The sequence below is a fragment of the Pseudopipra pipra genome, chromosome 5, assembly GCF_036250125.1.
Source record: "Pseudopipra pipra isolate bDixPip1 chromosome 5, bDixPip1.hap1, whole genome shotgun sequence".
NCBI lineage: Eukaryota > Metazoa > Chordata > Aves > Passeriformes > Pipridae > Pseudopipra > Pseudopipra pipra.
The window spans coordinates 65,440,849-65,501,796 of record NC_087553.1 but is presented as its reverse complement, the minus strand read 5'-3'; the positions used below and the strand labels follow the sequence as shown (position 1 = coordinate 65,501,796).

The window sequence follows — 60,948 nt, the reverse complement described above, 5'->3', positions numbered from 1 at the left end:
TCTCCATGGAGCGATGCCAGCAGCTGATACTTGACCTTTAAGTTCCCCAGAGTTGCCACAATTTTGGGGAAGTGGCATTTGTCAGATGGCCAAAGAGGGTGATGGAAAGGCCAGGCTGGTGGCCAAGGACAGGCATGGGCAGGTCGGAGGAAAGGTGTTGGCCATGGGGTGGGAGAGTGCCACTGAAACAGCTATGGATGAGGATGCTGCCTGGGGATGAGGCCAAGGGGCAGGTGGAGAAAGTGGGACATAGTGAAGGGAAATGTTTGCAGGGAAGGAGAAGTTTGTTCTGGCTGCAGGAGAGATGGCAGTGGGGGCTGTGAGGCCAGGAAGGACTAAGGGGTGCTCCGGGCAACGGTGCAGCGGGAGACACCAGCCCCGGGGCAAGAGCTAAGGGGCCCGACCCGGTTGCCCCTCCCGAGCATCTAAGGGATGAAGGGAGGGGGGCGGGGAGGAAGAGGGAGGGAAAGATGAAGGGAGGGATGAGCCGGTGGAAGCCCTCTCCCTGGGCTGGTTGAGGGGCGGGAGGGAGGGGAGGCAGCTCCTGAGGAGGGGAGGAGGAGAAGAGGCAGAGAGGGGATGTTGTTAAACAGTTTCTTACCGTAAGAGGGAGTTGGGACCCAGATCTTTCCAGTTAATCACACAACAAACTTAGATCATCGCAATAAAAAGCTCGGCTCACTCTGCCTCCTCTAGTGACCGGCGGTGCACGGGGTCCCTCCGAGGAGCCATCTCCCTTTCTCCTCCCCGCCAGCCGCAGGTGGGGCCGCCAGCACCATGCGGGCCACCCACCTCCTGCCAGCCTTGCTGCTCCACCAGCTGCTGCTGCTGCTGCCCACCGCCATCCCCGCAGCAGGTCAGTGCTTCTATCACTTCGATAGCGAACCCCCCTGCGCCTCGCAACCGCATCACGTCCCCTCTCCCCCGCTCCGCCGGGGCAGGGAGGGTGCTCGGGGCGCACCCCGCAGGTGGGGCGGGAGAGCGGGCGGGGAGACCCCGCCGCCTCCAGCGCCCGGCAGCTCCCGGCAGCTCCACCTGCGCGGCCGGGCGGGGACGGGTGCGCCGTGCCCGCCCCGCTCATCCCGATCCCGTGGAGCACAGCAGTGCGGGACGATGCGGGGGAGAGAGGAGCGGAGCGTGCGGTGGTCGGGACAAGCCGCGCTCCGGCCGCGAAGGGCGGCCACGGCAGCTCTGCGGGAGGCACCTCCCGTCCCGTCCCGTCCCGTCCCGTCCCGTCCCGTCCCGTCCCGTCCCGTCCCGTCCCGTCCCGGGGTCTGCGGAGGAGCCGGAGCTCCCACCACCCTTCCCGAGTAAGCGGGGCGCGGGGCTCGCTCACAACGGGCAGACCTGGAATCCGGGAGAGAGGAGAAGGGAATCTCATCGTTGCCCAAAAGGTTCTCCCCGGCCGTTTTCAGGACACCACCATGTATCCTCAATTTCCAGGGGTAGAATGAGTGTTAAGTAACAGTAGTTGACAAGGAATGCCCCAAACGCAGGACAGTGTGTTGCTGAAAGGGCATGTCCTTGCTGAAGTTCAGCAGCATGAACATGCTATTTCCAGACTGAAATACTTGTAATTTCATTAGATGTTCCCGATGAAATCCGGGAGGTGAAGGGGGGTGAGGAACAAACAATAAGTAATCAAGTGCTGGATGCTCTTTAGCTGAATTTCTTTCCTGAATTGTCCCCCTTGGACTGGATATCTGAAGAGCCAACTCTGTCCTTCTATTGGCCCTCTGGGAAGACGTTTAAGGAAAAAAAGTTTGTAAAGGTTTCTGCAAACCTTTCCTTCCTTCCGGCAACATTGTTAGGGTCAGACCTTTGCACAGACAGAAACAAAGGACAGGCACAAGAGGGAAAGAATTCTTTCAGGGAAAAAATCTGCCAGGATTGGGCAGAGGAAGGACAGGGACATGTGGCGGCTGGGTCCTGGGGCAAGGTCTGAGGGCATCAGGTAGTGTGTATGGCAAGGAACGTCGATGGCCTCCAAGATATAAGTACATTTTCTAGTAAAAAAAAAAAATATTTTGAAATAGGATTTCAAAGTGGAATATTTTCTGATGTGAGTGGGCAAGTCAAAAAAAGATTGGCAGCATCACATGCTGTAAAACCTGTTGTTTTCCCCCTACAAGTATGAGTGTGGCTCTGTAGGATGCTGAGCATTCTCACCATAGCCTCTGTGTTCTGTCTGCTCATTGAGGATATTGTTTTCACAGGCATTCTTAGCAGGTGACACAGAGATACAGACACTATGATACCACACTTTTCTCAACTCCTTTTCCACGTACATTTCAATTTCCATTTTTTGGACATGCAACTTCTTTGAAAAGTGATGACTAGAGCTGGTTAGGAATTTTCTGAGATTTTTTTTTTTTTCATGGAAAATGCTGACACAAAAATTTTCACAAAAATAATTCCTGCTAAAGAGAAACTTTATTTGGTTTGTTTCTCTCAAATCATATGAGAGAGAAATATGGAGTAGGAGACATTCCCAATAGATTGTGGTACCTGCTGTTGAGAAACCCTTACCTGTGATAGAAACTCAACAACTGATGGGCTAGTTAGAAGGAAAAAACAAAATAAACACTGCAGACACATCCACACCCACAGTTTATTCCAGGAGCCAAAGATACAAAACTGGTTTATAGTCAAGCTCATAAGAAGCTTGGTCATGCTCTGCTCTCTTGATAGTCAGGATGATTTTGTTGAACAAGAGAAAGTCCTTGTTCTCCCTGACTGTAAGCTCTTGGCACTGGTCTGTAGTTTACCAAGCTCAATGAATATTTGATCTATCTAGTGTTCCAACAGGAGAGATTGAGATACAGCTTCTGTACTGCTTGTATCAGTGGGTTGTACCCTTTCCAATGGGCTCTCCAGATTAGGAATGGATGGTCCATCCTGATGAAGAGAAAAGTTAGATTTCCAAATCATCAGCATTTTTCAGAGTAGAACTTGTTTTCTGGCCAACTTTCATAGAGACAGTTTCTTGGCAACTCCCCCTTTCTTAATTTTCCTCCCTCACCTACCTAAATATTAATCAATCCTATTGTTTGCCTTATTAGTAAGAAAGATGACTTTTATCATGTGCTGCCATTGTGCTTACTTTTTTTTTAAAAATATGTGGTCTTCAACAAAAGTGTCTGGGTATTAACAATGTAAGCAAAGGAAAGTTGTGACATTTCTTTCTGAAAATACAGTGATTGCTTTCTAAGCAAACATATTATCTTTGTATGGGATGCTGATTTCTTTTTACTGAGACGTTTTTGACAAAGATTAAGATCTGCCTACCTATGATGATTTTTATATATGAAAGACAAAGCTAAATGATGAAAATAGAATTTAAAAATAGGAAGAGAAGTCTTTTGTTAATGTATGTCCATACTTCTTCTAGTGCTATTCTATCAAACCTGATTTCAAATGTACATTATTATGAATATAGTTTCTTCTATGAATGGGTATTCTGGTTTTGGAATGCCATGCCCTAAGTTCTGTGCAAAGATAATGTCCTGTGTAACAGAAGTTGCTGACTGATACAGTTGGGTTATATTAATGGGTAAAGAAAAAAGAGGGTGAAAAAAACGCAAGAAATTTAAATGTCATCAAGCTGTCTATATTATCAGTTTCTGAGTTTCCTTTTAATATGTAAAAGATAAGACAGTGATTGAAGAAAGATAAATGTGCATGGTTCCTATAGAGTCCTTGCAGTCATTATCCATATTGTGTAAGTCTCTGTCACTTGCACAAAGAAATTAATATGTAGCTAATAACTTTATCAGGGAGTTTTCTTTCTTGTTCAGACATTTTATAATCCAGTAGTCTTAGACAGTATCTCTTTAATAATGTTCATCTAGTGAAACTAAAAATTATTTTTTAATCAAAGCAACAAGTAGACTTGCATACTGCAGAGGAGTGAATTATAAAGTTTTATTTAAATTAAAGATATATTTTTTTCTGTGAAAAGACTGTCAGCCAAGTGTGTTTATTCTAATTTCTCAGCACTTTCCGTAGTTTGGATGATCTGAAGCAGTTGCTAATGAAGATGTGGGAGTTGCATTTAGTTCCGATATATAATTATTGCTTAAAAAAAATAAAATCAAATCCCATAGCCATAATCTATGTACGAATGTTGTGTATTCCTGTGGTTTGCATAGCTAAATATGTTTTAAAAAACTAATGTGATTTATACTTTCCCATCCCAGCTGTAGATAATCATTATACTATATACTGTCAACAAAGCGAAATGACACACTGCCAGTTGGAAGAGTGTATTCCTTCTGTTTAATGGAATCCTTTTGGTGCTCAGTGCCAGGGGCTGCTTGTTTTGCTCTCACATGTAATGCAGCACTTACCCTGCTTAACAGATTTTCTGTTTCTATTAATGCCATTTTCATAAGCAACATAGCAGGAGAATAGAGTTGAAAGACACGAGATTAAAAGGTTGCATAAAACTCTGGAAAATCGACCACTGAAGTCAAGGAAAGGAAAGCCTCTTATTGGAGGAGCTCATCTGTCATTATTGTAATACTTCAACTGAGGCCAGGGTTGGAAGGGAAATGTGCAGTCTCCCTCAGAGAACAAAATATCTCCCCTTTGGATCTTTATGCTGAACATTAGTTTGCCACTTAACCATTTCAAACTTTTCCAAGGAGATTTGAAAACAGGATAACTGGGCCTCTTGTTGGGAAAAAACTTGATGTGGAGAAAAAACCATTGCCCTGAATGTTTTGCAATTTTTTGTACTGGATGAGTGTTGGAATTTCACTTTCTCCCCATCAGCATTGAGTTGGGGTGGAAGGGCAGAGACTGGAAGGCAGCACAGAGGTAAGAATGGGTTGATCAGAGGGGCAAGAAAGGATGGATCTCCATACTTACTTGGGAAGCATGAATAGTAGGAGAACTGGCATAATGCAAGGAATGTTTGAACCTTGCAGTGAGGAAGCATGGCAGCTACAAAGAACTGGGAAGGTGTGAGGACATCCTCATTGTTTCCCCATATTTTTCTGTGGCAGTGCCCTCAGAGGATGTAGAGCTGTTCCCAAATATAGTTAGTACCTACACATGAAGCAGTGCTGCAGCGAAGCAGAGCTGGGAACATGCTCCAGATTAGTCAAATGTGTTGGCAAAATCTAGCTGTAGGAGTTTTCAGTGGCTTGTGGGCCTCCACCCATGTTCTGTCTGATGAGCCCAGCCGTGCCTGGCAAGTCCTCATTGCTGCTGGCCCAGCTGGGGACTGGCTGCTCCCTCTGTCCCTGCTCAGCTCCGACTCTTCCTATGACTGCCAGCCTTGGCCAGCAGCACCATTTTTATGTATACAACATGCAGCAAGGTCCTCATCACTCAGCACAGGGGCTGTTTTGCTGCCCTCAGTCATCTGTCATTCTTTGTTTTGCCCAAACCCCTGCCCTGCCTTCTTGTTGTTTTCTCCTTCCCCCTCGCTCCATGCCCGGACATCCAGAGGCTGGGATACCATCACAAAGGAAGCGCAAAACCTTCTGGGTGCCTTGTAGGAGACACCAAATCTTGTGAAGATTGAGGAATGAAATGGGAAATGGTGGGGATTTAATTCTTGTGCACAGTGCACAAGAAGACAAATATTAGAAGGGAAAATCCTCTCAGTAATTTAGCCAGAGGTTAGATACAGCAAGTCAGAGTACAAACTGCAGCACATTTGTTTCTGCCAATAGGTCCCAGCATCCTGCAGAGCAGATAACCTTTTCTTGGAAGAGAAAGAGCTGTCCTTTTGCAGCTACCATCCAATCTTAGAATATACTATCAGTTGTTAGCATTATCCTTAGCTCCTTGAGCTTTTATGTTGACTATAGGACTGGGTTTCAAAGGCAGGACTTAGCAAAAACATGAAGTTGGGTTCCCAGTAACATGGCAATCTTTGCAATTGCTAACAAGGAGGGGGGGGGGGGGGGGGGTGAGTGGTAATATGCAATGTAAAGCCAAAAAGAAATATCTTTTTCATGAATTTCCTGAATCTGCCTAACAACTACGCCGAGAGCCAATGTAAAAATAAGGAAATCATTATCTCAATATATATAGATATTATATGGATAGTCATATATATTTCAAACTCTTTCTAAAAATTGTAGATTTTTTTTTCCCATGAGGTTCTTTTGCCAAGAAAATTTCAGGAGTTAAAATATTCACGTCATTCTCCAGGTACCTTTCTGATAAACTTTAGTTGTGACAAGCTAGAAATGGCTCCTTGGACAGCTGTTTTTATTTTGGTGACTTTCCATCTACACAGATGACTGCAGATTTTGTGGGTATGGTTGCTAAACTTCTTTCATGACAAATTATTGTCTTACATAAATAACCGCATTAAACTTAATCTGGCATCTAAGTCTATCCAATCTACAAAGTTCTTTTCTTGGGCACAATTCAGATTGTTTTAGTTTCTCATTATGTTGGTCTGCTTTTCTTCCTTTTTTTTTTTTTATCCCAAATGAGAAGTCATTTGGAAAAGGTGTTCGCTTTGCATTCCAGCCAGGAATCCGGACACTTCTGATACTGAAACAGACATAAGGAAAAGTCAAAGTAAATGAAAGCAAGTTAAAGGTGTTGAGCATTAAGCCTTTTTTCCAGAGTGAGCCTATTAGGATTTGATTTATGAGGCAAAATTACCTTGAATGTATTTGTTCAAAGAGTTCTAACTGTTCACATAGATAACAATACTTTGTTGACTCTGTTAATGATCTTAGTATCAACATTCACCTTTAACATGTTTTCTTTTATTACTGTGGCCATACTGTTAAACTTAAGCATGTGGTATCTGAAAGCATTTAGTAAAAACTGTTTTCACCATCTGGTCAAATTTGGGTTTGTTTGTTGGTTTTTAATTTTTTTCTTAATGGAGCCAGTATTTATGCTATCATACTGAGGTGTGCACCAGTATTCAATTTACCTTTGATGTTTTGAATCCTTTGAAAAGCATTGTCTTGGAAATACATTATTGAATTTAGTTAAAAGTATCCCTTGTATTGTATTTTGTAAACCAATTAAACACCTCACTGTATTTACATACTGTTCAACCTATACATGACAGCAATGGTTGCTTTATTTCAAACCCTACTCGTTGATTTTTCTCCTCATGGAAATTTTGCCAAATGCTGCTTTGTGCATATAAACATACTTTAATTTTAATTTCCATAATAAATTTACCTTGTTTGTACCCAGGTAAGCATTCAGCTTTGATATATCTGTCACTGGGATAATGCATGGTTTTGCAGTTTTTTCTTTTCACATTTTATTTGCTTGTTTGTTTTTTTTTTTCCCATTCAGATACATACTTATTAATATAAATTGCCATGTAATTTTTGTCAAGTACAGTGTTCTCTGATAAAATGTTTGATATGTTTATTGTGTTGGACTGGGTTTTCCTACATTCATTTTACATGTGTTTAGGGTTGGGTAATTTTTATTTTCTTGTTTTTTCCTTGAAGGTCTTTCATACAATGGTAGATTTCTAATTTCCCACCCTTCTCCTCCCAAGTTTTAAATCACATGAAATTCATCTCTCATAATTTATTTTTTTTCCTATCTCACTGGGGAAATCCAGTTTACTTTGGCTTGAAGTGATGATTGTTTGCAAAATTAATTTAATAGTTAATCTCATTTTAACATTCTGACCTGTTTATCAATTATAACACAAATAATTCAATCTCTAATTAGTCCATGTGTTAACTGCTCAAGGTCAAGTAACTTCATTTCATTACAAACATAACACAAAATATTAAACAGAGATCTAAAATGCCAGTTGATACTAAAGAAAGAAGCTATGTCTGTTTTATACTTCTGAAATAATTGTGTCAATTTATATGACCATTTTTCTTCACTGGAATATATTTTGAATCTTTAGCTTCTTCCTGCACAGAGTATGGACAATTTCCCTCTTTTGAATTTTTCTCCCCATGCCATCTTATTTTGTATTTCATCCTCCATTTGGAAGGACTGCAGTTGATTCCTGCAGTTCTTTGACAGCATCTACTAGCCTAAGAAGTTCAAGTATCTTAATTTTCTTGATTTGTTTTATTTTCCCATAGATTTAGTTTGTCTCTGAAAAACATGAAAAACAATGGTGCTGTTGTGTGTGTCCATACTCTTTTCAAAACTGGAAGTTATAAAAGGTCTTTATCTGTGGTATGAAGACCTATATCCAGCTTACTTGTATCAAAAAATGTGATCATAAGAAATAAACTAATTCATTATCCCACACAGTTGAAAATTTACCACAACAAAGCAAAGAACTACCTAATAAATGCTCAAGTTCTGCAAGTCTAAACAAATGGAATAGGGAAATAAAACTCAATCCCAAACCATCAAGTTTTCATTAAGAATCTCAATTTAAACATAAAAATTTAATTTAAATTTATTTATCTTCTCATTTGGAAAATCTAGTGTCTGTGTTTGTTCTATATAATCAAGTGGGATGCAAAATTTGAAAGAAACTAAAGGAATAAACTTTCTCACACTATCAGGAGACTTCACAATGTGTTTCTTTAAGAAAGTATTAACTTTTGCACATAATGGAGTGAAACTTGGAAACCCAGGAAGCTGACGTGCCAAATGCATCATATCTGTTATTTAATAAAAGCTTTGTAGAATCTGTGACAAGTCCATAGAAGCAGAGATTTTTCTAGGGGATGCAGCCAGTATGCTCCAGTTGTACTCTGTAAGATCATAACTTTGAAGCCTAAAATATACATCTACATTAGAAAAAGCAGGACTGATGGAGGAAGGAGAAAGGGATTACCAATTAAGTAGATAAAGTCAGATAGTCTCCTTGTAAAACTTTGTTGTGCAGAAAAAACAAGTAGTGTTTTAATCTCATTATAATGGACAAAGGTGATCCTTGGGCCTGTTGACATCCTGTATGTTATTTTGATTACCACAACAGTGATATTGCATTTGCTATATTAGGTTTTTTACTACTAAGTAGGTAATGAAAAACAAAAAATCCTTTTCTGCGGCAGACTGACTTGAGGGTTCAAGACTTGACTTGTTCAAGTTTCAAACTCATATTTGTTCAAGTTCAAACTTGTATTTGAACTCTAAATGACCTGAAACTAGATTTATACTGAATTTCTTGACTTTCATATAGCTCAGAATAAGATCTGTTGTATTCTGTGAAGTGTGAATTTTAATGTGAGATACAGAACATAATCTGGCAATTTCAGGGCTGAGTGATGTGGTGGTGTGGGAGCTCAAAGCCCTTTTTGGTGTGGGACACAAGGCCAGAAGAGAAAAAAGAAGCTACTTTGCTGCCATTTTCCCATTAGCCCAATGATTACAGAATGTCTGGAGAGCAGAAGAGATAAAAATGCAAACAGCTTTGCAGATTCAAATCTACTTCTCTTGCTAATCAAGAAAGTGTCTTAATTTCTAAGATACTGCATATTATTGTGCCCGTTACTTTCAGTTCTCTGTGTTACTGGTTCTGTTTTGTATAAATATACTTAACCTCGTAGTTAAGTAGCTTCTAGCATGCAGGCACTGCAAACTCCTGATGAGTTTTCTTACAAAAATGTTGCAGAATGACAGTTTTCTTTATCTCTGACTATTGATTTGGCATGGTCTGGAATTGCCCCAAGAAAAGCTATTGTTGGAAATCTTTTCCCCCAGGTGCATTATAGTTTGAGCAGTCTCAGTCAATGATTCTTATCTGAGAAGACTACAGAAACCTCACTTGAAAATGTAGAAAGGGAACCCAAAGGTGAGTTCTGGCATCTCTCAGGCAAATGCCTGTGAGGAACCTTTTTTCTTAAGTAAATATTTGAAACCTTTTATGAAAATGGGAGAGCTCCAGCAGGGAGACTGTGGAAATCCCAAATGAGATTGTGGAGCACTTGTCCAATGCTGCATCCTACTAGAGCAAATGTGGCAGTTTCCATTTCCTTGGGCACTGACTGAGCTCTTGTCTTTTCTGTTCAACTTCATGTTTAGAAATAGAAAAGGGCACCACCCTCACCTTTTTGAGGGTTTTTATAAGTTGACTGAAGAAATATTTTGAGTTAGTGGTTGTTTCTGTTGAAGAAAAAAATGTTGGTTTCATGTTTGACTGGATTCCTTTGTGTCTGAATCAGCTGCTATTATTTTCAAATTTAAGTGGAATGTCAGACTTTCTCGGTAATATGATATTCAACTACAAGAAACATCAGAGGACATGGCCCACAAAATAGGTGAAAGTCTCGATTAATCAAAGTCTAGGAAACTGAAATGAATGACAATCACAAATCAGGAACATTAGTTATAGCATATTGCATGCTAATCTTTAATGTAGAGCATGTCTAAGACACTATTTGATTTAACATTTTAATAATAAAAGCACCTAATTTGACACGAAAAGGCTATTTTTTTAATATATTTTGTTGTGAGAGTTGTAAAAGTCGTGCTTTGCATTATTCTGATGTTTCTAACAGTCACACCACAGATGCACTTGGCCCTTTGCCTTTTGGATTATAGGCAAGACATAGAATGTTGTTGTTTGAAAGCTAAAGTAAATCAGGCTGTTATGAATTGCTAAATGCAAGATCAAACCCATAATCCTCTTTGGACAACTGCTAAGAAAAGATGGGGGAAAAAAAGCAGAACTATGAACTGTGTTTTTCAAGCAGAACGGAATTTCTTGATTTTTAAAATAATTTTCTTGCATGCTAGCTGGTGAGTTTAAGAAGCTGTTATCATTGGGAATTAAGATAATGATGCTTATCAGTAAATGGGAAATGTTAACATCAGCAACTGGAAGAAAATACTTTGATATTTCTATACAGATTCTTACCACCATTTGACATAAAAATCTTGGCTGAGAGAACATAGAACTAACAAGTATGTCTTGGAAGATAATAGATTGAGAAATATACCACAAAAGCTTATAGAAGATTTGTTTTTCTGTGACTGACTTAAAGGGCAAATGTAATCTTTTTTGCAGCACTTTGGCTCTATCATTGGTACAGTAAAAAATAAAGCAGCTTCAGTGTGGACACAACAGTTTCTAGTAACAGGAGGCTGATCCTTATGGTGAGAATTTCCCTAAGCATAGTGATTCATTTTTGGTGCATGTGTACTGCACAAATAGAAGACTGAAAATGCTTAAGAGAGCTGATATGAGTCCCTAACACAATGCCAAAATTATTAGCATTTGATCTTTTCATCAAAAGCTTCTTCATATAATAATAACAACATGGATTTGAAGAAAAAAAATTTTTTTCTTAATTTTTTTGTGATTGGAATTAAAAATATGAGTATTAGATGCTGGGGAATAGCATAGCTTGCCTTCATCAGTTCAAAAAGAAAGAGACTAGGATGGGGTGAAGATTATTTTATAAGGACAGTGTAGCATAGATATTCTAATCCTTATATTTATTTTTTTAAAAAAAAAAGCTGAAGCTTGATGAGATCTGATTTCGATGTCTTTAGAGTATTTCTAGGTGTCTTAGGCATAACTCACCACTGAGAGGTGTGATTTAGCTGCATCAAGTGAAAATATGAACTCAATGATCAGGATGGAAGTTTTGCAAAGGGAACACCCTTAAGCCCTCTTTGGCTTTACAGGATGTGGAACTGTCAGTAACTCCTCCAGAGCCTCAGCTATTGCACTTTACAGTTATTCTGAGCTTCTGCAAAATGCACTAAGCAAAAAATTCACTGGCCTAAGTGCACTCTGCACTTGCATGAGGAACTGTGTATTCAGGATAACAGAGCACTAGGCTGAGGTTTTATATATTTGGAAAACTCTGGCAAAATGTAATGAATTGCACCTGAGTATTTGTGTTCCATTATTGTTGCAGATTCTGTAGAGAAAAATGAAAGGACATCTGTGAATACAGTTACATGGAAATAAGTTATGGAAAATACTATTATCTACTTTGTAACCTAAGGAGGAATTTATTCACCTAACCTTACCTGAGTTAGCCATCTAGTCCAAAAAGATCATCTGGGATCATTGAGTGAAATAGGAAAATCAGATCCAAGCCAATTTATCCTCCCTATGTTACTCATCTGACAGAATAGGGACAATTACTCTCCAGATGTACTTATCTGCCTTCACAGATGATGGAGCAGCCTACACTGGCAGGTTGAATTTTATGGAATGCAAAGTAAAAGTATAAATAAATATTGGGAAAATTCTGGGGTTTTCTTGCAAATATCAAAGATCATTCCTCTTGCACTTTAGCCAAGCATCTCCAGCCAATCTTCCTCGCTTCATTTTATACCTCTTCCTCTGGGCCTTTCAACAGACATGGAAACCAGATCAGTGCGTTCACTTTTGCAGGAATGTTTGCAACACTGCAGACTTTCCATGCTACAGCCTCTGTTTGACCTCCTAATCTTTTCTGTAAGCTAACAACTGAAGTTCAGTCGCACTTAAACTGGACACAACACTCACCCTGAGACTTCACTGGAGCAGAGAGAGGACAAATGATTAATTTGTGTCACTTCCAAAATCCACTTCTTTTCACTATTTGTGATAAGCTTACTCTTCTAATAACAGTTTATCACATTCAGCTAGTGATAATATTTTTCACTTGAGTTTTTCATGGAAATATTTACAAGATTTCTGATTATTATCAGATATATTTTGGGGGGTCTGAAAAAAATTTAAAAAGAGTGAAAAACTTTCCTCTTACCCTTTTACAGCGTTATGCAAATATTTATTTAAAATTAGTTTTGTTAAAATTCCTACTATTTCTGCTTTTAAGGATGGAGATCATCTAAAGTAATCAATTCTTCTTCAGTAATTCCTTTTACCTTATTTTTATGAAATTCTCTATACTTTAGGTACTAAACGAAGATCCTATAATTCCTTTTAAGTGTTGTCCATATCCAATGCCAACTTTAATGTCAGCACTCTCTTTACAGCGTTTTTTTGTTTGTATCTTTTGTTAATTTTTTTCTTTGCTTCTTTTTTAGAGGGTAAAGGAAAAAGGAGAAATCCTCTACATGACTTCAAAAAGACAGGAGAATTGATGCTCATTAAAGTAAACAAAACACTGGAAGTAAAAACTAAGCTGTTAAATACCACTGAGCAATGTGCCAAGAGATGCAGCAGGAACAAGGGCCTCTCGTTCACTTGCAAGTAAGTTATGTATCTCTTTTATTTATTTCTTTCCCTAATGAAACATATATAAAAACCTTTGACCAAAGGTGTTTCTGTAATTGTCATCAGTGGTAGCTTGTACCTGGAACAACCTAAAGATCGTGATTTTTGATTTCAGTGATGTTGTTCTACCTGTCCAGAGAGTGTCAGTCTTTTCTGAAGCTTTATATGAGTTATCTGTCTTCTTAGCTTGTCCAGTCTCTGATCTTTTCCATAACATAGCTTAAATAATGTACTCATGTTAAGATGTGGATGACTTGGGCTGCACTGTAGAGGTCGGTGAACATTTCTGAGATTTTTATGTCTCTTATAAAATGGTTATTGTCACACATCACAGCTGCAGTATTTCAGCACCACTTCAGACCATATTCTGCTTTCATTCTTTGCACATTACTCCTGCTGCAATCAATGAGAACCTCACACATGGAGCACAGACACATGCACTGCTGAAGTTGACTGGCAAGCACTACAAAACTGATACAATGGAATCAAACCTTCTGGGCTGTGGATAGCTATCCTTCAGCATCTGTCGTCTCTTAGAAACACATCATGCAGCTGATTACTTGTCTGCCTCGTACATATCCTCTACTATTTTTTGGAACAAATCACTATTATTTTTCTGACGTGTTAGATTTAAATGATCCCCTTGGCCTCACTTAGTCTGGACCATTAGCAATAAATGAAAGACCACGAATGCAGTAGAATCTTGGAGAGAATGGATGACTTCTATACTAGTCAATACCAGCCTAAATGTGAGCCTGAATTTGAGACATAAAAAAATTTTAACAATTGCTACAAATGAAAGCTAAAACAAATATGACAACAAAAACTCCTCCTTGGCAGAAAAGGTTCTCCACTGTGATTTAATTCTTCCGTAAGCCTTTAATCCCAGTGTTGCAAGATCTAGTTAGTATTGTTCTGTACTTTGATTATTTATATATGTAAACAATGAACAGAGTTTACTTTTTTTCTGATAGAAAATATTTTCCAGGCACTAATATTTTTCACATGGTGCAAGCCACTCCTTTTCTTATTGGCAGAGCTTCCACTGCTGTTATTGCCAAGGGAATCAGGTTATATTCCATAGAGCGAGACATCCTTGAGTTCTGATGGTTAGCAGTGAGGAGTATTATAAAATTAGGTTTCACAGTATAAAATAAATTCTGAATAATGCGATCAAACAACAATTCTATATTCCAACATCAGTTTAGGAAAATTGCCTCAAGCTAGTTGTGGCTGCTCAGGGTGGTATCTTTTGTGTTCTGAACAGAAAAGGTAAGTTAATGTATTTGTCTATTTTATTTTACATTAATATTAATCTATATTCTCTCTGAATTGTTAAAATGTTCTCAGTAATTGTAGATTTTTTTTTCTATTGGGAGAGTGTCTGATGGATTCCTTAAGGGGCAAATTCTCCCTGGCTTAATCAGTCAATACAGCAACATAGAGGAGCCATGAGGGACTTTGAGAACACAACTGGAAAATTTGTGCTCACAGATATCAGAATCACAATCTGTCATGCAATTACTTCATACTGAATATGAAAAAGAACTACAAATCTGATGACTCATTCTCTGAATGCCCTATTTTCCCTTCCATATTTTTAGCAAGGAAGCAGTGTAGGTGATCAGGTCTTGTCTTACTACTGTTATGCTGCAGAGCAAGTGGGATTTTCTTTTCCGGGATCTTGGAACATCCTTGTGGTTTTCCCTTTGGCCCCAGAGGAGTCCTGCTGTAGTGTGCACAGTTCTTTGATGCTACTGTAAACACACATTTGACATGTGTTCCCTTTTAAAGGACAAGTTATTACTAATGTTTTCCTTTTATTCCTAGGATCATAGTCTTTAATTTCATACCAGCACATGATTACTACAAGGTGAAATTTGTTACCAACTAAAATGAAAACCAACTAGTTTACTGCTTGCTGAGGGAACATTCTAAAATAAGAAGAGAAGTAACACAAAATAACGTTTTAAATATTTGAAATATAAGACTTGGATTTTCCTTTGTTTGTTGACGTTTTCATGGCTTGATTCTCATACTCCATACCCATGTAGCAGTTCTCCATCGTCTGGGCCACAGCACTGATATTTTATTTTCTGGATGCAAACTCAATTTATTTAAACATTATTAGCCAATAAAAACGAATTATTTTTTAATATAATTGTGACAATAGCACTGGGAGCAGCAACATCTGAGTCTGTGCACTGTGAGGTACACAAGCAGAAAGAAGATTAAGTTTCTTTTCTGCCAGAAAGTGGTAAAGAAGAAGATTTCAGGCACTACAGACTAATAAAGGATCAGCCACTCTTTATTTTCTGGAGAAAAAAAATAAGACAATTTTTGATTCCTTTGTTATAAGTTTCTGTATCACTTGCAAGTAAATTTTGAGTATTATATCAGTTAATAATTAATCCTTGCTGTTTTTATCTCTGGCACGTTTTTGTTGGAACTAATATATGTCACTTTTCAGAACAGATGTTTCCTCTGTTCCCTTGCTCTCATGCTTGCACAGATCTTGTTCTTTCCAACTGAGTTACAAGATCCTTATCTAGACCTGTTTCTTTTTTATACCATTATTCCTAAAACCCTCCATTAAAGAACTCCTTAGATTAATTTACATTGTCATTTTAACTTCATAAATCTCTGTGCATCTTTTTCTGCCATCTCAATCAGCTTTATCAACCTGCTGCTGCTAAACTCTTCTATTCCTGAGTTTCATCACCCTTTGCAGTCCATATTCCCATTGTTTTCTTTTAGTCATCTTTGCAGGTTTTCCCCCTACATTTACTATGGAGGAGAAAAAGGTAGTTACTATTTCATTGTCTGTGCAGGTGACTTTTGCAGGTATGTCCCTTTCTTAGCGACAAAGTCATCCCTGTCTCATCCTTTGTTATCTGCTTGGAGTTTCTGCATTTACACAGGAAGGGATTCCAGTATAGATCACGGAATTTCAGTACCTGATGAGAAAATCTACCGACTATCTCAGTACAAAGAGCAACAAGAAAAAATGGTTGTGATCATCAGTATCAGTAGAAGAAAGTCCAAGAATTTTCTCAAATATGTTGACTTTGGAAGCATAAAAAATCTTCAGATTTGGGTCCAAGAAAAGATTGTTAGAAACTTTTATGTGCAGAAGTGATTGAAGCCAAACTGGAAAGAAACCAAGAGGCAACTGAAAGGCAAAAACTGAAAGAACTGTTTGTAAACAGTGCATTCTGCATTCCCACTTAAGGAGGGAGGAGTGGAAAGGAGAATGTAATCTGAAAGGCAGGAAAGGTCAAGGATATTTTTGTGAAGATGGAGTTAGAGGCTCATATGGATATGCTCATATTTGAGAATCAGCCAGAAGAGAACAGAAGGTTTCACAAGGGCAGAAGGATGAAGGTTAGCAGGTTGGAAACATTTGGAGTCAACAGAGTAGAGAGAGCAGTTGGATGAAAAATCTGTTTGGTGATGGAAACGATAATGAAGAAGATGTTTGAAAGAGAGAAGACTGGGGAGATTGGATTGGATCGTGCAATATTTTTAAGTGAAGCCAGCAAGATCTCACACAAGAAAGCTTGTATGGTGAATTAAATGGAGATCAAAGAGTTTTTTGTTGAGGGATGCAGTGCTCAGGAATATGGCACAGCCAAAGTATGGGTGAAGTGTAAGAAATCTGTGTGTCTTTTCAGTATTATCAAGTAGTGATAAAATGCCTTCTCAGATCAGAATAAAATATCTCAGAAGGTATGGGATGACTGACAGAAATGTAGATTTTGTGGTAGGCTAGAGGCAATAGTATGATGTCCGTGATTTGTTATTTTGTTCTAGTGAAAAAAGTTAAGGAAAAAACACCTGTGGGGTTTTTTTCTGTCTTATTTTTCTATCCTTATTGGAATAATTGTTGCCCCCTCCAAGGCAGTCAATTATGTTCTTAAAATCTTTCAAAACATTTTACCTACATTTAAAGTCTATCCTTTCAAAATGATGTTAAGAGAAAAAGTCTACATTTTTCATTTCAAATATTGAAAGAAGGTGTTTTTACTCTTCTGATTTCTATTTGTCTTTCTTGCCCTCCCCTCAACCCAGTCAATTCAGCATACATTGTGCTCTATCCTTGAAAGCAGTTAAAATAAGAGAAAAGAAGAAAACAAAAGCAAGACAAGGACAAACTGTAGGCACACCATCACAGTTTAGTTTATTCATAAAAATAAAAAGAATCTTGTTTTTAAGCAGCTCTGTTGATCTAGTTAAGAAACAGATTTCTTGCTCTTGAATTTTCCTCAAACCACTAGTGTGAGATACGGAACTATTTCAGAGCCATATTGTAAGCATAGCAAAAAAGGATATTTTAGAGTCTTCCTTTTTTTTTTTTTTTTTCCAGAAAGCAGCATAACTGGGGACACATATGCTGTCTCAGTCACATTTATCTCACTTTTAAAATAAAGATCTTTAATGACAAGGGAACTCATAGATTAGTGTGAACAACTAAGCTGGTATTTAATGTAATGGCCACATCAATTTAATTTCTTTGTTTCTTTGCTCTTGTCAGCAGAGTTGTGGGTTTAAATAGTAATTTGGACTGTTTCTCTGATTTTCCCAGTAAAAATAAATCTGATGTCATTGCATGCTCTTTGGCAGGCCATGTGTCATTATTATAAACCACACAGAGATTTTTTTCTCATCCAGATTTTCTTTTCAGGGCCTTTGCTTATGACAGAGTTACAAAACGGTGCCATTGGTTATCCTTCAACAGCTTGACAAATGGTGTGAGAAAGAAGCAAGACCATGCGTTTGATCTGTATGAAAAGAAGGGTAACTGATTTATTTACTGATTTTGTTTTTCCAGCAATGAAAGGAGAAAAGAACCCCTGAGGTCAGTCAGTGATTTTTGACTGTAGGAACATCCTGGGCAAGGGACAGTTCTATGAATTTTGAAAGTTGCATTTTACAGTTTTATTTACACATATCCTGAGTTTGTTGTCATGCTAATTCCTCTACATACTTGATCAGTTTTCCAGTGTACATATTTGCCTACCATCATACGTACTATCCTGACTGGTTACTTCATCTTACTACTTAAAAGCTCAGCTGTATGTTAACATTTTTGACTTAATATTGTTACTATTCACCTCATTAATGAGTGGGAGACTTAAGTCATCAGACTTAAAGAGTTTTGTTCAATCAGACATGTTGGAAACATTTTCAGGAGAGTTTTTTAAGTCAGTTAGTGATCAGTATTTTGGAAAAAAAAAAGGGACATGAATGTATGCCAACAACTAAACAGTATTTTGAATAATTAGGAATTTAAAGGCTATTAAATAATATTATTTTGATAATATTATTTATTATAATATTTATTATAATATAGTTCATTAGAAAAGAGATTATGAACTTTAGTTTATATTGCATTAATCAAAACCCTAAAATTGCAATAACCAAACCCCTCTTTTATTTCAATAGACTATGTCAGGAATTGTATCATCGGGAAAGGAGCAGACTATAAAGGAACAATATCTGTTACCAAAAGTGGTATCCAGTGTCAGGCCTGGAATTCAATGATCCCCCATGAGCACAGGTAAGAGTTCAGGAGCAGAGACAATGGGAATAGTGTCGAGACAGCTTCCATAAAGCATAAGAATTTATGGGACAACTAACTTTAGACAACAAAATCTCTTAGATATTTTTCTTGCCTTTCTCCAAGAGATGCCATTCTCCAGATCCCAGAAAATCCATACTTTCATGGGCTTTCTCTAAAGAGGTCTCTTTTAATGCCAGCCTGTGTGTCTGTATCCCTTCCTTTCCTGTGTCAGTGTTTTTAGCTGTTTATATCCTTTTGATCTCTTAGTTACTGACAGGAACAAAACATCTGCATAACTTCAGCCTGGGGTCTGGAAGTTTATCACAATTTTCTAATCAACTTCCAGGGAATGAGCAATTTTAAAAACCCCATTATTAAGAAGTGGGGGATAGCCCACCTATTTGTTTAGTATACACTTATTGTTACTATCATTTGCATAGTTGTTGTTAATTCTCTTTTATTTGTTGAATACATTAAACTGCATAGAGCACTTAGGCCAGGCAACAAATACATGGAAAGGACTGAAGAGACTATTGAAATCCTTTCCTTCACATTATACTGGCAATAACTAAAGACTGATGCAGCAGGTACAGGACTTAACTTTTCAGGTTAAGACCTGATACAGTGAAAAACTGAGGCCAAATCTACATCTTGAGAGTAAAGCTCATTAGACTCCATTATCTAAAGAAAGGAGAAGAAAGCCAAAACGTGAAGCCAGTAAGAATAATGGTAGAAGCAGAGTCATCCACAACAAACATTGCTGGAGACTAGGTAAAGGACTATGAAGTACTGGTCTACTCTTTGACCATTTCTCTTTGAACCTTTTTGTATTGGCTTTAGCCAATACAAAATGTCCTCTCACCCATAAGCTTCCTGTCTATGTTGCTGCCTTTTGCTCCAGACTCCCAGCATCAGCACTTTTTTTAGGAGGAGCCAAACTGGATATTGCTAATGAGGAACTGGGCTGAGGAACTGCTCAGTCCTGTCCTGACCAAATCAATCCAGTGTAGAAGATGATATCTTGGAACAACATGAAAAAGCAAAGGATACTTGGTTCTCTCCTCTTATGATGTGTTACAAAGCTGAGCCTCAGGCTTGGACTTACTGGACTTGGCTGCTTACAGTATCGATGGTAGTGTGTCTGATTTTCAGAGTGGGGCCAGACCTGTTCTTGGCTGGGAGCACATCATAAATATCACCAGGTCCCACAGCAGTGACCTTTTGAGACTTAACACCTTGAAGTATACAATCTTCATCTTTCAAAAGGGAAAGAATTCTAAATAATTACAAACTAAGCAAGAATGAGCATTTATTCTATGTAATATACATATGACTTTATATAATTAGAGAAAGGAAAGTGTCTTTATAGTGCACATTGTCACTGAATTGCATTTTAATACACAACATACACAGTTTTATCACATTTGGACAGCCACTCTTCTACGATGAATTTTATGAGAATGACTTTTCTCCTGCCTTGTGCAATAAGTTTATTTTTTTAAAGGTCACCGGATAAATGAGGTGGCTGCATGCTAATTTTGTTTTTCAACATCAGAAAATATGATTTCATCATCAGAGACATGAGGGAGATGGGAAGAAGCAGACAGTAGTGGTGTGTTTGGAACTTATTAGTACAAAAGGCTTAGATTTTTAGGTCAGTTTTTCTCAACATCTGATTATCACAATGTGCCATTGTAAAATAAATCCCCATTTCATATTTAAAGGAGAATGTACTTTAATGATTTTTAATTATCTTTCTAGACAGAATAGAAATAACTACAGACTAAAGTTGTGCTTGAATTCAATGAGTCATATTTTTATTGATTTGTATTCCAGTAGAACACAGAGACTCCCAGCAAAACCCAGGGTTCTATTATTTTCATCTCCATCATAGTACAGAGTGCAGGAATCTTAGAGACTATTAAATGGATAAACCCAATGTAAAAAGGGCTCAAAGAAAAATGGTCAAAGAGTAGACCAGTGCTTCACAGGTTTTTGGCTAATTTCCATGACTTTTTTGTGGTTGAATCTGTTTTTACCATTACTCTTACTGGCTTCAGTTATTTGGCTTTTTTTCTTTTTTCCTTACCTAATGTAGTTGAACTAAATCATCAAACAATTTTAGGAGTGGCCCTTTCTTCCATTTCTGGACTGGCCTTCACTGCAACTCATCTTTTCCTCTCTCAAGAACATTGTTTCAGTACCTGTCGAAGCCATTTGTTTATCTGACTCATCTTGTGGTTTTAAGGCTATTCACTTAGACTTTTTTTTTAATGTTCTTATAGCATATCTGATACAATTTGAGATGACTTTCCCTATATTTTCTTATGTCCATAATTTCTGAGCAGAAGAGTTAAATAAAATGATCTTGTATGCACTGACATACTACTTTAAAACATTTGCAGGTTGGAATATCCTATCAGAAACGTTTCCCCAGGGCTGTCTTTAACTAAAAAACATTTAAGATATTTATATTACAAGACCACAGAGGAAAAACAGAAGCAATAATTTTATAGGCAGCAGTAATGACAAAAAATTATTCTTTTAAAGCACTAAAAATAAAAAAAACAAACAAACAAACTCTTTTATGTAATGCTTCCACATTATATTGGCTAGAACCTCAATGCGATTAACAGAGGTATTTTTCATCTCAGTTAGTTCAAATATTTCATTAACGGGAATAAAACATGATTAAAATGTCACATGTCCAATTTTTCTTAAATTTAATAACTTAAATATACTGACAGAAAAAAAAATGAAAAAAATCTTAGAAAGCTCAAAAATTAAATCATTTAATTAATTCAGTTACAACTTTTGTGTGATCCCCTATGCGGTTTGCCCAGCGTTTCAATTAACAAAAAATCTTCATGGAACGGATCACAACTCTGAATTTAAGGTGTTTTCTAGCTACAGAGATTTAGCTGCAGTTTAAACATCACTGCAGTGAAACTGGCAGTGAAATGCCACTGGATTTGTCTGCAACGTGCTGCCTGAGTGTGGTCGTGACCTGTTGCAGTGGCATTGAACAGACCAGTCTGGGGTTTGGTTCCTTGCTATGGACTTAGCAGTTCCTTAGTATGAGGAGAAAATTGATTAACAATCTTTTATACATAAATATATATATAATCTATATATGTATGCCTATGTATATCTCTATATGTCAGTGTGCATGTAAGGGTTTCTCTAGAGGTAAACAAATACTTTTACAGATAGTTGGGACGACAACACCTTGCACCTGGTCAGTTTAAGTCAGCTGGGTTACTGTTAAATGTCCTAATTTATACAATAGCAATGATGAATGGGTCTATAAGTAGCAGGCCCTAAGGTGACAACAGTCAGGCTTGTGGCAGAACATGAAGCAAGACAGCTTAAGTGACATCTGGGGAAATTTCTGATGCTGAAATGCAAAGCAGTCCATGGTTTCACGCAGTGAAAGCCTCTCGGCGAGGTGTATCACACCACTCAGTCACGCTCACATGCTCCTGAGGAGCAGTTCTAGCTGCTGCCTGAGCAGGGATGCAAAGAGGTTTCTCTGCTTGTGGACTTTTTAGTCTAAGCCCAAATGGACCAGTTGTTTGTGTCAACATGCAGAGGAAAGACAGGTCTGGCTACAGACACAATGAATTTTTCTCCTATACACCCACAGTTCACGAAGGAGAACACAGGGATGGCTGGCAGGGAGTGTGTGGCTGCCTTTGATTCTGTGGCAGATAGTTGGCTCTGGACAGCTGAGGAATGGGAATAAAACTCACTACAGCATGCTACAGGCTAGACAAATTGTCCCAGATTTAGGCCATTTAGGTTGAGTAATCCCTATTGAAGATGTGTATTTGTGCATGGACAGATGTTTGGGGGGTACATTTCTTTAGGTGGGATGGAGGGAGAAGGAAGCAGAAATGTGATTTTTTCTAACTATTTGTAAAAATAGTATGATTAACCCCAAAGTTTGCATGCTCTTATACTGTAATGATTGTCATTTTAAAACTAGCTTTTTGCCTTCGAGCTATCGGGGAAAAGACCTGAGGGAAAACTACTGCCGAAACCCCCGAGGGGAAGAGGGAGGCCCGTGGTGTTTCACCACCAGTCCAGAGATGCGCCACGAAGTCTGTGACATCCCCCTCTGCTCAGAAGGTAACCTGGCATGACTTTCTGCAGAAAGTTGCTTTTGCTCTGCTGACAGCAGCTGCACAGAACTTCCAGTAGTCACTTGCTTGTGGCCTTTGGATAAAGAATAGGTGATTTCTCAGCAAGAATAATTCCCACAGCAAGAAAAGGAGGTATTAAGAGGAAGAGAAGTTCTTGTATGTTCCAGTACGCTGGAATATTTGAACAAGGTTTCAGGCTCAGCAGCTTTTTTCAGGTCACGGAGGAGCTTGAACAATGTAATTGTGCTGATCACACAAGTGTGATTTGCTTTTCTAGTCCATAGTGAATCCATTACAGTCTCAGTATTACTATGTGATAAAATCATCTAGTTCCATTCCATGGTAAAATCAGCTTTTCCTCTTCTTTTTGATGAAAATTTAGATACTGAATTACAGGATGAAAGCTCAAGATAAGTATGCCCTTTGTTTTTCAAATAAATACTGTAAATAAATGTAACTATAAATCCAATCCCATTTGACTTCCAAGTCACAGAATTTGAAAGACACTTCATGTGCACCATTGCATTTGTTGACTTTTAAGTTCTGTTAACCTCCAAACTAAGCTCTTATATCTTGCTAATCAGCCAATTCAGTTCCAGTCAATCAACTCATTTAAATCCTCAAGATATGATGCCTTTAATTTTCCTGCTAATGTGTCACATGGAATAGCTGTGGTGTTGTGGAGGAATTAAAAGGAGAGGGAGGGAGAGAGGGAGAGAAGGGGAAAGCAAATAATTCACAAGGAGCTTGAAAATCTATTAAAGCCTAACCTTTAAATGTAAATTTAAATGAGCTTCAAATGGGATAATACTTGGAGCTCACTGCAGGATGAAGACTTTGGTAGTGGATGTTATGACTGAAGAGTGAGATCTGTAAATGCATAAAATAGTATTTTCTAAGTGATCTTTCTTTAAAATTACTCTAATTAGTGAGTAATTGAGAAGTTTGTCTACAGTTAGTTATGATGAATTTATTTTATATTTTCAGACTTCTAAATCTAAATTTTGTTCAACAGCGGTTTCAAATCCCTTTGATAGTTTTTGCCCATTCTCCCTCTACCCCCCTCCACCTTCCCAAACTAGGGCTGAAAATCTATCTTAGTGTAAACTGCCAAAAGGAATTATCACCAAAAAGAAACAGTATCATGTGTAGCTGAAAGGCCTGGGAATTTAAAAAATATACTGTACTGCACTGAAATTGGGATTCAGCCATTATTCTGCACTTAAACTTGTGCTGTAATTATAGTAGACTTAGAGTGATTTGAAATAATGAATGATACTTAATTGGAAAATACCACCTTTAAAAAATACTTCTTCCTTAGATATGTGCCTCTTTCTGCTACTAACCATAAGTAAGATTAAAAATCTTTTAGGAACATGAATGCGTCTAACAGCTGACCCCTACCTGGCTCAAAACTGTAAGTGTCCTATAAAGTGGTATCACTTTTAAGCTCATGGATTAGATCTAAGAAAGAGATGTTATTCTGTTCCAAAGGGCATTACCCACACCAACTCACAAAAAGGTATCATTTTTTTATAACTCTTCAGTTTGGTTTCAACACATAAGAGCAGGGATGTGATTTATTTCTTTTTAACTTTCTTTTTTTGTGGTGCAAGTCATCAGTGTAATAAATGACTATTGTCTACTTTTTTTTTTCCTAGTTGAATGCATGACCTGCAATGGAGAGAATTACAGAGGGCCAATGGATCACACCGAGACGGGCAAGGAGTGTCAGCGCTGGGATCTTCAGAGACCACACAAGCACAAATTTCGACCAGAGAGGTAACCTCTCCCCCCCACCCCAAGCAAGACCACGTGGTCATAATTTGAAAATTGCACACATTCTGGAAACAGCTGAGCAAAACTAGCATGAGCTCAACTGAAATTTGTGGATGTCACCAGTTTTAGATATTTGGGCTTCTGGTCCATAGTGTAGGCTGGCTACTGTCACAATGGAAATGCAGGATGGGGACTAGAGGTTGTTTCTTGCAGTTGTGACTGCATCCCATGCCAGTTTAGTGTAGTGATGTTCATGTGCTGCATTATTGATCAAAATTAACTTCATTGACACTAAAAAATTAACCCCTGAATGTTTCTGTATATATTGATTTGCAGCTTCAGTGAGCTTAAAATACCTTAAAGTCACTGCAAAAGTAAATAATGATTAAAAGTCATAAATATTTTTTAGACTTCTTGACACAATTGTGAATATAAGCTTGCAATATCGTCAAGTAACATTACCCTCCTTTTTGAGATATTGAATAGCCTTAAAGCTGTGGATGATCTTCTATTATAATCACATTTAAGTACCCAATTTGTTTGAACAAAATATTTGCTCACTGCATATGTTTTTGCAACCTGGGAAAGGAGTTCATTGCTCTGTTTACTATTTTATGACTGTGGATTTCTATCTTAGACTTTTTTCTTTTTTTTTTTTTTTAATTTAGACATGAATGCATAATGCCAAAAGTTGAGTCAGAAATACCAAGACAAATTTCATCCCTGTTAGGGTTTGTCCTGGAGGGCAAAATTCACCCGACCACAAATGGTCATCTATAATACACCCTTCTGGAAGGATTTTGGGCCATGGGCGTGGGTGGGGGTTAGGCCACATAGGAAGGCCTCTGTGATCATCTAAACTGGACTACAGTTTCATTTTAGTTTTATTCCAGATTTTGGATTAACTCCATTTATAAATTGGATTAAATAAATTTAAACTGCCAGAGGAAGACTGCAAGAATCACAAAACCCAGAATGATTAAGATCTTTCACTGAAAGGATCTTTATATTTGTTAAAGTGTTTCACTAAAGCATTATTTTTATACTCAGAAATGTGAATACTACTAGATTTTAGAAAGCCTGATCATTCAACAAAACATTAAGGATCTGAAGTTTTGGAGTTTATGTGATATAACCTCTTTTCTCCCTTGGGTGGGATGATCTGCTTCATGAATAATAGCAGGCATCCCACAGCTCTGCTACAATAAATATTTTGTATTAGCAGACTGGGACTGAAGATAATCTGAGTTTTGCCATACACTTACTGTGCATTCTAGAACAAGTCACTGAAAGAGTTTTGTTCCTTGGGAGTGAAACATTTGTAGAACTTCTGGGTACAAATAATAACAATTTTACTGTCAGGAGGAAATTTCTTTTTTTCCATTAATTTCTAATTGTTTGCAAAATGACTTTTCAGACTAACAGCAGTCTTACAAACAATTGTCTTTCTCCTTGAACTATTTCCTTCAGAAAACATCATTTTGAGAGTTTTCAGACTGTAATAAAAGTGGGTTTTTTTATCAAAAAGACACCCATCCAGATTGAATTGATTTGTATGAGCTTTCAGAAGAGTAATGGGGCCCAATGCATTTCTAATACACTGGTGTTAACCACCTTCATGGAACAGTCACTAAAGGTAGTAACAATTATACTTTGATTATACTAGATTTTAAAAAGGTTGTGGGATTTGCTTTGTGTTTTTTTTTTAATGGTCACGTAAGTTAAAAATAAGAGAAGAGGTTTGGAACAAATGATTCATTAAAACACAGCAATCTCTAGAGATATTTATAATATATCATCCTGGTGTAATGTGAATAACTTGGAAACCAGGAAGGACAATCTGAGCAGATTTAAACCTATTTTCATTCATAGCTTCACCAGTTGCAACTATGAAGAAAAGGAAATAAAGCTAGTAGTCATTTAAATGCTCCAGTCTACCTGCTGTTGGACAATGCTTTCAGCTCAGGGTGAATAAATCTCACTTTTGCTTTTTGTCACCTCAGTGAGTTGTTCCACATTCCTTCCCCTCAGAGGTCAGTTACTGACCAGAATTGATAACCAACCCTTGCTTACTCAGATTTGATTGAAGTTAGCAGAAGGAACACCCCAAACAACTCCTGCATGGCCCGTTTTTAGCTATTAGTGGATGCAGAATTGTATTCTGAAGCTCCAGTTCTTTTGTGTACTCACAGGCACCATGGAAGGAAGACTGTTGAGGGTAATGACTTAGGCATAGAGCAGTGTAGAGGGGAAAAATTTTTCTCCTTCTCTGCTCGTATTTTCTGCTCAAATATTCTGTGAAAATACTTATTATAAGGAGGAAAGTAGGGTTGAAGTGTAGCATAAGAGATGAATAACTGCAGGAATCCTTTTACTAATACCCTGGTTTATATCTCTTGTATGAAAATTTATTTTATACAAAATCAAGTTTCCAAGTTTCTTTTTAAAAAAAAAGAAAGGGAAAATAAATATTGGTGAAGAGCTTTAGATACTAAATTTAAGTTCCAGGATAGCTAGAGATCAGCATCTGTCTCTTTAAAAAGAATAAATGTTATCTCTTTGACTAATACTCTCCTCCCTCTCTAGAAACTGAGAAAAAGTCTTGATTTTGACAGCAGATGTGTATCTTGATCCTTCATTTCAGTTTAATAAATGAAGTACAGCTACTGCTGTTTCAAGGGGGAAAAAAGTAAAATATGTAGAGTTCTGAAAGATCTCTGAAACCTCAGGCTCTTTGTTAGGTTTAAGCAAGGAGTCTGTGTCCAATGTACTTGGGAAGGAGGAGTGTACAGAGCAAAGGGACTAGCTGTCAGGGAATCATCCATAGCCTCACTATGGAATTGTGTGGAACAATTTGAAGTCCTGTTGTTGTTTATCTAACATTTATGTCTTAAAGCTGTTAGTTTGCCTTTTTTTGTAGGAATTGTTGCTTGCTGGATATGAAGGAAGGCAGAAGCATGTCTGAATATTGTGGAAAGACACTTGTATTCTAGAAAGTGGATCCTTTACATCCCCATTTGTTTCCTGGACTCATCTTGGTCCTTAGGTAGTGACATGAACTCTCCATGCTACTTGACACGGAACATGTTCTACCAACATCAAAGCTCATCACTGCACCTACTGGATGGCCAAAGTCATCCTGTTTTCTACTGTATTCTTAGCCCATTAACTGCTTCCTAATGAAATTCTTGGACACAATTTGTTCCTTTACAGTTCGTCTTTTACCTAGCAGAAAACAGGGTACTGTTGCTAGATCTGAAACTACCACATTCTTGACTGCCATTGAATTCTCAGTTTGGTGAGGTTTCTCCTTGCTGGTTTTTTTGTATTTTTTTTTTTTTTTAATTCTACTTAAATCCTGTCCCTGTCCCTTCTATAGTTGAAGGAACCCAACTTTCCTAAGGAATGGGAGATCAAGTTGCAAATACATGAGTCAAAATTAGCATGAACATTTGACATAAAAAGCATCCTACCAAAGACACGCACTTGTAAATCATATTTTCCTCTGCTTCTGTGAAACACATCTGCTTGCAGTTGTAAATGGATTCAAGTTCCCAGGTAGTTAACTTTATTGTTCTCTTACATACTTTTCATGATTCCCTCAGGGGCAAATCTACTTTTTGTTTCTCTTACTAACACATTTCAATAAAATTGGAAAGCCAAGACAATTTTTATTCACTAGAGAAAAAAAAAAAAGGATTCATTTATCTCCTTCTCTTTAAGTTTACAGATGTTAGCATCGCACACTTATGCAAAAAGCCCCTTCTCATCTTGACTATCTCTCTGACCGTTCAATGACGGCAGCAGGAATGTGGAAACATTTAAATAGCACAATAGTATCAAATCTTAATGAGATAAAGTGAGACAGAAGTTAATTCCTTATTTTTCTTCTTCTTTCCTCCAGTGCTTGAAATCAGGGCATGACCAAGAATGAACTCTGTTACAAAAATGGATCACTAGTAGCATTGCTGCTCAAAACAGCTTCCAGTTTGAACCCAGGGCTGTTGCACTGAAGAACCTGTTTTGTTAATGAGTCCAGCATGGCAGAGAGTGTTTATATAATCCACACTTAATTGGGCTGTTAAAAAAAAATGAGAGGCTTCAGTGTCTGGTCATCAGTTGACAGACATAAGAGCAAGAATTTAGCAATTAGCGGAGTTACCCCATCCGGTACCCTGTGCATTAGCACAGCAGGGAATCCCCTTAGTGGAGATCTGATTCTGCTGTATATTTGGAAAGTGTTTATAAGTTATTAGCTTTCTAACAGTACTAAAAGAGTTGCATCCATCTTACATAATCAGACCCCAGGTTAATAGGAATTGGTTTTTGTTTGCCTCTGCTGAGGTCTGTCCTTTAAGTACCTTGTAGAAGCCTGTGCAGTGTTGCCAGGAAGACTTCTTTGACACGTTTCTCATTGTGGTTTACAGATATCCTGACAAGGGCTTTGATGATAATTACTGCCGCAATCCCGATGGCAAGCTGAGACCATGGTGCTACACTCTTGACCCTAACACCCCCTGGGAGTTCTGTGCAATTAAAATGTGTGGTGAGTTCAAGCAAAATTTATTACTTCCTTTTCCTTTCCAAAATCTGGACACAGATATTTCAAGCAGTATAGGACCACCGCTAGTTCGTTCATTGCCCTTCGCTGGCTTTTAAAATATAGCTTTCAAAGAGGTTCTCCTATAAATGTTTTCTGTTTAATCTGGACAGGAAAGAAGAGTTGTGCATTACTTACCACTGGAATATGTGAAAATCTTACATACTGGAAATTGCAATAAAATGTAGGAAAATCAAGAAACAAAAAAAAGAGGGGCAACAAAATCATGGAGATTTCATGGACATTCTTACTTTGACCATGCTGGGCATTTGCATTATCATTTGGGAGTAGCTGCATATACACACCTTCCCTACTCAGAGTTCTCTGTCAACAACTCTTCACTGCTTTGCAGTTCTAGGCCTTGGGTCCTGCACACTATCCACCCTTGTGCTGAACACAGAATTATAATTTCCCCATGGTTTTTTTTCTGATATTCAGCACTCCATATCAAAGCACTCCTCAGGCAATTAATTTCTTTTCATCCATTAGCTACAAGATGGTGGCATTTGTTATCCTTACTTTACAGACAGAAAATTGAATCAAAATGGCATTAAGGTATACAAATATTAGATGTCCTCTTTGAGATGCTTTTGTTCAACATTTTCAGAGCATCCTGCAGCATGCTCTATCTTCAAAGCCCAGATCATCTTAACTTTCATGATAGCTCTGACAGCTCTGTTCACTGATAATTAGATGTTAAATAGATAATTAGAGTTGTGCAGGAAAAATAAGAAAGTTAACACTATTGGACCTCTCTTGAAAACTTTTCTAGACTTTCATGGTAATGCTGTTGCTAAGGCAGATGGTAGAATTCAGTTTTGTTGAGACATGCTTTAATCAGGAAACCAGAATTCACATCCCTGAAATTCCTTGCCTCATTCACAGCTTACGGATCCTACAGGTGATAATATCCTATCTTATCTCACATAATTCTCATTGGCATATTTAGGGGCCATTATTTTGCCCCTAGTGAATGGATAACGTTTGAAATAATGTGCAAGCATCATATTAATGGCAGTTTCTTACTACCTAAACTGTTTTTTTTTTATTCCTTTTACCAAAATTCTTTATTTATAACATCATGGGAACAAAGACAATTTCTTTAAACAAGGCATAGCTTTAACTGAACCCATACTGTGGAAACCTTTCAACTTCATGTGCCCCAACCCTGTGGCAGAGCCCCCCAGGAAAACAAGCAGAAAAGGGAAAAACAGTATTTTTGGATTTTCCATGAAGTGGAGGCAAAACGAAGCTTCTAAAATTTCTCAGTCAAACTCAGTGTCATATTAGCTCATGAGAAAGTCAGTTTTTCTTAGATCTGCAGTTTGAAACTACAATTTATATTGTTGTCCTGCTTGAACTTTGATCAAAATGAAGTGTTAAAAAATTGTCCTCGAAACCAGACCCTCTCCTTTTCATCTAGCTCTAAGTGTCACTTCAGTAGGCTCATTGTAAAATTAATTTATCTCTCTTAGGAGGAGGATAGAAGAAGAGAATAGAATCAATTGAAAAGAACAATAAAGCTCACCTGAAAGTGGCTTAATGTGAGAATTCAAAAAGTGAAAAAAAAATCTCGAACACAAAAGGAGTGATTTTTAATAACTGTTTAATTTTCAAGGTTCTCTATATTTTGTTGCTGATGATATATATATCAAGATAACCCATTACTGGGGTCTCTAAAATCCAGGTAAAATAGAGACAGCGTGAGTCTGACAAAAATCTGTTTCCATAATGTAATCTGTATTTTCCCTATGATGTTAGCATATATATAAATACTGAGGCAGGCAGGAGGGGAAGAGGTAATGGCTACAGCATGAAGCTGTGTATGTGAGCAGTTGTTATCTAAAGGAGGAAACATGGCATTCTTCATCTTTACTTAGGATTCTTGCAAAAAAAAATTATGCTATGTTTTCTGCTTCCACCACCAGTAATTCAGAATTTTCTCTCCTTGGTTGTTCTTAGCTTAGGCCAGTCCAATGTCTTGGAGATTCAGTCACTTCTAATCAATTCATCAATTTTTGAAATCCAAGGGTTGAGTAAGAATACTCTTAATGTACTTCCAGATGCAGAGTAATTGAGCTTATTCATAAGGCATTATAAATCCAGTATAAGGTAGTTACATTATCAAAATTATTCCACTGTAAAAAAAGGTGAGGATAATTTTCTACTTTGGGCAATGTCTGTAATCAGGTTTTCTAGAGACAGAGGGAACTTAACAGGACCACTGCTTGTTTTGGGTCCGGCATCCATGAAGTCACACCCATATTGAAATTCTTACCTATGAACTACAGTACTAGTTCATGTCATTATATTGAGTCTTACTGATAATCTTTAATAATAGGGGAAGCTAAGTCTATCCCCTTTGTGAACACAGGCTTACTTGGCTATGCAGCTGAATCATCTTTCAATTTTTTAGTTAATCCATTAATTTAGGAGCTGTTGCTCTGGATTTTTGGCTTGTGTTGGTCTGGGTTTTGTTCTGTTGTGTGGTTTTTTTAAAAACTAAACTGTGCTTCCTACACTTCTCCAGTTATTAGATAACGTATGAATCATGTGTAGCATACTAGATCTGTTCTTTTCCCCTGCTGGATATGTTTTTATTATGAAAGAAAAATATTCCTACGTTACAGCTGACTGTTTCACAAATGCAACTTTTATAAACCTTTATCCTTTGGCATTTCCTGAGCTGATGTGTCAGTGTTCTGAGGATTCACATCTGGCTTTGTTGGTCACGTAAACTTACAGTCCAAGCAACTTTCAGTATCTCCAGTCTGACCAAAGCTTTATAAAATAGTTGGGTGGGAGATCTCCTGCAAATTACTGGATTATTATCACCTCTGTCTACCAAATCACAGTTAAAGTCCTTAATAGAAGGTAAAGATCATAATGAAATTTAAAAACAAAACCCACAGTGAAATTATTTTAATGTTGTGATGAAAGTCTTTGGTCTTGTATTTAGGCAAAAGTTGACTGAAGTAACTAGAAATTCTTTCTTTTATCTTCAGTTAGAAAATATATTAAAATCAGTGGAAATTTCCCATATGAAACTGTATTTTCACTGCAGAAAATTGTGTATTTTTGTAAATTAATAAGGCAATCTATTTGAGAAGTATACAAAAGTAGTAGTCTTGAAAGTGCTTAATCCAGCAGGTATTTTCAATGAATGTTTCAGACAGGCATATGGCACTGCCCTCTACATAAGATGCAATGCTACTCAGTGCTTTCTTTTATAACCCAGAGAGGGAATTTATTGCTGACACTATTGTTGTATCAACAGCTCGATGGCCAGAATATCAACACAAAATATCAAAGCCCTGTTTTCAGTTTTCTGTCTTTTTTGAGACACATAGAAAAACTCTTTTCCCACCTCCTAGCAGGGAGCCCAAAACACTTGGCTATTCTTAGTTTCAGTGGCTGCTCTGTGTTTCTGAAGCTGTGGCTGTTTGCAATCTCAGTACACTAAAAAGAGAACATCATGAGTTATAGGTCTTTATAGCTTTGTGGTTTGGATTCTCACACAGGTTTTTAATTCCTATGCTGAGGACTGTTTATTTAATTTACAAGAAATTCTAATTAGGAAAAATGCTTTGCAAATCCAAGTTCTTGGACCGTATACAAAAATGTAGGTGTCCTCTCTTTGGGGTAGTGACCACAAGGCAGCATGCTGCTTGTGGCTTTTGCTACATGTCATAAGGGCTAGTATGCTCTATAGCCAAAATGCTGACAACAGCTCATATACAAAATTTTCAGCAAAATTCAGTGGAAGGAAGCATTTAGAAAATAAATATGGTTTTAAAACTGAAGAGAGAGAGGGCATTGTAATTTTACTTCCAAGCACAGAATGCAGCATAAAACATTGTGGCTTACAGCCAGGGCTGTGAGAAAGAGATGACAGGAACAATTAGGAATTAGAGATGGCTCAAGCTGCAAAAACTGGATTTGGATTAAGACTTCAGGGACCTCAGGACTGGTTTGAAGTTGCTCACATATGTGTCTGTGGTTTTGGCTCGAGACAATTTTTAGTTAGAAGAGAGGATAAAAGGACAACTAACAGCAATAAAGAAGTGTAGGATGAAATGAAGAAATGGAAGCAGTGACAGTAAACATGAAAAAAGAAAATGACTGTTATTATGGCATGAATGAGGACATGAACTACAGGGAAGACAGGAGCAGGGAACTAATGCTGCTTTAAAATAATAAAAAAAATGGATAACAGCTCTTCTATGGATGCATTATAAGGCTATAAGAGAGATGCTGAGGCGCAGAAATAAAACTGCTTGTGTCAGTCATTTAAGAGCTTCAGAGTTACATGGAATTATTAAGGACAGTGTACTGTTGATGCCTATCTGATTTCCAATCAACCCAGATGCCTTGACTATGGATTTAGCCTTTGCTGTCAGTATTCATAGACAATAGACAGGAGTGACTGAGGCTTGAAAAGCCTTGAGAGAATTCAATAAAGGTCTAAGTTTGATGGGAAAGAACAGCAAATGAAACAGCAAAACTGAGACTCTAGGTTGTAAAATGAACCATTGCAACGTGCCTATAACTTTTGGGAAGGCAAAATACTCACCAGTATTGAATTACTCATTCTTTAGAAAGAGATTTCAACTGCCCATTTGGATGGGAAGTTCTGAATAAAAAGTTAATTGTTGAATGTATGTATGTAAACAAATAAAAGTTACACTCAGTTTAAGCTTAATATTTGTATAAGATAAAGATTTTTATAGAAAGGGGGCAGTGAAAAGAGACTGATATTTAGTAGATGATAAAGTGTTACCTTCTATTTCGCTTCACACAGAAACATAGAATAGGTCCAGCATTCACTGTTTATTCATCAGCTTAATCTACATTCCCTCAAAAAGGATCCATCTCAAATCCTTTTCATCATTTCTATGATAGTTTTTAAAGTGAGATTTAAGAACTCTAAACTTGAGGGGATCCACTTTTAATATTTTTTTAAAAATGTATTTAAAATAAAAATTGTTTGGACTTAAAGTCTTCTTGTAGACATTGAAACTACCTGGAAAGATCTCTCTCTGCTCAAGGACAAATGAACTGTACATGTGAAGGTTTTAGGTGCAGGGTTTAGGTGACAATGAGTTCTTCACTATTGTGGTTCTTGAGCTTGGCTTTAATTGATTTCTTCACTTTCTCATTTGTTTTTACTGAAAAAAAGCAAAACACTAGAAATCAGTGGGTGGGTCTTCCACATCTTTTTTGATTGTAGTACACCGAAGAAAATATGGAAAGGAAGGAACTGCCAGTAACCTAATGTCCAGAATTGTAGATACCATTGCTTGAGGTAGGGATGCCTGCAGGCAATACAACTGAGCATGACCAGCTTCGTAACATCCCTCAGCTTACTTAGTGACATTTGTAGAATTGCATGGATCATGTTTAAAATCTACTTTTTAAAATATTTTTTTGCTAATCGGGGCACATTTTCTTTCTGCTGACTGACACTGTAGAAAAGACATTACATGAATATAAGCAAAAGCAGGTATTTTCCTCATGATGTGATTTAGGATCCTGCTTATTTTCCAGCAATGTCTTTTCCCAAAAATACATAGACTGTATTGCAATGAAAAAACATGAATTCTCCAGTAATATCTCTATCTTCTTTTAAGTCAGTAGAAGCTTCACCATTGACCTAAAATTTGTGCAGGATTTTCTTCTGGGTCACTGGGATTAAAGACAGAAATAGTACTCTAACTGGTTACTTCAGCTGTCGAATGACTCAAGGCCCCTGCTGATCCCTCATGCTGGTGTTACTGTGAGAACCAGAACTGAGAAGACTATCTGTGGCTTCACACATGAAACTCTGGATAATGTTTCATTTTTTTTACTTAAACTTCTATGAATGCACGAGCTGGCCCTTATTAATAAAGCTATGTATTTTGAAGTATCAAAATAGGGAGGGTTTTATGGAAAAAGGATACCTTTGCATAATTGCACATTGGTTGAGGACTTCAGAGTAAGCATGTGGAGGTGGAGATACTACTAATGGGAAATCCCCTCATGTAGCTGACTGAACTACATGGTTAATCTTAGTCATCCAGAATTAGAAAAAAAAAAACAAACCACAAAGTTCAAAAGTAGCAAAATGCTGCTGACAATTACCAAATTCTTCTGTTCGTAATGAGCTTTTATACAGGAGTAAGAAGTGACATTTAATCAATAAATCATAAATAGTAGTCCTTCATAAGATGATACATTGTGTGTTCTTCCTTTAACAGTACTTTTAATCTTGGTTCAGAACTATAAAGGTTGAACTGAAGCAAAAAAATCCTGGGAACTTATATTATGAAATATTAGTAAGTAATGCAAAGTAAGGATTACTTATTGATTTTAAATTAATCTAGCTTAATTCATAATGTCTTTCTCATTGGAAAAAACCCTTTGTTTGCAGATCTTGATTTATATTTTAGAGGAATTGCTGGGATAAGGATGGGAATTCAGCTTTATGGATTTTTATCTTGATCTCGATTTTGCCTTGTAAGCGAACTGGTGATTGTGGTCTCAGGGCTCTTTCACCGCTGCTCTGCACATCTGATGTTCATGCTCAGAATTATTAAACTTTAGATAATTGGCTATGTGGATGATGAGCAATTAGCCTCAAGGACAAGACCAATAGTGAATGGAGATGACTATATAAGTCGTAGGCTTGGACAACCTGGACACTGTCTTATAGTCTGCAGAGCCCCTCTGTAATGCCTGGTGAGGCAGGCACTGCTCCTCGAGCTCTTGCATGTTCCTGTGCACATCCAGCCCAACTTTCATTAACAGGAACAGGGAGACTGTTCCCATCATGACTGTTCGAGGAAACTACCAGCTGAATGAAGGATTTCTCGAGCCTTTATTGGTAAGTTTTGAGTTTTCTGTGAGACTCAATAATCAGAAAGGGAATTGCTTCAGAAATACATTTCACAAACATTTTGAAGTCTCATTTTTCATGTTTTAAAACGAGACACTTGTAGAAAATGCAGGTGGTACAGCAAGAAGAGTTTGGGGAGGGGTTTGTGGACCTTTTGGAATGAAGGAACTGCTGTATTAATTAAAATGAGAATATTCTAGCAATCCTTTTCATTACTGGAATTCTTATTGAGAGCTGCCACAAAGTAGCAGCAGATAATCACGTTGTAGATTTCGAAATAATTTCTCTCTTAGTCATTATAATGTCTTTCCTGAGGTGGCTTGACTGTGTAAGTATTCATGACAATGTGAAAATTAAGTTTGTCTGGTGCCTTTACGTAGGACATTTTGACATGGACAAACTGTAAAATCTGATCTACAGGTAGAGGTCACTGTCCAGACATGCAGTGTGAGGTTTGACAATAAGCTGAGCATATGTCAATGTAGAAGAAGGAATGCTCTACAAAGTGACTATGGCCTTACTTAAATCAATTGGTTCATTATTTACTTCATTTCACGCACGTGATTTAAAAAACCCAGACCCACACAATGATATCTAAACACCAACCCAATTATTTTTTCACTAGTATGACTGAGTACACAGCAGATGTACTATATCATTCATTACAGTTGAAATAGTAACTTCTGGTGCATACTACACTTCTGGTATTTGCAACAGCTTTTATTAGGTTGATTTTTTTTTTGTGCCTTATTAGTAGTATTATTTAAGAAGACTTTTTGCTAGAGTTATGTAGTTATAGTTTATTAATTTACTTACAAAATAATATGAAAACAGGATTTATGCTGAAATTTCTCATATTAGGAAACTCTTCCCTCCCCAGGTTATTCACTACATCTCTTACATTTGCATGTATTTTTTTGAAAAGACTAATATATATTTGAATGTGGCATAGCAATGTCCACTCCAATCAGTTTAGGAGCTATTTTAGAATATAATTCCAATATGTTTTATATTTATGATGGAAAACTGAAATATGCATCTATTTATTTCTATTAGTTGTATGAATTAATCTCTTTGTAGTTCAATTATTTAAAAAGTAATCTATAAAAACTAAAAATATAGTTACTAGCTGCAAGTCTATTTGATGAATCCACTAGAAAGAGCACATTTGTCAGCCTGCAGAAGCCTACTTGTGATACTTGCAGTGCCACATCCTTTTGACTTTGGAATGAGCTTGGAACGCACAATCACATTGAAACAGGACAACATTTGGAGAAAAAGTGCCTTGGAAGGAAGGACAGGAAATGAATTTGACCATGAAATACTGGTTTGAAAACATCAACCAGATGAAGAGAAAAAGGGATGCGTGGATGAATGTATAATTCAACTGCACAACTTGATGTTATCATTTGACAGGGAAGTGATCTTTAACATCAAAGATCAGTCAGCAAATCAGCCAAAACCATCTGTTATGACATTTGGTTTCCTTAAGATCCATATTCTCTCTAAGTTCATAGAACTGGCTCAAGTTACCAGGAGTGAAGCATATTATGAGTAACACACAAATATTTTCTATTCACTGGACCATTTGAAGAAAACTAGTTAAAAAACTTTATTAACATACTTATTGTGAGCAACTAATACTTTTAAAGTAATTTATAAAATTAGTCTTGTGAACAATATAAATTACCAACAAATGGGCAGTTACTTACAGAAATATTGTATTGGGAACCTTTGGGGACTTTGTAGAAGTGTTGCTCTCACTGCAGGGTATTTTGTTTTGTACTGCTTCGTATATATCTGATGCAATATCTGTGCCATTAATTTGCAATTATGAAAATTGCATAAGAAATAAAAAGAGACTTTCAAGTTATGTGAATGAGTCATTTGAAAACCACTGTTTTTCTGAATTTAGTTCAAGACAGCCCACACCAGGGTGAGTACAGAGTATATCAACATCTGTAAAAGATCTTGAGTCTCTTGAATTTGTTAGTCTTTAAAGCATTTGTCTCTCTGTAGAGCATACTGATCTTTGATTTTAAAAGCTGGACTTTTTCCCCTCTTTAAACCATATGAGGCACAAAACCCCCGACACTTCAAGGAGAAGTTAGTACTTTTCTCTATAATAGGATTTATTTTTGCTTTAATTTTTTATCTGCACCTTTTTTCTTGTGATTTGATATTCTGTGAATTCATTAGAGAAAATCAATTGTATTTTATTACTATAAATATGTATTAACATGTGTAACAGTGCACTCGTGGGTGGTCACTCAGTTTTGTAAAGCTAAGCGAATGAGAAGATATTTCCTGAACAGGAAAAAGTAATCAGGAATATCTTCTGACCTTCCATGACAGAACATAGGCCAGGTGTCTCACAGAACAAAAACTATTAAATGTTGCAGATTCTCTGCATGCAAGTGGATAAAGTAGCATAAGGTCTAGCACTTTGATTTTGTGGATGTTGTAAATGTGAAGAGGAGAAAATTATTCTGTAATCACCTCAGCAATTTCACCAAAGAACTCCAATTATCATGATTTGAACTGCAAAGTAGAGTTCAAACCTGACATCCTCAGCCAGCCTTAAGAGAGTGAAATAGCATTTATTCTCTGGGTCTGCAGATGAAAGCATCATGAACAGCACAGAGGCAGCAGCTGAGACTTCAACATGCATCCAGGGCCAAGGTGAGGGTTACCGTGGCACAGTCAGCACCATATGGAGTGGAATTCAGTGCCAGAGATGGGACTCTCAGTTTCCTCACCAGCACAACATCACTCCTGAGAACTTCAAATGCAAGTGAGTAGAGATGTGTAGGTACTATCACTGCAGTGGGAAAAGAGTTTAGTTTTAAAATGTTTAAAAAGTCATACCACTGAAGTAAGCCATAGGGTCCCTGTCCCTGTTCTGCATCCTGATGCATTCACTCGACTTGCTGATGCTGAAAACCATTTGAACATGGGAAAATCAGTTCTTCAGATCTCAAAATAGTAGTTCTAGACAAACTTGTGTGAAACCCTAGGGGTTTTTATGAACTTTTTCTTCAAGCATGATTTTAAGTGTCTGGATGTTTTCCAGACTGAGACCTGAATCCCAATAGTGCTGGTACATTATCACCATTTTTCTTTCATGAAATTAAATACTTGTTCACACTTTGATTGCTGACTTTAACTCAATATATCCTAAATATTACCTAAATGTAAACTTCTTCTCAGTACTAACATTTATAATATTTGACAACATTTCTTTTATTTTCCATATTTTAAGTCCTTTTTCTGTCTCATTACTAACTGTACTTGCATCAATAGGATTGTTTTCACTTGAGGGGTCACTGATCATCAAACATTTCTGTGCAGTTCAAAAACTCCCAGGATGTGAATGATCTATTAATTTTAAACAGTTACTTTAGTAATGTTGTTTCAGTACTTTTTTAACTGAGTATAGAAGAAACCTTGCTGACCAGCATGGAGCCACAGCTCAGTTTGTACTAAATGTCTTTACTGATGGGTAGATATCAGTAAGAATTACAGTATTAGGCCCATTCTTTCCATAGTCTGTTATCAGTAAGTGTTGCAGATGGAAAAATACAGTGAAATATGGAGATGCACAGAACATGGCAAAAACTGTCAGGAGATGGGAAAATAAAACTTACATTTAAGAGGTTTGACTATTTCATGCAAGCTGTGAAAGACATTTAAAGATGTTCCCTTGTGACTAACTTTTATTTTAAAGGTAACAGCTGTATAGAATTTCAACATACTTTTTTTTATTTTCCAAGATTCAGTTTCTTAAACGAGTCACTGATAGTCTACAGGACTCTTCTTTCTCTAAACTCAGTAGAACCATTCAAAATATAGGGAATTTTAAGCACTTTGGTAATGTTTGTATTTAAAAGCACTTGTAATGGATTGCAGGTGTATCCAATGTCAGTTGCATGCAAATTTTGATGGAGAATCCTGAATAAAAATAAGCTATATTGAAGATATTGTTAATCTTCAAGTGAAATCTTGTATCCAGTCAAAACATATGTCTGCTGAAAATAAATTCCCATGAACATATTCTTATTACAATTACTATATTTTTCTGGACACTGTGTTCTTACTGACTCCTCATCTCCCTGCACTTGACACTGATCAGTAACATAGAGACCTGAAGGAGTTTATATAATTGTTAACTCATAATAAAAAACAATGGAATGCATCAGTGGGTTTAAGTTATCCCTGCTGTGAGCTAACGTATTTATTTTTATAGGGATTTGAGGGAGAACTACTGCCGAAATCCAGATGGATCTGAGTCACCCTGGTGTTTTACCACTGACCCAAACATCCGTATTGGTTATTGCTCCCAGATTCCTAAGTGCGATGTATCAAATGAACAAGGTAACAGAGGAAAGGGTGATAACGTGATTTTAAGTGAATACTGTACTGTTCCAAACAGCAGATAGACAGGCTTGAAAGCTGGAGAAGCTGATCTGTACTACACCTGTGTGGTTCTGCTTTGGCTTTCTTTGCATACTTGGGATTCATCGTGGTGTAAATGAGATTCATTTCTCAGTTCAGTTTTCGATTCCAGCAGGGAAAGCTGCAGCAAAGATTTGCTATTGGATCTGACTTTTAGACAAGGTGAATCTGTGTATCTGCTCCACTGTCTCTACCTTTCTTAGTTTGAAAGGCCTTTTGCCAGAGCTGAGATGATTTCCTTGGTTCACAGTCCTTCTGTAATTGCACATGAGGCCACCAAAAGTTGTGGATTTTTTTGTTTGTTTGTTTGTTTGTTTGTGGTTTTTTTGTTTTGTTTGTTTGTTTGTTTTTTTCGCATGTCCCTCCTTGTCTAAAAGGAATTGATTCTCTTAGATACCTTTGCTTGTGAGGTCCACTCTTGAGTCTTCATGCAAATGTTTTTCCCATGAGGTCTTGGTATTACTCTAAGGAGTATTATTGTATCCTGAGAACTGATGTCAATCATAACTGAGGCTAAGACTTCAGACCTATTACCCTACAGCAGGCTGCATTAACATCTCCATCTTTAAATTTTAGACAATTTTTCTTGTAAATTTGAAAAAGTTGCAGTTGCAAGAGTTATATCAGAGAAAGGATTAAACTTTTACTTTCATTTTGTCTTTCTTGTAAAGTATCAATTATCAAAAAGTAAAATTACTGACGAATATGAAATTAAATGCTTTATGCAAAAAGTCTTTATAGTAGTGATAATTTTAAACAATCATCTTGAAAAGTCTCAAAAAGGCTTGTGATAAAAGCTTATGAATTAAACATGACTTCTGCTGGAGCGAACAGGCAAGTTTTTGAATTACATTAAAATGAAAGTCATGTTGATTTTTTTGATTTTGCTGAAGTATTACTTAAGTCTAGGATTATACACAGTTGCCAGTATCCAGAACCTACACAGAGCTAGGCTGTTTCAAGTAGGCTGAGTGCCTATTTTTTGAGGAGGGAGGAATAAGGGAGCATTTTTGCTTTGTTTTGTATAACCCAGGTTCTAACAACTTTTAGGATATTCTATATGACCCCTCTAAATTAATCATAAACAAACTATTTAAAAAAGAAATTTTCCCAGTTTATCTAAGTAAGACAGAATTTAAAATTTGGAAACTTTTTCCCATTTTCTTTCTGAATTGATTTATACAATTTTCTGATTTATATTATATAACATTTGCTAAATGGAACACTTGTCTTTAGTAATTTGAATTACTGATGGTAAGGAAGAGTTTTCTTCTCAGTGTTGCACAATCACCTGCTACTTTTTTGACTCAACATTCTTTTTTTCAGATTGTTATCGTGGCAATGGCAAGAGTTACATGGGGAATCTATCCAAGACAAGATTTGGGCTAACTTGCTCCACATGGGACAAAAATATTGAAGACTTACGTAGGTGTGTACATATGAAACAGGAAGAGATGGTTCAGTGAGTCCTGAACAAATACTGCCTCCAAATGGCAACTCTTTCTCATCTGCAGTGATTCTAAAGCAGGCCCTTATGCCCTGGAGTTTTTAGTATTTTTTTTTTTTTTAATCTTTATCTTTTTCTTTTTTCTTCGTGTTCAAATACGTTACACAACATGACTTTGTTCCAGCTAACCACTAATTGCAGGCTTTGGGATGTTTCTTAGTGTTTAGTTTACTGGTCTGTTTTACCCCATCTTTGTCCTCAAAAGTTTTGTACAATGAGACGACAGCAGGAACGAGGCAGGAAATTATTATCTCATCAACCTAATCTCATAGCTCACACTGCTTCAAAGAGGAGGTTGGACTTGAAACCACCTAATGTCCCTTGCTGCCTGAAATTGAATCTTGAATCTACAGTCTAATGACACTGACATCAAATGCCATTAAAAAGACTTGCAATTTCTGTTGTTTATCATTACTTTGGCTTCATATTCAAGTAGTGGAAATGGCAAGTTACTTTAATTTATTTGTTGAAGTAAAATGAATCAGCAGGAAGTACAAAATAAGGGATTTATCTAAAATTTTGCTGTGTGTGAGATATCACACACACTAGTGGCCCTGATGGAAACAGTTTCTCCTTCACTTTCCTTTGGTTTCTGAGGCTCATGCAAATATGCCAATATTGGCTTTGGTACTTGTTGTTGAGTCATAGTGACCAACATATTGGGGACTATTTTCCTTTGTAATCTGGCTGTCCCTGATTCCTTCTGCTGATGTTATTGTCAGTCAGGACAGTGTGTAAGTCAGCAAGTTAGCCTTTGGGGAAGCTGTATTGCAAAAGGCAGAATTCAGTGGCCCTGTCTGGAATCATCACTTGAACTGCATGTGTTTTTCCCCACAGATGTTAAGAGAGAGGATGCATATTCCAGTGTGCTGTCCATGTAAGGGAAGCAGAGGTTTAAGATCATGACTTGTGAGAAACCTTATAAGTCTTCAGTTAGAATGAGATAGCATAAACCTACTGAATGCTTGATGCAATTGCATTCATTTAATTGAGCACAGATCAGCCTTGATTTTCTTATTCCCACACATTTTCCATCTGGGAACTTCTTTGGGGAGTTATCTGTCTCACTGCAACAGTTTTTCTGGTTATGGATGTACTAGAGGCAGCATACGTGGTTGGTAATGAACTAAAAGAGCAGTACAGCTGTAACCAGGGAAGCCTATATCCTTGTGTCTGGCAAGTCAGAAATAAACAGATTTCTCTGCTTCAGATTGTGACCCCAAAATTTCCCCTTTAAAATGCCCCATGTAGAAGCAATTTAGGTGACCTATCACTGCAGTTTGTTTGAACCATTCATCCTTCTGCTTGCCTGCTGTTCAGCCTTGCTAACTTTCTTAGTTTGCCCTTCCTTTGCCTATGATTCATCTTTGCAGATTCAACACTCCCTTGTGCTGTTAACATGCAAGGAGAAGGTACCTGTGCTCCCCAGAGAGATCTGCAGGTTTGCTGAGGACATCACAGGCACCCTTCTAATCAGTGTAATGGTCCCTCCTGAGGGTATCTAGAGATTTTAGCTCGACTGGGAGATCTAGAAACCTCACAGCTGTCTAGTGCACACTGTGCTTAAAATACCAACCAGAGGAAACTTGGACCCAGATCCAGCAAATATTTGGGTCTCGTCTTCCCTTTGATTTTAACCAGCCCTAAACCCTGACCTGTAGGCTTCTCAATCAGCTAATAGTACAATGTGGAGCAAAGCAACATTTAACCTTTGAAAATTTGGGCTATAGTATAAAGCTTTTCAGCACTTTGAATTTTTTTTCCCTGTAGGCATATACAAATATTCAGAGAACCAGATGTTAGTAAACTGAAGAAAAACTATTGCCGCAATCCAGATGATGATTTTCATGGTCCCTGGTGTTACACAGATGATCCTCTTGTTCCCTGGGATTACTGCCCTATTTCTCGATGTGAGTACTTGCTATGCCTCTGGCATTGTCAGCTGTGCTGTCCCAGTAAAGCCATGGTTTCACAGGCATATGCACACCTTTCCATTGTCACTTGTGGCAGTGGAAAATGTGTGATTCTATCAAGAATCAATTGTGCGTGACTGAGAAGGAGCAGACAGAAGCTGCTTGTGCAATATATGAACAAGGGGTTCTTTTCCTTGACCAGCTTGGAGATTTCAAGGCTTATTTATGCAGCAGGAGCACAAAAGGGCTATTACAGATGGTCAAACATTTTCCAGCAGATCTAGCTATTGAATGAGGGCTGGACGGAGACAAAGAATTGTCTGGTGGTCAGAATGCTGGCTGTGGCCTCAAGAAACCCAGGGAGAGTTATCTTCTAAACTACAAGCTTCAGAGTCTCTTTGTGTGATCTGTATTTGTAAAGTTAGGATAACTCACTATGTATATGCTGAAGTGTATATGTGCTATACAGATTAGATTCTGCTTTCAGATGTTTCTGGGATGATTTAACTCCTGGCAAGAATCAGGAAAATAACGCCCCCAAAGTTGAATGTTTAAATCTAAATAGATTAAAAAAACAGAATTAAAAATCCTAGGGAACTCAGTAACAAACAGACAATAAGTGGGAAAAGACAGTTTTATGCTGAAAAATGCACAATTCATATTTATGTTCAAAATCTTTCTCTTCAATTCTTATTTCTAAATTACTTTGCTGTGTATCCTGGGAGAACACTTAAATGGTAAATCAGGCTTTTGAATACATGTCTCTGATCTCTAGAGGTTAAGGATAATGTTACACTCATTCCTAGTGGCAATCTGCTGCATTTCCTCAATAGTCTGAACTCCGGCATCTCTAAAAAGTGATATTTGAAGTCTCAGGCGATGCTTTGGCATCTATGAGAGGAGTAAACAAACTGTGCAAAAGGTTATTTGTGTCAATGTAAATTAAAAAAACAGCTGAAGAAATTTACTTTTTGTTCACTTATTCTGTGTTCATTATGAATTTCTAAGGAAATATTCACAGCAAACATTTCTAGGGTTTGTTGCACCAATGCAACATTGGTGACTATTACAATTTCTGCAATCAAACTCCAGAGTGGGAATATGTCTGTTTTACAACTCTAACTCATATGGACTACTACTAGTAGCTCATTTACTTATAACCAGCTTAACAAGTACAGAAAAAATTCTAAGAGTTCCCCAATTAACTTACTTGGTGCCTTTAACTGGTCTATTCAGACTACATTCATATATATATATATACACACACATATATATACACATATGTATGTATACATATGTATATGTGTATATATATATGCACATACATACATATGTGTATGCATGTACATAGAAATTTAACTATGTATATAACTCTATACCTTTATATTTTATACATACATATACGTGTGTGTATATATATACACATATATATGTGTGTCTATACATATGTATTTGCTTAATGGTGGAAATCTAGTTGGATGAGACTGTTTAAATTTTGCTTGTGCAAATTTTCAGTAGCTACACCTGTACCTCCACTGTGCTTCCAGCTCAATATGCTGGGTCACTCTGTAGACTTTACTGAAGGCAAAAATTTTAAGTGAAGGTTAAGGAACCTTGTTGTAACTGCTTTTTTTTTTTTTACTTGGACTTAATGGAAGAACTGAACCAGATTTTGGGGAACACATTTTGAGAAGTTTTTTGTTGATAGGAACATAGAAGGACTTTTGCAGTTTCAAATGTTATTAAGGAAACTAGAATTTATTTTGGTCTGATTTGGATTTAATCACATGACTTCCATAGTTCCTCAAAGCTTGTAAAAAAGTCACAACTTCATTTTTCAGCATTTGCTTGTTTGAATAAAAAATGTAAATTGAACATTATAGGCAGCCTGATGTATTCAGAATTCAGCCAAGTAGAAAAATGCTTACAAGTCCTATTGCAAAATGTTTATTTCTTATTTCATTCTGTTGGGATAAAATTCTGTCTTCTTGTTAGTTCTTACTTAATTGTACTAAAGAAATCATATTGAAGTTTAAAACCTGGTCTATCATTAAAGTTAACTATATGCCATTTGCTGTTGATTTTTACTCTATTAAATTTTTAAATGCATTTTAATTTTGTATTATGGTTATCATATGTGTCTGTCTAGGTGAAGGTGATACAACTCCTACAACAACTAGCTTGGATGGTAAGTAAGTTTGTGCGTATACTGTGCAATGCATGACTGTATCCTCTAAGACTAACCATTTCTTTCCAATTGGGAAATAAGTAAAGATCAGTTAAAGTTATAAAAAAAACCATATAGCCTGAGAAAAATTGCTTTTACCAGAGGAAAATGGGGAACAGCTCTATTGCACTCCTTTATCTATTCTCACTGTTATGTCTTACCAGTGGTAAGATTTGGTAGTGATTTACAATGTTTGCTTTTTAACTACATAAATCTCAAAAAAACTATTTAAATGCATGTATTTTATATTCCCTATGGATATTTGTATAGACAAACTCAGCTTCATTGAAGTAGTTTTGGTGGTTTAGAAATATATTTCATTAGCATAGGGAAGTTAATCCGTAATAAATATTGATCTTCTTGTGGCCCTTATGTGCAACTGCGCAGGTTTCCTACCGCTGTTTTTAGTAAAATGTGATCTCTGGACCTGCTTTCAGATACTACCATTCCTTGTGCCTCAACAAAACATTTGAGAGTTGTAAATGGAATCCCAACACAAACTAACGAAGGATGGGTGGTTAGTTTGACCTACAGGTAACTATTACATTGGTTAGAAGGACAATACATCTAATAGGACATTTGTTTCAGAATTGTAGAAAATGTTGAACATATTAAGAATAATTCTACATTGCAGTTAAATTCTGTAAAAGCAGAGAAACAGGATTCCTGTGATGTCAGATGATGCCATAGTATGAACCCTGCAAGTGAAATATTTTATATGTTCATTATTACTAACTTAGCCACATGAACTTGTAAAGCATTCATAGTGTTCTGCTCTTTCAATTACTGCAGATGTTTTCATAACATTGGCTTAGCATTCAGCACTAAATTGTTTATTTTAAAGACTGTTAGGAAAAAGCTGAATTTCATAACATTTTCACTGTGACAGTAGAGCATTTAGTTACGGAGTATAGGATTGAGGACTTATACCCAGGTCAAATTTAGCTTTCTCCTTATATCATTGGATGCAATTAAAATTTGTTTGGTATTAAAAAAAAAAATAAGTAGGAGCTATAAGGAAACCCTTTTCATTCTGTAAAACAGGACCCTAACACGTACAGCTTATGTTTAACACATGTATTACATTATGGCAGATCTTACTTTGCTACTGTGTAAAAGCCAGAACACAGAATTGCTGCTTCCTATGTTCATTACGCTGGTTCATAACTCATCAGCTAGAAATGTGAATCATTAATTTATAACAGGATATATCTCATGTATCAGCCTACATCTTCTATCATGGAAAAAAAAAGTAAAAAGCCTCTTAACCTCTGTGGGGAAAAACACATACAGTCTAAGTGATGATTCCAGACAGGGCCACTGAATTCTGCTTAAATGAAACATGAGAGTAAAGGAAAAGATAAAAAAAAATATTTTCTACATTGCTTCATTGCTAGAGAAGTTCCAGGGTTTCTTCTCATCCATAGTAATCTTTGCATCTTGTAAGATCCCATCAGAACTATTCCTTTCTGGAAGTGTAGTGAATGGTCCAGAAAGACATTTCTAAAGGAACATCACTATATTCCTAGACTGAGTAACCAGATAGGTGGGCTAAATCACTCTGAAAAAGTTCAACTTTGTTCTGTTTTAGAAGCAGCCTTGATATTTGAGAAACTTTTAGACAGGTAAGGTGAATTATGTCTAGGTACCCAAAATTTAAATAGCTAACATTAGGGTAGTTGAACCTGGATTTTTTGCTATGTGACAAAATTCTGTGAAATAGATGAGTGCTTAAATGATTGCAGATCCTTTTATGAATAAGGGATTCCTGGAATACTCCAGCAGCAAAATATATTTTGAACAATTACATGTGGGCATAAAAATGTAGCTTTATTTTGTATTGTTACCAAGGAAACAAGTAGAATATTTTCTGAAACAAAATCCTAGTGACTTCAGAACTTTCTGCAAGAAAACTTACACTTCAAGATGGAATTGCCATGTCTGAATGGTGAACACTTAGTGATACTTAGAAACTATTCTTATTTGGCAACCAAAGCACACCTCTAAATGTTAGATTAATCAATGAAATTTTGTTATATATCAAATCCAGATTCTGGTATCAAGTATATTTAAGTAGATTTTGATGGATTTCATCTGTGTCATGGAACCAGCTCTAAATTTGTCCCATATTTAAATAAGAAGTTAACCTTTCTAAGTGTACTAATTAATCTTCTAAAGCAGATGATGAAATCTTGTATAGTAAAATAATAAGTGTTGCAAATATAACATGAAAGAACTCATTTATACTTCTGATTGTGACATTTTTATAATGAAACTGGGGAGAATCTATATTTTAGAAAGACTACAGCCTTTTGGACCAGATATTTTTCTGCTCAACCAAATTCAATTAAAAAAAAAATCAAACGTTTTTGTTATTCTGCTGTCTTTGAGCTCCATATAGAATCTGGTATCCATCCAGCAGTTCTTTGCAAAGCTCTGAACATTTGTGTGATTTGAATTTATAAATTGTGAGATTTTAAGCTTTTCTGAAATTGCTGACAATTCTGATTCCCTTTCCAAAATGCTGCAGAAAATAAATGTAATTTTGGAGGCACAACGAAGGAAACTAATTAATCTACATTCCACAGTAATCTTTTTTTTTTGAAAGAACTGTCATGCCTAATTGCTTTAATTTTACTTGATATATTATGCTTCAGGTTTTCTATAATCACATGTAGGATGTCATACACTGCAGATTGTTTCCAACTGAAGTATGTGGGGACACAAATCTCCTAGGGCTTGTAATCAAGTAGGAACTCTCCACCTTGAGGTCAATGCTTTGAATGATACTTACATGAGTAATGACCAAATGTTGTTTACATCTGGTGGCAGTTTGGGGACTTGCTTGAGTGTTTGAGTCCAGCTCCTGTACAAAGAATTTGCTCGATTGGTTTGTTGGGTTTTTTTATTTAATTTTAATTTTAAATTAGGTCTCTTATTACAAATTCAGCTTTGAAACCACTAAATGAATAGAGTAACTGAATTGGTCTTTCTTTCTGGTTTTTACACATTAGAATAAATCATTGCTAAGTCATGTTACTGTAAGTGTTAAAACTGTACAGCAAAGGGACAGAGACATGTTTCTGTGTATTGTCAGTCTGCCACTTTTCACCAGGAAAAGTATGTAGGGAGCAAAGTACTCTTTAACATTTTGACTATATAGAAATTAATACCCTTCCTTTTTTTTTAATCTTTTTTCTTTTTTTCCCCCCAGGAATAAGCATATTTGTGGTGGTACTTTGATAAAGGAGGAGTGGGTTCTTACAGCAAGACAGTGTTTCCCTTCTCGGTACAGTAGTCTGTAACTTTGCAATATTAAAATCCATCTATTTTCAGGAACTTATCAGCACAACACGTCTTTAACTTAAATGCAGCAAATTTCCCTCCTGTTTGGCTTTAATACTGCTTTTCTAATATAAAAGGCCCACGGGACCTTGGTATTTTCTGTTATTATTGTTGTAAATCTAAAAGAGCTCTGGCTATTTTACATAGAAGCATAAATAGGTTTTCCAAGTGTCATGGTTAGACAATTGCCTTTTTATGAGAATAACCTCATGCCTCTGCTTAACTTGACAGAATAAAATAGAAAACTTGGGCAAATCTCAAAAAGTTCAAAGGTTCATACTGTCCAAGGATCTAAATGTTTGGATACTATTATGAAACAAAAATTAGATTTTAGTAACAGTTAAAGATAAAATTATGTAATGGCTTCAGGCCAAAAACTTACATTCAAGAATGTTGATTTTGGAATAGCAGTTGGCAGCATAAAGCCATTTCTGCTGAAGAGCATTAGTTAAGATCTTCTAGCCTAATCATTTTAAGCAGAGTTTTTTGAGTTATTTTATCTTATACTCAGCAAAATCATAACCAACTTTGTCTCATTTAGGTACAAAGATTTGAAAGACTACAAAGCCTGGCTTGGAGTCCATAATATCAAAGGAAAGGGAGAGGAGAAGCATAGGCAAGTCCGGAATATCTCCCAGTTGGTATATGGCCCTGCAGGGTCAGATTTGGTCCTACTGAAACTCAGCAGGTTAGTAGTTGTTATTGTGAATTCCAGGATTTTCATCTGATGGATGAGATTCTTCCTAAATAAGATTTGCAAGTTCATTGCTCTACTATCTCCAATACTACAGATGCTGTCTCCATGGGCTAAACTTCCAATTCAAAGACATTTTACTTGATATATGCAAAAATACAGGTCCATCTACAGTACTCAGATTCTGAAATATCAGTTGTTTTTTTTTTTCCTGATAACCATGTTTAGGTTTGTTGGGAGATTTTAAAAAAAAAAAAAACAAACAACAAACCCACAAAGTGCCCACATGGACTAGTATGAGGTTTTCATGGCCAGGCTTCGCGAACGAAGATTTGGGAAGGGCTCTACCCACGTTTGTTGCAAAGTATAAGGTTTTATTTATAGAATAAGCACCAGATTGTAACTTAAATCCTTGTGTATATACAAGCTTTCAAACTTTCTCCAGATTAACAAAACTACATATTCAAATGAAATACCATTATTACTTACTTTTAAGATTAAAACCTAAGTTAAATAGCATAAAAGTGGTGACAGCATTTCAAGAAATCTTTTGACAGTTAACAGCTGTAGCACAAAAATTAGGTAGAAGAATCCATCACATTCTTTAAAGACAAAAAATGAAGAAAAAGAATTGGCACAGTTTTTGATTGCTGTGGTATATAATAGACTTAATGCCATTTTTAAGATACATTTTAGAAGATCAAAATCCATTGTATCTATTATTTTGTCTCTCATTTCAGACCTGCTATATTGACAAATTTTGTAGAAATAATCCGATTGCCCATTTCTGGATGTACCATTCCAGAGAAGACCAGTTGCAGTGTTTATGGATGGGGATACACTGGATGTAAGAAACTATTTTTAAAAACTAAATGAATACGTTGACAGCTTACTTCCTCTTGTCATTATAGGTGAGGCTGCTGGTATTGCCTGATGCCACAGTTGTCCAACACTTCTTGTTATAAAATACTGTTTCTTTTTTTTTTTCTAATTTTATAAATCTTTGACTATTTTATCTAAGTTCATTTAATATTTTCTACTAGTCTATCCTTTTGTTTCAGTGACAGGCAAAATGATTCAAACATTTCAAGGAATGAACTAGAGAAAAACATTGATCTGCATGTTAAAAAATTAGAAGATCTGTTTTGCAGAATGCTAGCTGGTTTTTGAAAAAATCTGGTTCATCTGGTTCATCATGAGCAGTCTCCTTCTGTATCCCAAAGTAGGCCGCCCTGTGGAAAAACTCATACAGAAACATGTAATCAAAGACTTTATTAATATACACAATGACACTGAACTAGGGATGCACAAGCAACCCTAGGTCTGGTATTTCCTAACTTTTGAATACTTGACTTTGCAACCTTCCTAATGTTTATTAAACACAGTTTTTGTGTGAAGAAAATACAAATATGTGGGAGAACAGACATTTATTTAGTCTGGTAAATGCTATATCTGGCTAATTATGTGTTGATAATAAAGTTAATAGCTGCCAGTTGACAATAATTACTCCAATATTTACTGTGCTCAAATGTTGTTTTGCCACAGATCCTGAGTAAGCAGCAGCAACATACTCACACTGTCCTGGAAGCAGGGCAGAACCTAGACTGGAATTCTGAGTCTCTCTTCCATGTAGCCATTGCTCTGCATTTCTTTGTGGGTGGCAATTAATCTGTACCAGCCCTCTCCCAAATGACTGCCTTTGATGTTCCCAGCATGTCCACATTAGCCGTCCTCTGGGGCCATCGGCTGTCTGGGGGACAGGGACATAGGGCTGGAGCACAGCATCACAGGAAAGCTTAGCTTAACAGACCTGATAAGGAATTTGCAATGCTGTGGAGTTATGTAATACAGTAAATACATAACATCTGTCATCCAAGGACTTTGTATTATATTTTATGCACTACTTATTATAATCCTCACAGAATCCTGGTCAGGGAAGGAAGAAGTGTTACATCCATTTTTTCAAGAAAACAGGATAATAAGTCAGTGGAGAGCAGGCTTGGCATTTTCTTTTGATGGCTGTGCAGAGAATGGGCAGGTCCAGACCCTTTATTTATCTTTGCAGCTTGTATGGGCTTGTCTTTCAACATGTAGAACAAGAGTAAGCTCCACAGGGCTCCTGCTTCCTGACCTTCACACTGATGAATGGAGATTACACAAGGCTGTGGCTCTGCCCTTGCGGGCACAAAGTCATTCAGTGTAGCTGAGCCAGCACAGAATGAGAAAAACTCTACTCTGCTACAGAATTTCTCAAGTCACACGTCCTTTCCTGGGCCGTGGCAGGCACTGTTGCACATTAACTCATGTCTAAGGCAGGGAGCAGAATCCTTACTCCACTGATGGGAGAGAGAACATTTTCAGGGTCTCTTTTTCTGATTTCTTTGATATGACAGGGCGAGCTGGTGGTGAGCTGTAGAGTAAGCCCCACCAAACAAATACCTTGAAAATCTAATTTGTAGAAAATACAAAAGCATGGTGGGGATGGACAAAAATGTGAATACTGCAGTGAAAGGACAATAACTCAAATTACATGAGTAAGTTTATCCAGACTGCAGCTTGAATTATCTTTTCCCCTCTAAAATAGAATAAATTTTTTATTCTCTTTTCAATCCTAGTAGTTAACTATGATGGCCTGCTCCGAGTAGCAAACCTGTTTATTTTGGGAAACGAGAAATGTAACCAATATCTAAAAGGGAAGATCACTGTGAATGAGTCAGAAATCTGTGCTGTGGCTGAAACCATCGGTGCTGGGCCTTGTGAGGTAAATATTGCATTTCCTGATACATTCTTAGGAGCTATTAGCCTGGCTGTTTCTTTCCAAAAAGTAATTTACTGGAGTTTTTTATAATTATTCTCTCTGTATTACACTCATGTATGAAGAATTATTTTCGTCTTTTGCATTGGAAAATGATTTGTGTTACAAGTGTTTTATTTTCTGCCAGACTGCAGGAAGAGGTTCCTTTGCTTCAACTTCACCATGCCACCACACCAGTGAAAGATGTACATGAATGTTAAATATGCTCATATGACTGAACACTATACTTGTCTGAGACAAATTTGTGTTCTGTATAGAAAGGGACGAAGTGGCCTGAGTGCTAGCAATAGCAATATGTTTTGATTGAGTAGAAAGAAAAGACTGGAGCAAATTTAGCTTCTTAGTTAGATGGGGAACTTCATGCAAAATATATGAGTTAATACCCAACAGAGTTGATAAAGTTATGAAGGAAGGAGAAAGATACAAAAATGTTTTGAGGTTCATATCACTCTGAAGACTGGAGCATTTGGTCTCCCTAATCAAGACTGAGCAACATGTCAGTGAGGACAGGAGCTATATGATCACTACTTCAGTGATCATATAGCTTGATAGAGGTGTTTTGGTTGGGACTAGTTTTGATGATGGAGAAAAGACATCTGAGAAGAAATGTTGTAAGTAATGTATTACAGGAAAAGATAATTTTTTTTTTGCAGAAAATCTGGCTGATGAAATGATATCTAGATGGAGGGTAGTCATGAACAGTACTAAGTATTTAATATCTGGAGTAGAATAGTTGATTTACTAATACTGATGTTAACCATGTAGTGAAACTTTCCCTACCCAAGAGTACTACCAAACCATGGGGAACAGAGATCATGTTCATCAAGCTGAGGCCTCTTCCATTTATTATTAATATTTCACAGGATCACTTTTTTGTTGCAAAGTATTTTCTTCAAAATAAGAATTTTATACTTAATTGTAAATGAGGTCTTAGGCTTGTCAAGGCTTATAAATGAAACATCTGCATGGAAGTCTGCTGGGGATCCTGCACTTTGTTTTCCCCTGCAAGGGGAATGGACTGAATTAATATTAGCAATCAGTCTTAATCGCTGCATGATTTCCTGCTCCCCAAGTTCCCCTTTGAAGCTACTTTCCTCAGCAGAGAACAGGCAGAGGAACAAAATCAGACTGACAGGTGAAACTCCACTCCTGAAACTGTTTTATGAGCTACTCCGATGGCACTGACATAGTTCATTGTTCAAGTGGGAATTATTCTGCCATCAGTCAAAAAAAACCCCAAACCAAATAAAGGTCAAACATTGTTGTTTCTCTGGTGATCTGGAGAGAATACAATGCTAATTGTCTGCTTTTATTTTCTGAAACAATATCTCGCTATCTGATATGAACATTTACGGTCTAGTTTTGCAGCTAGTTTTCTGGGTTCAGTGTACCTTTAGCCCAAGTAAAAACTGCAGAATCTATGTTCAAGTCCGAAGTGTATATGAATATATCTAAATTATTGTTTCAGTCTAATTTAGATTGGATGTATTTTAGTGCTAAATAAGATCCTGATCTCAGTAGGTCATACTCCAAATTTTCACAGAATGCATAAACTGGTGCATAGGTGTCTCATTCATTCAGAATAATAAAAAAGAGCATTTTAACAAGTTATGTCTCAAAACTATGTCTAAAAAATATTACCTTTTATTATGTTTGAGATCTTCCCACATGCCTAGTACACATAGATTTTCATCCTAGGGCCTTGCAAGATGATTGACTGAAAGATATTAACCTGACTCTGTCAGTAGTCTTGGATGCAGAGCCTGTTATCATAACAAAGATGTTTATCAGTCACCTCACATTCTGCTCATCTGGTTTATATTTACATAAACAAATATTAAGCTTGCAAGTAGCTGAAAGAGGTGAATAAGATCTGATAGTCTGAAGTCTCTAGAACTACATGTAAAGATGGATCACAAGATTTAATTTCCATGGAAAAGAACCAAAGGGTCAGAGGGCAGCTTTGTCATTGGTTCTTATAAGTTCTGGCTATGAAAAAGATATTGGAAGTTGATTTATATCCTATGGTGGAATAACACTATTGCCTATTCATTGAGCAAGGTCATCCCCAAAAGAAACCACTCAGTAGGATACAGGTGGGAACGATGTCTTGAAGCATTTTGAGAAGTGACATCCATTATGTTTATCTTTTCCTAGCGAGATTATGGTGGTCCCTTGGTTTGTGAACAAAACAGGCTGAAGATAGTTGTTGGTGTCATTGTTCCTGGCCGCGGATGTGCCATTCGAAATCGTCCTGGGATTTTTGTTCGAGTCTCATATTATTCCCGGTGGATACACAAGATTATGATGACCTACAGAAAACCCTGAAAAACTCAACAACTTTCATTGAAAGATTTTGGACAGCATGGAATTAATGTCTAATGTAAAGATCAACAATTTTTTAACTACTTGATAGTCAAGTTTGTTGAGCTTCATTTAATATTTATGGGTGTTTTTGTTTGTCTATCAGTGTTGTTTTATAAATGTTGGAGTGACTTACAGTATATGCAAGTATGGTGACATATCTCCTGAAGATACTTGAATGGGTAAACAATTTCACAATGACACTATTACTGGATGATAAATGATTCTGTAGAAATAGATCATATGACCTGTTTTATGCTGCTCTTCAGATTATCTTAGAAGGAGAAAAAATTATAGTTTTATTTAACACATTCTTTCCATGAGCCATATATTTCTCTTCATATATGACAAAAGACCTACTGAGAGATATATGCAACTGTCAAGGACAGCATATAGGATCATATTTCTCTTCCCCCCTTATGAGAGGTCAAATATTGCAATATTTTATTAAAAAATAATCCTTTAATAATTAATCTTTTAATTATTGAAGGACTTTGACAAGCCTGCCATAAGCAGAGTTCTCATAGAAGTCACTACCAGTTCGGTTTTTTTAACAGTGCTTATAGACTTTAGTTCTGCACTTGGTTCCTTCACTGTATATGTGATCCTCTAATAGATGTTTCAAAACACTTTTTGGCTAGCAAACCATTGATCATTTCTTTAAAGTTTGACCCAGAAATAACTGAATTTCCGATGCTAAAGACAGCATTTTGTACAGATTGAAAAGTAATTCTGGAAGATTTTGGACATTAAAATAAATTTCAATCAAATATGCCCAAGTCTTTCTCAACAGACAAGTATTAAAAATTCACTTGGTTCTAGTTATTTCATGAAAGTAACTCTGTATTTACAACAGGAAAAAGAACAGTTAAATTTGGCACCTGTCTGGGAAACTTAAGACTGGGAAAAGTAAGTTATACATTAATAGTTTTTCAGAGGCTTGAGTTCTTTGCTAAAACCTTACCTAGATTTGGACAAAATTCTATCCTCTGTATAATTCCTTTCAGGATAATAAAATTATTGCAGATTGATATGATCTTGTATATAGTATGGACAACATCATCAACAGTTTAGTAACTTGTGTTTCCTGCCTGCATGTAGAATTATCATTTCCTTTTATGTTGATGGGAAAAGGGAACAAAAAAATCAGCCTCTATGAAAAGGGTTTGTTCTCCTTTAGGCATTTAGTTGTATGGCTGGAAGTATTGTACCAATACATTCTTATAGATGGCACTGATTACCCTGCAATTTCTGGAAAATTGATGCAACATATATACAATTGTTAGTTTTACTACTGTACATGTAATTGCATAAGTAACAACACTGTTACTTCACTTGTGGCTGCATAAATTGTAAATGCTTCAGTAGCACTTCCAGTAGGGTATGTCTAACTGCATAGCCACCAAGCTGACACCGTGGTGTAGACATACAAAAGGACATTTCATGCAGAAGACGCAGAGTTGAATTCTGCCCTGGCAGAAAGTAACCACTTCAGGGGAGTTCTCTTGGGAGACCAGCCCTCGTGTTGACTTACTGGCCCTCGTGTTGACTTACCAAATTTTCTTCAGCAGTGCACTTTGACTTCACATCTCCTGGTGAACTGGGATGAGTTTCAGCTCGTGCTTAAGTAGCTTGGCTTGCTGAGATTTGTGACAAGCATCCAGCGGATTCTACTGGCACATAGGAAGAAGTCTTTCAGCAAGCAGAGCTTCTACAATTCCTCCCAATGTAAATAGTCTCATTGGACAAGATGTGACTCCTCTGTACAGCAGGTTCGAGGTTGTGGATGCTACACAGGCAGTCTGTCTAGGTCTGTGTTGGCCACCTCCAAAGACTTTATGATCCCTTTGGCCTCTCTTACTTACTAGGCCTAATGAGGGCAGGATTTAGCCAGTTGTATTTACAGTTAATTATTGCCATGTATGTGAAGAGTGTATTCTTACTAAGTATATACTGACCATATCTTATAGAAAGGATTAACTTTTGAAGAGAGACTTTTAAAAAACTCCAAGTGAGTTTTGTTTTCTGCCACAAGTAGAATGTGGATAAAATATATGATTTCATGTTCACTCTTTGTATTCTAAGAATTGTTATGTGCTCATTGTATTATATTTGCAGGCATTTTGTTATGTCTACCTGAAAAAATTGAATCCTAAAATATTTTAGTTATAAGCTTCTGCTGTGCAGAAGACTGTGATTTTTATATATATATATCACACACACATATATATATATATATGATAAAAATACTGTTTTTTGTTAGACAATGTGTAAGGATTTTTACCTGTTTGTTCTGGGCAGTGTCTCAGTAAAATAAATTGTGCAGAGTTGATGCTCCAGAACTTAACAAGTTTGTATGCACTTGCTTACCAGGTACTTTTGCTCTCCCTATCTCAATATGGAGGGCACCTGAGACCCTGAAGAGCAAGGGAAGAGAAGAATAATGATATGTGGTAATGAATTTCTACTTCATTTATTCCTGTGAATATTTCTTGTTGGTACCAATGGTACCGTACCAGGCAACTGTTATAACTACAGGATTCTCTTAAGAAAGGACATGCTATAGATATTTTTTTCACTGTTGTAGTATTTTTCTCTCTAACAAGGGAACCTGATCTTGTGCCCATCTAAATTCCTGGAAAACCTCTTACTAACTTCAGTTGGATCTGGACTTCGCTTCATAAATGTGATTTTATTCATATTAGGATAAAAGGTACAGAATTTAAATTCTTATCTAAGGACATTCTTAAACTCCATTGAATTTCATCTTCATTCTCCTTGCTGTAATGCTGTAATTAATCCTTGGTCTCTGAAAAATGTAATATCTGGTTATAAAATTTTGGAATTAAGATATAAGAGCTGATTTTTTGCTACTGAAGTTAGTTTAACTTAATTATTGTTCTTCTTTGGGCATTGGAACTGGCTGATATTTCTTCCTTTAATTAATGAAAACATTTTCCCCTTAAAAAAGCTTTTTTCCCTGTCTCTTTTTCTCTCATAAACCTCATGACCCTCAGAGAAACTTAGTTGTCATTGGGAATGTACTGGTCTAGATTTTTTGCTGCTACTGCTGAAATCTTCTTCTCTAGTTCAAGATTAAAATTCTCTGAGGCATTCTGCAATCCATTGCTGCAGGTAATGCCAATGTACTTGACAGAGCTACCGAGTTGATCTTTTCAGATGAGGGTCCAAATATATCTCCAAGGATCAAAATCTACTCAGGCAAAATATCCCTTGAATTCAGTGAGTGGGATTGTCAAAAGAGTGGAGCCTGAGAGTTGCTCAGTGCTTTTCCCAACGGCTGTGCACTGAACCACATGGATCCTTGGACACTGAAAAGCACACAGATTCTCTACTCCAAGTTAACTGCAGCAGGAGTCAAGGCTTTACCATCATCTTTCTGGAGGGTTGGTTGTAAACCAGTCAACCCCCAAGGAGACTGTATGAAGCCTATTGGATTGGTTGTTTAGCCTTGTTTTCTTATCAATTATTTTCTTCCTCCCTCATGTGCACTGGCATATTACTGGTTTTGAATGTTGGGGCTGCTGGCGGGAACTAACATGGGTTTTCACCCTAAAATTTTGCAGTGTTCCTTTTTAAACATACTCTTGGGCATTTATGTGTGGTGTTACTTTGCATGGGATCTAACTTCAGGGAGCTGCCTGTGGAATTTAGTGTAAGATAAGAGTATTTTTTCATATTTAAGAGGGAAAAATAATCTCCCATTAAATGCAACTTGCTGAATGCCTAATGAAAAGGGAACACTGCAGTTATAACTTGTATTACAAATTTTCTGTAATTAACAGCATCTTCATTAGTTAATAAAGTTGGTATTTTTGTAACCTTGTTTACTCTTATTATTCTTAATAAAGTATTTTATAAAAAACCAACAACTTAATTAGCATTAAATTTCTTATTGAAAGAGGACGGTTGGACCCCCACTGCTAGGCTCCCAGTTCTAATTTCAGTGTGCACAGTAAGGAGGACTGGTACTTTAAAGATCTTCATGTGTCCAATAACAGAATTGCAAATAAAATGAAAGATAGAGCTAAATCCATCGTGATCCTGCTGAGTTTCCCCAAGACCTTTCTGATTGAATCCTGCACTGAGAATGGCCTAAGCATAGTGCAGTGAGAGTATATTCACAGTCAAAGGATGTGCTTAACATAAACATGAATATTTTCCAAGAATTTTGTAGTTCCTTACAATTTCATTATGAGAAGCTTGGAATTTTAATTTTTTATATAAATATACTTTACATTAGTGGAAAGGGCTCCCCTCACAGTATCTCTTAATACTACTGATGGTGGAAATGAAGGTGTAAAGGGGACCACTAACTTACAACAAACATAGGTGCTGCTGCTGCACTTAATATCACAACCAGCCAGCAGCTACCAAAAAAGGAAGCAAGTAAGCCCCTTACTAACCCCACTAGACTAATGTCTGCATTCAGCCAAGTATTGTCAAGCCCCTACAGCATCAGAGCATTCTGGTAAGTTCAAATAAGGGACAGTAAGTTCATTACTTCTTTGTCATTATCCAGCTGAAATTTCAAAGTTCTAAGTATTTCTGGTTACACTGTGGTTTTGGTGATTTAAACATATATTTGCTCCAGCTATACCAACAGTGAATCATTCTTCAAATAAACTTATGTGCAGAGTGTTTGAAATCTGATTTTGAATCTTCCATGGCAAACATTGTTTTCTTTTTGTTTTTAGTCCAAGAAAGGGATTTTGTAATTGACTCATAAAATCATTGGATTTTATCAGGAGCTCCTGAAATCAGGGGAAAGCTTCACAATAACTTCACCCATGCAGGAATGCTTCTAAAGTTATAAAAATCTAGAAATTGTCCATATGTCAAAACCATATTTTGCTACAGTTTTACATTCTAAGTATTTAGTATGTTCAGGTGACCTGTCTGTCTTCTGGGAGCCATGAAAATTAACTGCTTGTACGGCAATTTACACCACAAAAACCTATAAAGAAATATTGCCTTCATATTACACTCTGTCATGGCTTTATCTTTTGTAGTTGCAGGAACACTATAATCTGCAGATGATAAATGATGGAAACCCACACTGATGCTCGGTGCTTGGGTTCTGCTCTTTGTTTTTTAACAAGCCTCGTGTAAACAGAGCAGGCCATTTAGTAGAGTTTAGTTGTGTATCTATTCTGCCTTCAAAAACACCGATTTGGACAACTATGTTCCAATAAAAACCATGTGTAATAAATAGGAAAGAAAACAGCTGGGTGGAAAAAGGCAAACCATAGAAAGATTAATACCAAAGTAAGCCCTAAAATCAAATAATTTCTTTTTTTTCATGTTGTCTTAGTTTTTATAACGTAGGATATATGGTATGAAAAGCTGCAATAAAATAGTTTAACAACTAAATCTACTTCACTCTGGTTCACAGCTCTTGGGAAGATGAAATGCCTTTTCTGTATGGTCACCGAAGATGTAGGACAAGTTGTGCTTCTGAGGCTGAAGACCTGATACTACTTGCATTCAAATCACTATCAAAACACTCTTCTAAAGAACTACTTAGCCCCATCT

At 36.8% G+C, this 60,948-nt stretch overlaps 1 protein-coding gene across 2 annotated transcripts; it reads left to right on the top strand.

Annotated features, from left to right (window-relative positions):
- Nucleotides 1-601: 601 nt before the first annotated feature.
- On the top strand, nucleotides 602-59,234 carry HGF (hepatocyte growth factor). Of its 2 annotated transcripts, none has more exons than XM_064656432.1 (18): nucleotides 602-856; nucleotides 12,919-13,084; nucleotides 17,793-17,905; nucleotides 18,554-18,668; nucleotides 22,675-22,802; nucleotides 24,478-24,598; nucleotides 29,023-29,141; nucleotides 38,692-38,866; nucleotides 40,319-40,446; nucleotides 41,854-41,956; nucleotides 43,805-43,944; nucleotides 46,097-46,135; nucleotides 46,612-46,708; nucleotides 49,389-49,463; nucleotides 50,061-50,207; nucleotides 50,954-51,060; nucleotides 52,829-52,974; nucleotides 55,186-59,234. In XM_064656432.1, the coding sequence occupies exons 1-18, from the start codon at nucleotides 778-780 to the stop codon at nucleotides 55,354-55,356; spliced, it is 2,169 nt and encodes a 722-aa protein (XP_064512502.1). In that variant the 5' UTR covers nucleotides 602-777; the 3' UTR covers nucleotides 55,357-59,234. The 2 variants fall into 2 exon arrangements, with proteins under 2 accessions (XP_064512502.1, XP_064512501.1); XM_064656431.1 differs by having other exon boundaries at nucleotides 22,660-22,802.
- The last annotated feature ends 1,714 nt before the right edge of the window (nucleotides 59,235-60,948 follow it).

Coding starts and splice junctions, on each gene's coding strand:
- HGF (XM_064656431.1), top strand. CDS start 778: ATGCGGGCCACCCACCTCCTGCCAGCCTTGCTGCTCCACCAGCTGCTG. Junction 17,906..18,553: donor TGATCTGTATGAAAAGAAGG/GTAACTGATTTA, acceptor TTATTTCAATAG/ACTATGTCAGGAATTGTATC. Junction 38,867..40,318: donor CCTGAGAACTTCAAATGCAA/GTGAGTAGAGAT, acceptor TTATTTTTATAG/GGATTTGAGGGAGAACTACT.